The following is a 60801-nucleotide window of genomic DNA, read 5'->3' on the forward strand; positions in this document are numbered from 1 at the left end:
TGCATGTAAATTAAAATATTAAATTCATTTTTTCTTTGATTCAATAACATACATAAAAAAAACACAAATACACACACATCTTTTTTTTCTATTATTATTTTCTCTTTCTTTCTTTTCTTTTCTTTTCATCCACAATACAAATTATACAAATTCAAAAAAATAACTAAACAAAAATTACATCAAACACTTTAAAAATTACAGAATAACCCAAAACATCCCAGAACAGTGTCAGGAAGCCTTCTGAAACCGCCGGGACAGTGGCGGCGCGTCTTCCCACGCGCCACCGCCACTGGCGGCGCGTGGATTCACGCGCCGCCGCTGGAAGCTCAAACAAAGAGGGGGTCTGCAATGTCCTCTTTCCCTCCGTCTTCCCCACGCCGGCGGTGGAGTCACCGTTACCTGCAAAAACACAAAACGCAACACAAACCGATTTTATTTGGTTTTGTTTTTTAGATCTGTTTCCTCTGGTCAGTTCTCTTCATATTTGGATCTGCAATCGGCTCCACTCCTTCTAGTGACTGCTCCTGCCGATGGCTGATCTGATGGAGGAGCTGAGGAACGGCTGGATCGGCCGAGAGAGGGAAGCAGGACGGCGCTGCTGCTGGTGTGGAGGCTGTCTGATGGTTGCTACCGCTGGAGGCTATTGTCGATGGCTTTGGCAACACTGGAGCTGACGGGGGCGCAGAGGTGTTGCTGTTGTCGCCGTGGGACTGAGAGAAGACGGCGGGGCTGCCGCTGAGTTCGGCTTGAGGAAGAAAACGGAAAGGAGACCTGGCTCGGTCTGTGGTGGTCAGCTGCTGTGGGAAGGAGATGGGTTGATGGAGGCAGGTTCAGGAGCTGCGATGAGCAGAGGGAGCAGCTGAGAGGGAGGATCTATGGAAGGGGGAAAGCAAAGGAAAAGAGGGAGCCGGCTAAGAAGGAGAAAATGGAAAATCACTCCTCTCCTTCAGGTGCAGGGGAGAAGAAGAAAAATGTGGTCAGCGGGAGGGGGCTGGCTGTCCAGTTGCAGGAGAAGAAAAAAAAATTCAAAGGGAGGGCCCTGCTGTGCAGTTGAGGGAGAAGAGAAAAATCAAAAGATGGGGGGCTGGCCGATGTCCCTCTTGTCTGCAGAATAGAGGGTGACGGAGAGAGGCTGCTGTGGGAGAAGAGAAAAAAATAAAAGGGCTGTTTTGTTTGTTTTCGGCTGGGAGGAGGAGGACCAACGAACGGGAGGAGGGAGCAGCTGGTGGAACCAGCCGAGAGAGAAGAAAAAAAATCAGAGCTGGGGGCAGGCTCTGCAGTTGAGGGAGCAGAGAAGAAAATCTAGGGGAGGGGGGCGGCTGCTCTCCTTGAAATAAAAAAGGTGTTTAGGTTTAGGTTTTTTTTGTATTTGTTTTGATGTTGTCAAAATTGCCCCCCCTTAAAACAAATCAGTGTAGCTTAGTATTTATAGGAAAAGTTTTGCTAGGTTTTCAAACTAGTCCCTCAACTTTCCTTTCCTTCTCTTTTCCTCTTTTTTTTTTAAATTTTGATTTTTCTTATTTTTTTGTATTTTTGAAAGCGAGCAAATATCAACATCGACTCAATGCGGAAAATCAATGATTTTAAAAAATGACGCGTGAAAAGTTGAACGCGTTCCAAATATCTTGGAAAATTTAAATTCTTTTGAGATGATGCTAAAAATAATAAAAACGATGCAAATGTATTAAAAACGTATTTTTTTGGATTTTCAATGCTTTTCACTATTTTTGGATTTTTTCTGAAAATTTATTAAAACATGGGTCAAAAATTGGGTAGCAACACACCTGATAGCGAACGATTCCTCCAATGCCACCAAATCCTCTACAAGAATCTGATCCTTCCTCTGAATTATCTGTGAAAATCTCAAGCAAGCAGCCGAATTGCTGGTACTCATCAGCAAACCATTCCAGAAGGGACTTTTCATCTTCAACCTCCAAGTCAGATGAGGCGGTTGAATTCGGAAGGTTGCTCTGGTCGCCCTGTTGCTCCTTGTTTAAATGCTTTATTATAATCTCGTCTGTCTTGATGTTTTTCAGCACATACCGATTTATATCCAAATCTTCCCAGATAATCAGTGTCTGGATAGCACCCATCTCCAGAACCTTCATGGTATCATCCAAGCCATACACTAACTTTCCATTATCCTGACTGGCTTCTTCCAAGAACTTACCAATCAAATACTTCTCCTGTACGGATTTAACATCGGATAGAATCTCCAGGGAAAACTCAATGGCTTGATTGAAGCCGTTTTCCCCACCGCATGAAACATCTATAGCTTTTATTACTTTAGCCTGTAGGCGAAGATCAAACAAGTCAGATTGGCTCGGCTCTGTCTTAAAGTAAACAGAACCAGCAAGTATTAATCCAACAACATTGGAGGATCTATAAAATGCTTTGTAGCAAGTTCTGCTGCCTTCCTAACACATGATTATCCTCTGTGAAAATCAAATTTATATGTGATGTTCAAGTTGTTAAAGATAATAATGGTGAAATAATTAATAGAGATAATATATATCAATTTGTTTATTTTATCGAGTTAAAAAATCTAAATTTTTATATCATCATAAATACTTATATTAAGGTTGATGTTGAGTTGATGTTAATGTTAATGAGTTAAATATAATATTAAGTATCAATGAACATAAATATATAGATGAAAATGTTGAGATCGACCTTGATTTCAATAAAAATAATGTTAGACATGACAATGAAGAAAATAAAAAGGAGGATTCTGATTAAAAGGTGTTGAATTGATTTAGATGTGATGTTTTATTATGTAATGTAATAAAAATTGTATAAGATATTTGTTGGTACTTTATATTGTATTATATTTACATTTTTGGAGATGTTTTATTTTTTATAGTTATGAGTTTAATACAAGCAATTTTTTAGTTAAATATGCTTGATGTTGTTATTGTTGTTGTATGTTTATGTTTAGGATGGCAAGGAAATTGTAAAGACTTAAAAAAAATGACAGAATTTTGCATTGTATTCATGCTGTAAAGAAACAAAGAGGTAATTAATTGTTTGTGTCTAGTACAGCAGGATTGATAATCCAGTGGATCTTAAAAAAAAAATTATAATAGTCCCACGACTGAAGAAACTAATTTATTAGACAAACAATTAAGATAAATAATTTTGGTTTAATTACAGTTAATTTTATTCCATGTTTATATAAACAATGACTGTAACAAAATGGAAGGATAAAATTGAGAACTTATACATTTTATATCAGAATGGAGTCAAAACACGCAGAAACTAGCAATTGATTAATAATTTCTTGGTATTACAAATTTAATCAAGCCAATATTAGACAAACTGTGTCCGTTAATCTTGAGAAAAAAAAACCCTCGATGAATATAAAAAATAAATTCGAAACTGACAAACAAGAAAAAAAAAATTGAAAATGAAAGCAGAACATAGATGAGTTGAGAAGAGGAAAAACACGCACCTGATGGTAATTTGTAAGGTTTTTTTTTACTTGAAAATATGGTTGTGGTTGTTTTTTTAAATGATTTTTATTAAAAAAAATATATTAAAATAATATTTTTTATATTTTTAAAAAATTATTTTTAATATCAGCGCATCAAAATGATCTAAAAATATAAATAAATATTAATTTAAAATAAAAAAAATTTAAATTTTTTTTTAAATACAAAAACAAATGGGACTTGAATCTGACTTTGTTCTAGCGTGTGGATTATAATTTATATAAAGAATGAAAGTTTTCTCTTGGAAACACGCAGGTGCGGTGGTAGGAATCATTTACACGATAACTTAGGAAAGAAAAAGAATATAGTGTAATTTTCAGTAAATTAAATAAAAAAATAAAATTTGATAAAAAATAACTTGTGTTAACTGCCGTTAGTGAGTCGGTCTATTTTAAATTATTAAACTCACATTTATAATTATAAAATCACAATAATCTCATAATAAATAAATAAATAAATAAAAAATCTCATTCTTTAAAAAAACTAATATCGAACAATGAAATTAAAATAGAAAATAAGTAAAAATATATCAACTTGCGTTGATTTTTTAAATTTGTAATTTATTTTATTAGAAGCACCTTACATTGAAAAACCATAAAAATCAATCTTTAACTAATTAAATTAAAGCATGAAATCAATAAAAAAAAATCAATTATATAAAAGTATCTATAATTATATTTTTATTTTTTCCTTGTGTTTTGAAAAATTATATTTTATGTTACATGTAAAACAAACAAATATTTCAATAATAATGAAGAGATGAAATTTCTCATCGAAACAACAGATCACATCTCTCTCTTGTCTCGCTCTGTCTCTCCCAGAAATCACAATTTTTAACATGGATTTCAATTGTTTAATCATGATTGTAAAGATGCAGCCCCGAATCATGATAGAGTAGAGAGTTGAAGTGGGATTTGGATCAATGTGACCTGGAGGATGATTTAAGAGTGGATTTTATTTTAAAATGGGTTCAAATTTTTAACGGATGATTAAGAAGAAATCTTAAAGGTGTGTGATTTGCACAAATAAAAAAAAAGAGAGAGAAAGGGGAGGGAGAATGGCCGTTTGGGTTTTTTCGAAATATATGTTGTTTTTATATCCCAAAACTCCAGATTTCAACTTTACAATTCTAAAATACCTTTTAATTAGTTATAAAATCAAAAATCAAACAAGTCAACAAGAAATTCACGATTCTGATATATTTTTTTCAATATATTTTTTTTAAAAAAACCACATTCATTGAATCCATAGATAAAAGACAAGTCTATTAATATCAAAATTAATTTTTTTTATGATGAAATATAGCTAGTCCAACCTTTTCTCTCTCTCTCTCTTTTTTAGTGAGATTTTCTTTTATCTCTGTTTTTTTATTAACGTGGTTCTCCGGGTCAGCTTGCGGGTATCTCGACTAATCTCACGGGTCCTGAAATTATCGACCACATAAGCTTCCAGTGACCCTAAAATTTGTGAGACTCGAACTGATGATCTATAAGAAGTCATCCTAGAAGGACCTGACCAATTGAACTACATCCCTTAAAGTTGATTTTTTTTCTCTTGTCTCTTGACATACCATGACTGAATTATGACAATAATTATATTTGAGATCTAAACTTTAAAATTTAAAATAACATGACCAAATATGCATAAATTAATTTTTTTGGGACCAAATTGAAGTTTTTCTCTCCTTTTGGATAGTGAAAATGAATAACAATAATATTTTTTTAATAATAATTAAAATTTTTATTTTATAAATTGATGTCTAAATATTTTTTTACACATGTACAAAGACATACAAAGAAAAAAAAAGTCTTAGCATATAAAACCATGTTAATATAACTTATAATAATAAAATTAAAAAGAAATAAGATTTGATAACTAAATAGAAAAAAAAGAAAAAACTAAAAAAAGAAAAAAAAACTATAAACAGTGATATGAAAAATTAGACTAGTGTTGAAGAATATGCTTGATATTGAGTATTTTATATGGTGAAAATTTATTTGTTTTAGTTTATTAGTAGTAATCATTCTAATTTAATAGGCAGGGACTGGAAACCCGTAAAAATCTATTTTTTTAATACTCTTCTTTTGCTCTTCCCTAAATCATTCAAGTTGCTGAGAAATTTTTTTAGAATAGTATTTGTTTGGTATTGCAGTAGCTGTTATGATTATAGTTTGAAAAAAATTATTTTATAAAAAATATTTTTAGTTGAGATTGGTTTGAAAAAATAGATGTATGATTAAAACTGTGGTTGAAATTGAGATTGAAGAAAAAATCGTTTAATGTGTTTGGTTAAAAATGCTTTTGAAATTGAGGTTATAAAATAATTTTTAAAAATATATATTAATATTGATGGTTTTTAATTTAAATATTGTAGATTTAACTATTACTATTATATCATGAAATAAATAATACTTTATATAAAATATTTTTTATTGTTCCATTAAATTTTTTAAGAGCACAACAACATTGGTAAAATATAATCAGGAATAAAATTGAGATTGCGATCAAATTCTACAAATATTACATCATCAAGTGATCTTCGTCTAATTTATGTAATGTCATTGAATAATATTTAACACTAGTTTTTCGAATAAAACACAATTAAAAATAAAAAATATTTTTTTATTTTGTTAGATCAGATCCAGTTCAGTGTATTTTTAGTGTTGAACTGGACCGGTCCGGCCGGAACAAAAACCCATGAACGGTGGAGTATGCATGCTCCACTGTTCATGCATTTTCCAGCTCAAGAGAAGCAAATTGTTGCTTCTTGCAAACCTGTGGTCACACCACAATTAATAGAAGGCCCTACTAGTATAAATTTATTGTTGAAGCATTACTAAATGGTTAAGTTGTTGTGGTTGTTTCAAACGCATAACCAACCACGTAACCAAATACACGGTGGGGCTTTGTTGGCTGTGAAAGCATGTGTGTGTATATATTGTTTGAAATTATATAGTAGTTGTTATTTTAAAAGTATTTTTATTAAAGAATATATTAAAATAATATTATTTTTTATTTTTAATATTAACATATATCAAGATGATTTAAATTTATAAAAAAAAAATTTCAAAAAATTTCAAAAATATTTATTCTAACAAAAAAAAATAAAGATACTCTTACTCCGAAGAGATCAGTTAACTTTATTTAAAAAATAGCATTTTCACTTTCACGCATTAAAAATTCAAAATATTCCAAGATCTCTTCAAATTCCTTTCGTAATAAAAAATTTATAAGTTTTTCTCTTTTCCCTTATGCCACCACAGTGACTCTATTTCTAATTCTGTACTTACCACGTAGTTTTAACTTTTAAGTATATTGCTAATTAATTACAATTTAATGAAAAATATATTAAAAAGTTAGGAAAAATAAAAAAAAATTATTTACCAAAAAAAAAAGAGAGAAACTAGATATTTACTCACATTACTATGAGTAGGATCAATTTTTTTAAAAATATTTAAACATTATTAGCCTGTTTCAAAAAAGCAAAACAATAAAAACATATAGGGATCAACCCAAAGTAACTTGATTAACTTAACAAGTTCAAAGGGCGCCTGAACAACAAGAAAAAAATAGTTCAGCTGAAAAAATTTTCAAGATGATATTTTTTTAAAAAAATATTGAGATGTCAAGTAATCATTTTTGATTTGGTTTTTATAAAAAAAAAGTAATCAAACTGAATTTTTTTTAAAAAAATTGAAACCAGTTCAAATCGATTTCGGTTTGGTTTGGTTCGGTTTTTAGGACAAAAACCGGTTTGGCTAGGTTTTTTTCAGGTTTTTTTTTATTTGGGTTCGGTTTGATTCAGTTTTTTCAGTTTCAGGCTTATAAAATCAAAACCGAACCGAACCGGTTGGTTTTTAAAAAATTTTAATCGGTTTACTCGGTTTATTTTCACGATTTGGTTCTTTTGGTTATTTTTTTTGGTTTTCTCGGTTTAATCAGTTTTTTAGTTTTTTGGCTCACCCCTATGTCAAATATATTGGATTGACCCCTAGTCAACACAAGTTAACATGTAAAATCTGTGACTTAAATCATGAAACCATGATAATCTAATAGAAAACAAATGAAAAAAATATATTGAAGTCCAATTCTCAATTGACTCAGTATTGAAAAATAAAATTGAAAAGAAAATCAATTAAAAAAAACTCGAATCAGCTCGGGTGAACCTGTTAAACCTAAATCACGAGACTTGGATAATCCAGTGGAAAACAAGAAAAAAAATATGAAACTCAATCAATTTTAATGATGAAATTGAAAAATAAATCAATTAAAAAAAGATCAAATACAACTCAGACTAACCCACCAAACCTTTTGATTAATTCATGAAATTGGAATAACTTTATAGAAAACAAACTAAAATAAATTATGAAACTTAATTCTCAATCTACTCCAATGATGAATGATAAAATTAAAAAAAATAATTACAAAAAGAGCAAAAAAAACCTCAAGTATATAGGGTTAATCTACAAAACTTGCAATATGAGTCACGAGACTACGATAATCTTGTAAAAAAAAATGTAAAAATAAATTATAGAGCCCAATATCTAATAAATCTAGTATTAAGAGATAATTTTTTAAAAAATAAATTAAAAAAAATATTGTTCCAATAAACAATCCTTCAACTAGGGGAATAATAATTTTCTTTTTCAGTTAGCTTTGATTAGTTGTATGTGACTCTATAAATAACTATTAATATATACTAGTTTACATATTTAGGCTATTCCGAAGGATCAAGTCTTTGGAAAACCTAAAAAAGGTGTTCAAGTTTAAGGAACAATTGTTATTAAACTCATTAATTTAATCATTTCGATTATTGTTTTTCATCCAGAAAAATTTTTCTATTAAAGTATCTTATATTTATCTTAGTGAAGTGAACGTGTTTAACTTATTTTTCTTAAAATAAATAAAAAATTTATAATTTTTAAAGCAACTTAAAAATAAATATTAAAATAGTATGTTCATATTTCATGTATGATTGAAAGTAAAAAAAAAATTCATAAATGTAATAAAATAATGTTAAAAATATATTTACAAATTTTAAGAATAAAAAAGAAATTTGAATTGCATTTCCATGAATAATTTATTATTAGTATTATTACTTTCATATTATATATATAATAATAAATAATAAATTATTAAAATGCAAATAAAAATAAAAATTCATAATTTAAAGGTGATGTTAATTGCAGCACAAAGGTGTTTTTCCTTATATGGTTAACCATCGTTGATAAAGATAATCTTTATTGAATATTTTATTTAAAATAAAAAAATTAAAACATTATAGTCTTAAATGTTTTTTTTTAAAAAAAAAACAAAACCAATAGCCGGATATGTGAATAACTAAGGTCACCCGCAGGCCAGGGTCGATAACAATACTATTGGGATAATTTGCACAGGCAGGGGTAGCCCAACGCAAATATAAGCCTTGTTTGTTTTGAGGTTGTAAGATGTTTTTGTAAAAAAATATATTTTTTATTTTTTAATTATTTGTTAATATTAAAAATAAATTTAAAAAATAAAAAATATTATAAAAATATTTTTTTTAAAATAAAACACCTTAAAAACCAACTAAAAATTACAATTTATACCTATAGCATGCTGGTAATAAATGAGAAATTAAAAAAAAAACGTATTTGCCTCGTCATGAAATAAAAATCAGGTAGGTAACTAATAATATCAGGAGAGAAATCGGTTTCTTTAGGAAAACAAAACAAAAATAAAAATGGGAATTTAATCACTTGGGAATTCGATTTTTTTAGCAGAAAGAATTAATTTAGTCAGGGTTTCAAGGTCTCGCCCCCTAGTGAACAGAATCTTGATTTTCAGGTATACTGATCTCAACACTGTCAACCGCACTTTCATCTTCCAAAAGTCAAGAAAGAAACAGAAGGAGAAGATGCAGAATGAAGAGCAGCTGACATGTAAAATCGAAGATTTGGCAAATTGTTGTGGAGGAGTAGATGATGATATCATGCAAAAGCAATCAAGTATCCCATTACTTGGCGACAAGGCAATTTCTCTCTTGTTTGAAATTCTTTAATTCTGTTTGAGTTTTTATTTGCATTTTAATTGAAAGGATATATCTTGGGCGATTGGATTTTTTACAACAGGAGCCTTTGTCTACATTAGCAGCCGAGTACCAATCTGCTAGTCCTATCTTGCTTGAGAAAATAAAGGTTGTTATCGTCATCACGTTTTCTTGTTTTCTTTATGGCTGTCTTGAGTTAATGTACTAGTTGATTGTTATTGCTGCTCGTGTAGGTTCTTGGTGACAAGTATGTTGCAATTAGGCGAACACGTGGAGATGGGAATTGCTTCTTTCGAAGCTTTATGTTTTCGTACCTAGTAATGTCTTTGTAACTATTTATTTGGTTTCTATCCTTGTGCTTTTTGTTGGAGGAGGAGGGAGCACAGTATGCGTAATATACCCTTTTAAATAAGCTGTGGTTTTCTTGAGATAGGAGCATATTTTGGAGACACAAGATAGGGCGGAAGTTGATCGTATCAAACTCAATGTTGAAGAATGTAGGAAAACACTGCAGAGTTTGGGTTATGTGGACTTCACGTTTGAGGATTTTTTTGCGGTAAATCTATCATGTGCATTCTGTTACTCTATGCAAGATGTACGTTTATTCATTTTTTAAAACATTTTTGAACTCTTTCAATCTTCTTTTTTTGTGTGCCGGTTATGCAACAAAGACTTTGTTTAAGAATTAGTCCGTGGAGTGAACTGGAGTCAATACATGTGCAAATGTCCAAACAAATTTAAAGGAAACTCAGTTTTAGAATATGATTTGGAAATTTGAACTCCATGTTTGTAAGTTCTGTTGATTTGATGAATTGGAGTTATAATTTCATTGTTGGCCCCTTCAGACATGAGGTGGACTTCTTTGGAAATATGGATTGTGATTTTAAGAACCACTTAAATAGCTCGTTCACATAAACATTATGGAAAACAAAGAAGGACGAGTATATATATTATTTTTATGCGTGAGGCATGGATGAATTTAGTTAAGTTAATGCATGCTCTTAATGTTATATTGAGATGCTGATGCCACCAAAATATTTTCTATCTTGTTTCATTTCCTGCTCTATTCTTGAGATGAGAAGATTGATTTTTCTTTAGAGCTTTTAAGCAATGAGTTTTTAAGTCGTGACAAGCTTTCTTCATAGAAGCTTCTACCAAACCGTACCTGCCTTCAAGGCTTTCTTGCATATAATCTGTAACTCAGATTTCATTGTGAAAAATATGCAGTTATTTCTTGAGCAGCTGGATGATGTTCTTCAAGGAAATGAAAATTCAATAAGGTGCCCTTTCCCCCCCTGCTGTGTCATGTCTGTTAACTGCTTAAAAATAACAACTTCATTGGAATTTTAAGCTCTCTAAATTACTCATCAGCTCCTGCATTTTTATTTACAACCATGAACTGATGTAGTGCTTATGAGGCCAAAATATTAGGTTGTGCTTGTTAATCCTAGTCAATTGACCTTTTTGAGCTCTAAATACAAATTTTATTTTCATTTGCAGTCACGAAGAACTTCTAAATAGGAGTCGTGATCAGTCTGTATCAGACTATGGTGAGTGTCTTGATGGTATGAATTGATGTTTGCGACCTTCTCCTGACAAATTTGGTTGGTTAGTTGTCATGTTTTTCAGATTTGTGACCACTGGAGAAATAAGAAAACGTTCTCAGTTTTTTGAACCCTTTATATTTGGATTGACGAACACAACAGTAGAGCAGGTTTGTTCAATGGATTATAGTTTCTGGTGTTACTTTCAAACATTTTCCATGCATTGTTAGTTCTGTGCGTTTAATGAAAAACAAGGATGAATTGGTAGCTTTCACTAGCATAACTTAAACCAGTGTCATTTTACATCGAGTCCACAATTCTCCTTATTTTGTCTTTCAAAGTTTTACATTCCAAACCAAACACCATTAATAATTTGTTTAATCTGTAACTTGATACCTTTTCTCGGTGTCAAATTCATCATGGTAGAAATCCAGTTTCATGTATTTCAGAAAGTTAGATAATGAATGCATAAAATCTTGGAGTTCCCAATTGATATATCTGTTTTGCCTTAGTTTTGCAAGTCATCAGTGGAACCTATGGGCGAAGAAAGTGACCACATGCACATTACTGCACTGTCAGATGCATTGGGTGTGCCAATTCGTGTTGTATACCTCGACCGCAGCTCTTGTGATGCAGGTGTTGTCAGTGTAAATCATCATGATTTCGTTCCTGCTCCAGGCAATCTCCCAAGTGCCACTAGTGCTAGTTCTGAGAGCATCAATCCCTTCATTACCTTGCTTTATCGTCCGGGTCACTATGACATTCTCTATCCAAAGTGATGCTTTCTGCAATTCTGGTAAGCTGCTCTCATCTTTTTGGTAGCTATGGTACATGGAACACTTGTGTATGGGTGGGTGGATGGGACATCTTTTATGTTATTGAGTCTCGCTTGTATATATTGCAGAATGCAGACCATTAAAGAAGTCCGGGTGATGGAGGCTGTCAAGGTCAATTTGAATTATGACGAAACACAAAGTTGCAAAGCAAAGGCCTTAGCCTCATCTGTATTTGTGCTGTACATTGTGATAAATGTTCAAATGCTTCTGAATTGTGAGTGGGGGCCTAAATGCAGGTTGCCTGAAAGTTTCAGACAGTCATCTGTTCCAATTTAGGATGGAGCATGTCCTCACCTGGTGTTTAATCATCTTTGTGAAATTGCATTTGCTGAAAGAGGAAGAAAACTGTTTAATGCATGCCCACCACTCTTTTCCTCCACTTTGTTAGGGAATGAAACATAAGCAAACTTTGTGTTGCTATCATGGAGACTCAAGTCTTGATTTAGGTAGGAACTAAGTTACTTCCCGCAGCTATGACCAAATTTTTTCAAAGCAAAAAAAAAGTCTAAAGTCATGCAGAACTCTTTGATATTATCATTAAACCTATTGGACGAACTTGAAACCCTCCATCCAACTCTTTGCAGGTTTCAAAGTGTTTGGGTGTCTGTTTTTTTTTTTTTTTTTTATCTACAATTAATGATAAATGATAGTATTTTGAAACTAATAGATTGGATAGCTAAACATGAGCATGACAATATGTTTTTTGTTGTGTGAGTATATTTTCGCCTTTTTGTTGTGTTCAATTGAGCTATGCTTGAGGAATGGTTGAGTTATTTTGTTTCTTTTTTTTTTCTTGTATTGTGGTTTCTCTCCAATTGGGTTTTTATAGGGTAAAGTTGAGATAAAATTCAATATAAAATTGAAGAGTTATTGGAGAATTATGGGAAAAATTGAATAAGAGTGAAAAAATATAAGGGTTAGAGAATTAAGGTCTAAATTGAAGAAAAATTAAAAAATCAAGGATTAAATTGAATGAAAATGAAAAATATATTTGATATATGTACCACATGCACCGGCATGTGAGGAAGGTGGCCTTACTGTAGAGGTGCATGCAACCTCTTTTGAGCTTCAATTGTGCCCTTACTTGTGAACGAGGTTTTTTTTTCATGATGACGCGTGGTGGAAGGAGTGATTTTAGCGACCATTTTTTATGAAACAAAAAAAAGTTAAAACGACATGGGAAGATGAGATTGAAAAATCAAAATTTTAAGACAAAAAAAAGAAGCAAAGAAAATAGTAAAAATACCACATGAAAGCAGCCAAAAAAGTGAGAAATTTTACAAAACATGCCACATTTCTATACTGATTTCATAGTTCAAAAAGACCATTGTTTTAGTGTTTTTGTTAATGGTCTTCGTTCCATTCTATAACGCGTTTGTCATTTAGGCTTAAAGTGCTCACTTTTCAGCTCTTGGTAATTTGAGGTTTTATTAGAGGTTATAATTTGTTCTCCTTTCATAAATTAGCTTAATTTGAAGCTAATTTCAGCCTACATGTGTATTTAGTGATACGGTGTATGATGTTTTTCAATAATATTTTTCAATTGAAAATATATTAAAATATTTTTTTGAAATTTTTTTTAAAATTTTGACATCAAAACTATTGAAAAAATATTTTTAAAAAATATTATTTAATATATTTTTTTATTTGCTTTCTATACGGATATCTCCATCTAATAACTTGAATCACAAGTTTAGCAAATTGACTCGTGTTAACTTTGTTTATTTTTTAATTGAATATTTTTATTTCAATTTCATCCTCCAACAACTCAATATTTCTTTATTTGTTATTTTTTCAAATTCATCCTTCAATATTAGGTTGTTTAAAAATTGAGTTTTGTATTTTTTTTATTTGATTTCTATGAAGTTATCTTAGTCTCATGAATTTAATTTAATTTTTTTATTTCAACCTTCAACTTTGATCTATTGAAAATAGAGCTTCATAATTATTTTATTTTTATGAAGTTATCCAAGTCTCATGAACTAGGTCACGGGTTTAACTGGTTAGAGTTGACTTGAGTTATATTATCGATTATAATCGAGATAAATTTATATTTGGATTCAATTATAATGAATTAAAAGATTCTTATGATAGTTGGACTAGGACAATAAAAAATTATATGCCAAATTCATTTAATTACATTAGTGATGCAAGAGTTTTTATTTGAAAAAAAATATATTTTTCTTAGTTAATTTTTTTTATTTTTCTATTATGTGTCATTATATTTTTCTAGTTTTTTTATTATTATTTGAAGGAAATAGTTTTTCTATTTTATTTTTCTTATTCAATATTGCTAGAATTTTTTAGCTTCTTTTTATATATATAAAGTGTTGTAATAGCTTTTTTACAAGTTAGACATGAATGAATAAAATTAAATATTTTGAGAGTCTCTTTATAATCATGGTTTTCTTGGTCTTTGATGGTTTTCACTTGTAACTAACTTCATTATCCTTTGCTCGTGTATGTGTCAGGTGGTATTAGAGCCCAACGATTCCTGATAATTTTTGCTATGTGCTACCAATCATCATGGTTGGAGATCGTAGAGGATGTGTATCAAAACTCAATAATTACAGGTAGTTAGTTGTCTGTATTGTTGAATAACCATAGTTAAAAGAGGTGGTTGTAGAACATGTTGTGCTTGTGTAAGAAAGGATGAGGAAAGGATATGGAGGTTCCTCATTAGGAAAGAGACATCTAAGAACTGTGGAAGAGGGCATGGTTGCGCATCCAGTGAGATAGTGAATGGCCAGATTTGGTCACCGGGAAGCGTCACACGTGCCTCTTTAATTGCGCAGGCGCCACCTATTCGTCAGGAAAGAAAAAGAAAGCCAAAGAAACATCTCGTCAAAAGATGAGAAATTAAAAGTACAACTATTATTACAATCCACAGTAAAAGATCTCTTGATCTACAGTGATTTCCTCGCATCATTTAACTCTCGTTATAATTGCCTCGCATTTAAAAACAAAAGGAGAAAAAAAGAAATTGTATTTCTTGGTAACGGGTTCACAACCTGGTAAACCATTAATGGTGATACGATTAGAAACATGTTTAGTTCTTTTAGGTACTACTAGACAGGGGTTCCATGCTAGGCCACAGGTCGGCCTAGATTTTTTTTAACATAAAAAAATGATGTCAAGGCAACACAAATGTTTATAAAAAAAAGCAAAAAATATATGAGACTTGATCATGGACTCGATTGAGTTTAATGAGCTTAACTAATTTAAATAAAATAAATAAAAAAATTCAACGACAATAAATAAAATAACCAAAAAAATTAACAACGTAAACAGATTAAAAAAACCGACTCAAGTTCATTTTGGTTAGCATGTTAAATATGCAATTTGATTGTGATACAAAGGTAACCCTATCGAAAGTAAATTGAGTAAAACTATGAAGTTTAATTATCAAACAACCCAATTTTCAAGGGCAAAATTGAAAAACAATGAAAGACAAATATCAAAGTCAATCCAAGTTAACCTATTAGCCCCGCCACAATAGGCATAAGATTGAAATAACCTCATAGAAAGGAAAGTGAAAAAAAAATATAAAAACTAATTTATAATAAATCAAATGTTGAAGGAAAAAAGTCAACTTTAGAAAAGATCAAAGTCAAACCATATTAATATTCAAAACTTGTGACCTTGGTCTGAACCTAGGACTAACCCCCATGAAAGGCAAACCCTAAAACATAATGAAGCAAAATTCTAAATCAATAAAATATTATGGGATAAAATTGATATAAAAAAAATTCAATAAAAAAGGCTCCAAAACAAAAGAAATAGCAATAAAAAGAATGAGAACTAAATTTAATATAAAAATAATTTGAAATCAAATGCTGAGAGATGGAATTGAAAATAAAATTCGATCAGGAAAAAGATAAAAACAAACAACAATTAAAAGAATGAGGATCAAATTTGATATAAAAATTAAATAAAACTAAATAATAAGAGACGAGATTGAAGAAAACAATCAATAAAAAAAGATAAAACAAATAAAACAAATAACAAGCAATAGAATGAGGATCAAATTTGATAAAAATAAAAAATAAAATGACACCTTTAAAGATACAAGGAGAAAAGAGAGAAGAAAAAAGTTTATGGGAGTTCAACCACCGCATCATTGTGTACATGTGCTACACTACCACGAAGATTATGGCAAAACGCTTCAAACACTGTCATGGAGGTCATCATTTGGACATGAGACAACAACTCACACATCACTCTTTTATTGGTGCATGCGTCTGCACATGCCAACTATTTTTTTTTTAAAATAATATTTTATATTTATAAAACGATCAAATCTTTCCCTGGACAACTTGTTAATTACTAGAAATTCAATTTTAATTACTAGAAATTTAATTTGAAAATACAAAAATATCCCGGATTGTAAAGTTTGAATTTTTTTGCTTCTTATGGTATGATAGTCTTTATACTTTGCTTCCAAAATATAAAAAAGATAAAATTATCTTTGATCAACCCTTTAACAAAGTTATATAGTCTTTACAATATATTTTTAATTCATAATAACTAATGAAACCCGTAAAAAAATTACACCGATAGCAAGATCATTGAATTTTTGTTGGAATAGCAACATAATAATTACACTATTGCGGTGATCTGTGTCTAGGAACAGTGAATTCACCTTGGCTTCCATTTTATTTTATTTTTTAATATCGAGCAAATTCATTACATGTTGCAGAAACCTCTGCCGGGACTACCATCAAAATAGCACAAGAAATTTACACACATTATTCTGAGATCTAGAGCACACAAACAGGCGGCGCAAGCATAGGTCAACCTACACGTACTTGCTGAATAGAATTCCTTTTTTGTATCAATCATAGATATAATAGATATCACAAAACATACGAATAAACAGCATGTGAGGCCGTAAAATTGTGTGATCTCCAGAAAAGAATAGGCACAAAGTTAAGGGCACAACACGCCTCTATCAATAAGCAATAGTGGTAAACGACATCAATAAGTGACCACCTCAAAAATTTCCAAAACAGAGCTCCTCCCTGACTTCGGCATATCAGCGAAAAACTACAAATGGGATCCAAGCCATACATTCAAAAAACAAACAAAACCCGGGAAATTACAGAAGGCTCTGAAACCACGACAAAATGATCCCTTCAGTTCTCAGAAACTCCTATACATATGTTGTATGTATATTTATATATCTATATAGGACTACTCTCAACAACATCCAAAATTTTGAAGCTCCACCAGATGCTTCTCTCGCCTTACCAGTTCAGAATTTTATGAAAACCAGAATAAAATTGGAAAATCACCTTAGGTCTGACTATGTCCCCTAAACGTTTAAGAAACTTCTCAAAAGCTGAAACAAAAAGGTCCCTTTTTAATCAGGCACCCCAACATCATTCATAAAGACTTGGAGTGGTACTGATTTTAAATTACTCGGTCCTACAAGGTTAGCGCCCTCAAAAACAAGTGGCTTGCTTAATCAGACTCCTTTCCAGAACCTGAGGAAGCATCCCCATTTGAAGAATCCTCCCCACCCGCCAGATTTGATGGGCTTCCTTGCTGATTCTCCTCGTGGGTGATGTTTCGGGGTTTCCCAGGTCTAGTTCTTACATTAACCCCCATTGGAAAGGGAACCTGCAAATAAATACAGGGTCGGCGTGAAATTACTTTCATTCTTTTCTCTAAGACTGCCGTTAAATGAGGTGAATTTGGTTGTTCTACTGAGACTGAAGCCCATTTTATGGACATCAGCACACGATCCCACCCACATTTAGCAGCATTTCTAGATTCTGTTTTATGTTAAAGTCCATATGGAAACACGTAACTAAAATTCAAATTGCCTGACATGCTGTGATGTGCATACCTGGTCACCTGCATTGGGTCCATCAGTATTGAAGAGAATGGGTCTGCATCTCTTATCCTCGTTCATCAAGCTTGAATTCTGGAAATGTGCAATGAGAGCTGCTTTTCCTTGTATGCGAGCATATGCAAGCAATGCTACCTTTTCACTATTGAACTTCTCCCATTTCTTCCCATTAAATGCCTGCCATAATTTAACTTTCCTTTAGCTTTAGCCTTTGCATGTAACCTTTAGGATAAAATTGCCATTGGCCTATAACTACACTAGCCACCCCTACTTTATCATCTTATTGCAAGATATACCTTCACCTTAAAAATTTGGGTGCAGTGTAAAAGGAATGGCAAGTACAACAAGGGCGGACAAAGTAATTTATCCAATCTATTAACAACATTACAGCTTACACATCACAAACCTGATAGAATGGAATTATTTGACTGGGATCAATCATGTTGATAAATGCATACCCAACATTGCATTTGTTCTGCAAAAATTGTTAGGGTCAGGTATTGCATATGGATTGAAAGTGTATCAACAGAAACTTTGGTTTTCCCACTACTCATCTTTAACCTTGAAATTAACGGGCACTTGCCTTAAAATCAATTGGCAGGTAAATGAAATTGTAAGACCCTTTATGGTGTTCATCAATTGCTGCCAGAAGCATTTTTGAAGTATACCTGCCATCAACACCACATTGTCACAGTTAAATCATAACCTGGAAAAGAACTATTGGCAACCTTTTAACTGAAATGTGGTCATAGTGCAACTATTTCTTGTCTAGTGAAGTTTGTTCTATATAAAAATCATTGAGCATGCATAAACATCACACTTTCATGGACTACAAGTTACTGCTTCAGAAACAGAGTTCCATCAATAAATAAATAGTAGCCACCAAGCAGAATATGATCACGGTTTTGAAGTTAGGTACCACATACTTGTTCGGAATATTCTTTATCATAAGTGTTGTACGGTTGTCTTCCCCTCGCAATATCCGATCAATGTCAAGCTCATATTGTTTCTTGTCAGCCTGACTAATGCTGCCCTCATTTCTACGGCTTCTAGCACGTTCACTAGGAGGATCAAATGTATTAATAATGGGAATCATTTGGCCTCTGCCAGGAAACACCATGGACCTCTGCTGTTGGGATTGGAGCCCGACATTTTTTGGGGTCATTGAAAGTTCCAGACGGTTTCCACCACCATGAGGAAACATGTTAGCAGAGAGAAATTCCATGGACTGCAACGAATTATTGGATATCCTTATGCTCCCAAGGGAGCCAGGATGGAAACCAGATGTGTCAGGAGATTCCCCTGCATATGCACGTTGCCTATCCCAGAGAGAAGGATTAAAAGCTGGCGCTGATCCCACATGTTGGTTATTGATGGGTAAAACTGGATTCAGCATAGGAGATGGTGCTCTAGGAGGTCCATGCAGCCGTGGTCCAGGATGAGCAATAGAAATTCCATTGACAAACGATGGCGAGCTTGGCCAAATCATGCCTGGAAGCTGGTGATGATAGGAGCTACCCCATATATAGTGATGCCCAGTTAGAGGGCAGCTTCCATTTTGAGCAGATCCAAAAACTGATAAAATGGAGCGAAGGCCAGATAAATGAATCTATTAAGAATTTGAAATTGTAACAAATAATCACCAGTATTCTTCTAGCACAGAACTCAATCATTTAACATGTATATCCTTCTAACATCACAACTTTCATTATCTGCATGTGAAACTAGCAAACCAAAGGCACGCAATGAAACCTATTAACCTTGATCTAGAAATTCCTGTAGTTCCATGGAAAAGATACAGTAGTTTGAAAACTTGGCTTTTGTAAGTCAAACCACTAAAAACTCAGTATTGTTAGCAGCACCACTGGGCTCCACCAGCTATGTGGAGTCCGAAAAGCAAAAAAAAAAAAACAAAACAAATAGAAGACAACTTCAGCAAGATATTCATTGCACTTACCTCCTTCACTGAACTCAATTGGATTTCCATTTGAGCTCATTCTGGCTAACTGCCGGGTATCAATTCTTTCAAGTGGCCTTGGATTGATGTTTGCAGCCATTGCTCCAGGAGAATTGCAGTGAACACCACTATTTAGACCATCATACTCTGGAAGTGAATGAGGATGAAAATTTGGAGCGCCCTGAATATCAAATTTCAATTGACCTGGTGAGTGACTGAGCTCAGCAAAGCCAGTTTGATTGCCAGCTGATTCAACTCTCATAAGTGAGGACAAGCTGTTAGGAACACTAGAAGAGATTCCATGATGCAATGCAGATTTAAAAAATGGAGCTTGTATTGCAGAGGGTGCACCCAAAATAGGCCCATTATCCATGCCACTGGATGTAATTGTTCCTGTTAACAATGATTCATGAGTGACATGACTATTAAATTAAGGGATAAAAAAGAAAATAACAAATGAAATTTAATGAATTTTACATGAACAGACAGATGAAATAAATGACCCAAAAGTTGCATAATATTATAACTCCCACCATTGTGTCTATTCGTGCAAAATTCACTAACTTTGGTTTGTCTTATGTAGCATTTTCCTATAATGAGTAAGATATCACATTTCCAACAATCATACCAGAGAATCCAGTAGTTAAGTTAATGGAAGGGCTAATCTGCTGCACAAAAGGCCCAAAATCATCTTGTTCCAACTCAGTAGGAATCTGTTGCGATAAACTGCATGCCAAAAATCAAGATAAACCTAGAGTTTAGCGAGAGATCCAAAGAAAAGTCTAGGTTAGTTAAGCAGAAATGACAAACCAGCTGATAGTTTGAATATTGGCAACAAAAAGTAACGAACAGGGGGATGGAGTAGGTCTTGCATTTCTATGCTGTGAAGCAAATATATATACAAAAATGTAAATGCAACCAGGAAAACCATTGGTTCTGTCTGCTTAAACTAATGTTTCTCTATTTTATCACACCCGAACATGGAAAGAGAGGAAATACTTCTGCAACTCTCCCACTAAATTGGATGGTTAATCAAAAGAAACATAAAACAAAAGAAGGAAGAAAGAATGTGAGGAAAAAATAAATAAATGCAAAGTTAGTATGCTTGGACAACACCTACCGTTTTAAACCCCGTGGATAGCTTGCCTCTAGCTTAATCCGCTTCCCAGCAATATCACTCTTATTCAATGCACAAAGAGCAGCCTCTGCAGCTCTCACATCATAAAATTCAACTAATTTGTGATGATTTCTGTTTGGGGTTTCACGAATCTGCAATGCAAGAGCAACATGGGTTCATGCCTAGGTTGCAGAGTTTTGTTAATAGCAATATAAAATCAGCAACCGAGTTCACCTCCTTGATCTCTCCATAAACACCAAAGATCTGACGAAGTTCGTCATTTGAAACAGAAGAATCAAGGTTGGATACAACAAGAGTACCCTGGTTAAAATCTTTCTCTGAAGGGTTGTCCTGACAAAAGTAATCAACAAGTCATGTGACAGGATTCATGCATGTACACAAATGTAGAATGTATGCAAAAGAGTAAAAGTCTTAACAATGGGACCATCATTCTGATAAACTAAAGTGGTGATGGACTAATAATAGCACAATAATTAAACAGGAAAAACATTGAAATCCACCTTTGGAATTGAGTAATGAATGTCAAGTTTCCTACGTTTCAATGGCCTATTCTGTAGTGCTTTCATTGCGTTTTTGGCTGCTCTAATATCATAATAGGATATCATAACAAAACCACGATGCTTGCAAGCCGTATAAAGTGTACGGATATCACCATATTGCTGCACATTAAGCATACACAATAATAACAGAGGGTGAGACATTCTTTGAAGACAAGTAGCTCAAGTTAATAGCATGTGTGAAACACAAACTAAAACAACATGTCAAACACATACCTCAAATACAGCTCTTAACTCAGAGTCTTCAACATTGCTATTTATATTTCTCACAAAGAGTGTTCTAGAAGGGTGTTCACCATAAGGGTGTTCTCCTGCCATTGAAAGATTGCATGCCCCCAGCTGACCATTGGAAGCTCCTCCAGGAAATTCAGAATCAATCTGGGCCACAGAACCATCATCCCCCAAATCCATCCCTCCAACACTGCTGAAAAAGTCCAACTCCTCCATATCATCTCCACCACTGGGATGGTTAATATTTTCTACCCTATCGGTCACCCCAGTAAACAAGTCATCATCATTAGGGAGAAGGTTACCAATGGTTTGGGCCTCAATTTCTTCAAGGGACTCAAAATGTTCCTCTTCCTCAAAATGAGATGCAATAGTATCAACAGAATGGCCATATAGAGGATTGGCTGAAGATAAACTCACTGCATCAAGAGCATGAAACAGTAGATCAGTTCGCAGTATCTCAAAAAGAAAGTACATCCTAGAAACCAAATCTAGATATGGCAAAGGCTAGCATGTGGCACGTAATTTAAATTTACATGGCCTTTGTGGAAAAAGTGTGGCAAAACAAGCCAAATAGGAGAAGAAACTTACTCTTTCTGCTAAATAATTCTGATAATGAGCTTGAGAAGAGACTATTCTCATGCTGAGTTGCCATTGCGTTCACTTTGCAACCTTCTGCAAAATAAGATGCCGGCTGTACATTCAAACTAGTCCTTGTACCTGGATCAATGTCCACAGGTCTCAACAATGTGAAGGACCTACTTAATGCTCTCTCTGCTCCCACCGCATGCTTATCAAAGCTATGATTCATTTTATGGTCATGCATTTGGGAAAGCTGAGGATGTTCAAGCGATTTAACCGAATCCACAGCTACAGGTTTCTCTAGGGGTGTCAAAACAGCTGATTTCCCAGCTGCAGTTAAACAAATTATATTAGTTTCTACTCCATGAAAAAACTCACTTACCATAGTAGAAGTGCTATACTCACTTAGCGATGACATCATTTCACAAATTGATCATGCACTAAGAAGACTAGTTTGTAATGAATTTAGAGACCAATAATTAATTCCATGGTAGGATCCATTCTTAAATTCTGGTTAAATCTCAATTTGGCACCAGCCCCGCCTATAATAATCAAAACTGAGTACATGAACTACATGTGACTACTGAAAAACACTTTGAGGAGAGCAGAAAATTCAATGAAAGGAATCACAGAAGCATCCGATTTACATTTCCTTCTGGCTCTTTCTCCTGAAACTCACTCGCTAAATTATTTAGCGCATACTTCCAGAAAAATCAATAATTCTAGTTCCAGCTTTGTTGACAAAGTATTTTCAATAAGATTACTAAAGGCACGTGAAAAGAATGAAGATCGCGATTAAATATTTAGACTAATATCAAAGTATTTTCAGAAAGATTATTAAAGGCACGTGAGAAAAATGAAGATCATGATTAAATATTTGTTAACGAATACTAATATCTTAAACATGTTAGCAACTATGGCAGGTCAATCAATCCACATTCACAAAATTAAACCTTTATTCTCTCAATAATGCCCCAGCATGTCATCCTATAGACCTCATTAATAGCAGTTTACGTCATCTCACAGAGCTAATTCTTCTTTTTCCAATTCAAGATACTTATTAAATTACTTAATGTCCACATGGTTTATTAGCGATCTGGCAGACAGAATTGAAAGATATATCCAACCTTCTGAACCACACAACACAATCGATGTTAAAGTGAGAATCTAGAAACAATCAGATCCCAATTTGGGAAGACAGATAAAGAGTTGTAAAGTGGCTGACTATAAAGAAACACTTGTTATGTCCTAGGAATTGACCAACACACTGCTTAACTGCTATACAAACAATTCCAAGTTCTCAATCAAAAAGATGTAAAGGTAACAAAAAGGATCCAGCAGTCCATTTGATGAATCAAAACCTTAAAACCCACACATATCTCAAATATACTGACCATGTTGATCAGGCATCGGGTCTGACTTCCAAAACCCTACCTGCCTCTGCCAAGGGTAGAAAACAAAACCAATCAGTAACAATTCAAACATAAACCACAAAAAAAAACATAATAATAATAATAATAATAATTAAGCACTACAATCTACACCAATATCTAAACCGTTACAAAAATATAACCTAACCATGAAACAGAATCAGAAATGATAACGCGAACAGATGATTAAACTAAAGGTTGAAACACAGAGATGCACCGGCAGTACCTCTGGAAAAGAAACATCCTCAGATAAAAATGATGATGAGGGCAAACCCTGTGAGTCCATTATTTCAGATGGCATTATGAATTGATACCTAAAACAAGACTATATAAAAAACCCCCACCCATTAAAAAAAAAAAATTCTCAATCTGGGCGGCCCACTGTTGCATTAACACTTGTGTACAAAAATCTCTGAGTCTTGTATGTAACTCTGCAAGACAAGAATTTGGAAAGTAAGGGATAGCAAAGCAAGGCAAAACTAGGCAACTTAATAAAGCACGGGTAAGAATGATAAGGATTAGGGATGATTAATTTCATTAATAGCAAAATCTGCAAGTTGTTTCAGCTTAAGATCTTAATGGAAAGTAAGCAATTATGGCAAGTAAAAAAACAACAAGAACAAAATTAATTATTCCTTCATTGGATACTAATAATAATTACAATAATAATCTCTCATAATTCACACCAACCAATCTTTTCTCAAATAAAAATAATAATAATTAAAAGGAAACACGGTATTTTAATTAAATTCTATTTTTTGCAGGTGCAATTTTCAATGAGATCCAAAACAGCTTAAAATTAACCTGAATTAGCAAAATTGAGTACCCTAGAACATTTTTGGACTCAAAAAAATAACCGACCAGAGGATAAAAATTACAAAAACACACGTTGGAGGCTTGGAGCACAAAATGTAACAGACCTCAATTATTAAGCAGAAAAAACAGACTCCGGTTCCTAGAGAGAGAGGGGGGAAGGGGGGGAGTACAAAGCGGAGAAAGAAAGAGAAGAGAGAAGAGAATTTAAACAGAGAGAATTCAAAAGAGAGATCGAATAAATTACGGCTAAAGGAAAGGGAAATTGAAGGAAGAAGGCATCATCTTATTAGCAGCATAGCATCTTTGCCGTGTAAGATCCTCCAACCAAACACCGCCTTCCTTCCTTGATTCTCTTTTAATTTCCCTACATTGCACGTTAACCTCCTCCTATACTTTACTTCTTCGTCTTTTTTTATCACAAATCTTCTCTCTTCAGCTAAGAAACAGATTCTCCGGTGGAGAGAAACGGAAGCTCCGGCGAGATTGAGACCTCTCGCTAGAAGGTGAGAATATTGGCGAGGTTGTTCTTTTCTTTTATCTCTCTGCCGGTAAAAAAATGAGAAGACTCTGGTTGCAAAAACTAGACCAGGTTCCTACAAACACGAGATCATGAGAGAGAGTTGAGGTTGAGAAACCGTTCAGACTTGATTCTAACGCCGTTAATTAGAAAATCCGTTGTTAGTAAAAGAAAGAGAAAGGTCTTCTTTCTGTCTTTAGCTCTTCGCTGTGTTGTATCGATTTTAGATTAGATAGAATAGAATATTAATTAATTATTAGTTTTAAGATATTACCCCCCCCCCACCTCCTCTCTCTAAATGCCACGCTGGCTTTTTCTTTGAAGCCGGTTAATTTTAAATTTGAATTGTGAAATGACGAGAAAGGACTTGGTCTGCTCTGAAATGATTTATATGTTTTTTTAAAAAAAATGTTTTTTTTTTATTTTTTTGGTCTTAAATTAATTAACTTTTGTATTTTAAATATTTTAATATAATAATATTAAATTTTTTATAAACAAAAAATATTATTTTAATATATTTTTAAATAAAAAATATTTAAAAAAACAAGCAACACCCTAACATCAACCAATTAAACTCATAGAACACAATAAAAAAAAGATTGTGTCTGTTTGACACTTTCGTCTATTCAACCTCGTTAATGAAAGTTAGTTTCCAAGAGATCCGACAGTGAAAAAAGAAAAAGAAAATAACAAGGTGAAAATATTATGGGTGGTGGTGGTGGTGGTGGTGGTCACAGGTTTGGTACAGTTTTGGAAACTCCTCTTTGATTGAGCGGGCCTTGAGATCCGTGCGGTGCTTAAATTCTCAGATAGATAGAGAGAGTTCTTACTAGTATTTCTTTAATGTGCTGAGAAATTATCCAGTGATACAGTGACGTGAAGGTATGTGAAATTTGTGGTAGAGAAACAGGAGTTTTAGATTTTATTTTCCAGGCTTCGACTAATGAGTGGTTGGAAATATATTCGTACAGTACGAGTCGGGAGCTTCACTTATGGAGAGTTTATTTTTGTATTTTAAAAATATTTTAAAAAAATAATAATATATATTTTTTGATGTTTTTAATATGTTGATATTAAAAATAATTTTTAAAAAATAAAAAATATTATTTTAATATATTTTTAAATAAAAAACATTTTAAAAAAACAATAATAATTATACTCACAAATATGCAATTATTCTGATTTTGCTTATAATCATGGTTGATGTTACGTGGCTGAATAAATTATAAACAGAGAGGCGTCCTTAAAAAATGAAGTTAAATGTCAAAAACGTGAATGCGTGAAAATTTAGTTGACGCGTGTGCCAAATCATTTTATTTCTTAGAATCTCTTTATGAGTGACGAATATTAGCCAGGTGATCTGTCGGCCTAATTGATGTTAAGAGATGATAATTCAACTCCCTGGATATATCCGAATTAACTCGAATGAATAGGTTTTCTATATAGTTATATTCTAGTATGTATAGTAAATAGAGCACAAATATTAACAAATTCTATCCTAAACCTAACCCAGATTTAACTATATATATGTATAAAATATTTACATTTTTTTAATTTAATATAATATATACATGCCTCAAAATATATATTATCTTTTTATTTTATGTTAAGTAATAGATAATAATCAAATATTCAAAATCTGATACATAAAGTAAATTTTTTATCTAATAAATACTTTACAAATATAATAAAAACTTGATTTGTGGGTATTTATTGTCGTCCCTGATCAATCAGTGTCGGGTGGATGCTAAAACTTGTCCAGATTTTTTCTTCTTTAATTATTTCAACGAAGTGCACCATTTCAAGTTATATTTGTTCTTTATGTTTCTTGATTTTGTAAAATTAAATTAATCCCATCTTATTGCAAATCAATATGTATTTAATTAATTATATCTATCCACGTGAAACTTAAAAGGTGGAATTTAGCCGAATCTTGACGGAAAAATTACATCGAGTCTCTCTTGTAGTTTTATCATTTTTTTTTATTTTGTCTCTATTATTTCAAAATTTACACCTAATAAAAATCAATTTGAATTTTTTTTAGGGTTTTCAAAATCCCATAACAACTCATAATATTCACTTTCAAGATCCATGAAACAACATATTCACCCCGGAGTCACTTTTCTCATTATAGCATGGCAGAGTTGTTAAGAAATCCAGTTTATAATCATCTGGGTAATATTTTATGGGTTAAAAACCTAGAAAAGATGATATTAGAACACTTGGGTCACCTTTTTTTTAAGCCTTGAACGCACCGCCTGGTATTTGAAATGAAGATGTTAAAACAATGGACAAAGCTTTCATAAGAGATGAACTCTCACTCTCACTCTCACTCTCACTCTCACTGTAGTGGAGTGCCATGCTAGAGCAATATCCCTTGCGAGGATTTAAGTCAGTATATATAGAGGCAAGCACTGACTTATCAACAATTGTTCGAACATAACTGTACAAAAGTTTGACTCGCAGCCTATAAAGAATAAGATAGTAAACAATACTTCTATTTGTCATGGAACACTTAATCTCCTCGTGCGCTAGAAATTGAATTGCATGCAACGTGACTTATCCCGATCAAAGAAGGCAAAATCCCACTGCTTCAAACAAAGAATGCAACATTAAGAAACCAAATCACGAGGGCAAAAAACATTTTTCAATCGTCTTAATATAAAATCACATAACAGCATCAATTCTTGAGAGAAGACGGAAATAAAATTAGGGAAAACTTTTGTTGTTTTTTTATTAGATTTTTAAGATGAACAAATAGATAGATCTGTAAAATTGATGTTGATGATACGAATTTTTATTAGATTTGGGTGGCTAGATTATCTTATTTTCAGCAAAGAGAGGGAGAATAACAATTTTGTTTTATTTTTTAAATGGCAAGGGCTTTCTAGTTATTAATTGAAATAAATTGGTAATTTTATAAATAACTTCATTTTTTATTAATTCTTTTTCTGCAATGACGTGAAGTATTGTACAGCTTATAAACTATGAAATATATATATATATATATATATATATAAAACAAACTACTTAAGACTATATATAATCTTGACTCATTCCGAGCTTAACTATTAATTAATTGGTGGAGCAGACTAAATTTGACCATGCCCTTGAGATTCGATCGCTTTAAGATGAGATTAATTTAGAACAAATTAATACTCGATTTATAGTATTTATAGACGTGTAGTATATCTTTTACTGGTTAATTTTAATAAATAATAAAGATGCTATTTATTTTTCATCCAGTACATTTCAGAATTGATTATAAATTTCAACAACTTAAATTATGATATCATACTAAACTCAACTTAATCACAATATTCCTAGCTAGCTATTCCTCTAAAGATTTTAATACACCTCGTATTTTATCTTATAAAAAAGATAGTTTTTTTTTTTTACAATTTCAAGACTTGATGGAGTGTTAGAATATCATTCGACCAATTGTTGCATTATTCAAAAGTTTCTCAAATCAATGACCTATACTCTCCTTTGTCATCATTCGGCCTGCATGGCAAGGGGGCGTTTTTTTTTTTTAATTTCACTATGATTCACCATAGTTGAGTTGAGAAGCTTATCAATCATATAACAATAATAATAAAAAAAAAAATTATATGTAGGAGGAGAACGTGGATTCATTCGCTGGAAAAAAAAATGTTCTGGATTGCACATGGAATTAGGACCACTGTGGAATATTTATCCAGAATACAAACTTCTTAATTAACTTCGATTGCACATGGAATTGATGCAAACCATGACATTTAAATGTTTTGGATGGTAATTATATGATAAATATATTCTTAAAATATAAAAGGTTGAATCTTAATTAATAATTATATTTTGCTCTGTAATAAATAACCACAATTATTTATATATGGACTTCAACTAAAGGAAATTAAAATCCAAATATATTAGAAATGCAAAAAAAAAGAAAGAATGATGGAATCTAATCCACGCCAAGTCACTTATGGTCAAAGATAATTACTACCATTACAACTAGAATGCCCCTAGGCACGTGCGAGCCCAGAACTGATTTTACGGATTGACAACGCAAAGCAATGGAAATTTTCTATGGCTAGATAATGGTTAGGTATGGTGTAATCTGTCATGATAAGATCAGTGCCTGTTTTGGAGCCAGGTGCCCTGCCATGGTGTTGAGATGAGATAGGTGCACATGGCCACGCCCATGAGTCCTTGTGTCACCCATTTGGCGCACAAGCAGCCATGCACACTCTTTTGACACGCGTGTCACCCATTTGACACGCGTGAAGCGCGGTTTGAGACTTGGGACAGATTACGGGATCTTAGTTTTTTTTTTTTAGTTTAATATGAGTGATTAGCCTAGTTGTATGTATCTCAATTAATTTTACGAGCTCTAAAATTAATGATCATATAATTTTTCAATGGCTATCATATAAATAATTACAAAACTCAAATTTAAATTCAAAAAAAAATAAATCTCTTGATCACAGGATCTTATTACTGACAAACACCTACATGCTTTGCATGACCTTAATTTAGCTCGCCTGGCCATTGCATAAAATGACAGCCCAGCTCCTATATGCATGCAAGTACATATTGTTTTATTTCTGAAAGGGGAAGTAGGCGTGTTTGGATTTTGAACCTGACACTGTTTCTGATACCTCGACTCGTTCATCTGCTCCTCTCTTTCCCGTGTGGAAAAGGATCCTATCTCCCACCTACTGATAAAGTACAATTATTGAATTTATAAGTATTGATTATTTCAAATGTATTGTGTTGGTATTAAGGAGGAAAGAAAAAATATATTTTCGCATTGAAGATTGACCATCCACAATGACATTGCAACCGTTGACGATAAATAAATTATTTTCACATGATTATATAACATGTATATTCATGTGTATATAAAAACCCATGAGCCGTTCTATAAGCTCACCAACTCACCCAGCAAACACACACACCGAGAGAGAGAGAGCTCGCACGCTCTCCCTCAACTTCACATTATCTAATGCATCTTCCTTGCAAACACACATTACTTCATAAGTTTCCGATGCCATGAGCTCATCGGAAAACTTATTTTGCAGGTGCTCGCGAGACCCAAATTTCGCAATCTTCTTCGACGACTGAATTTATAAAGCCAATCAATCAACCATGAAAAAAACCCAAGATTCTTAAAAGAATTTCCAACTTTGTCAATTATAAATAATAAATTGAAAATGAAAATTAACAGCAATAACATACCAGTGTACTTCACTCGCATCCAAAATTGGATTATTTTGCGTGCTTCTCAATATGCATGCTGCTAAGCTAGTAATCTTATGACTCAACTGATACATGTGTTTGGTGCGGCATTAACCAGCTCAACGCATTTAAAAATTTTAAAAAAATTATAATTTTATATTTTTCTTGATTCAATATTTATTGGTAAAGATATATAAAATTATATTGATAAAATCTTGGTTTTTCATACATAATAGTAATAATAATAATAGAAATGATAGAAATGATTACTATAACTTATTTTGGAATCACCTAATATGTGTTTTTAGTGAACATATCAGATATTTCGTTTTCAATGCGCCGAGAGCTTACTTCGAAAAAAATCTATTTATTTTATTAAATCAAATTTGTAGTGTTAGATTACTTATGAAACCAAGCCGCCGTTTGTTACTCGACGAGTAGAAACTTTGAAATTCAGTGGCCATGTGTAGATTGAATAAATGGCCAATGCCAGTAACTATCTCGTACTGTTTGACCACATGATGTTTAAACTTTCACGAGATGACACAAGTTTATAAAACAAATGTATTTGATAGTGTTATAATTATGAACCAACACTAGATAAGTAATAGAAATTAAAGGTATGATTGAGCAAATATTTCATGACGAAAAAAAAAATTGTGTTGGTGATCCAAAACTTAGAGACTGAACAAAATGATTTGCAGTAATTTATAGTATTTTGTGAGAAAAGATACAGTGTTTTCACCACATGATTTAGCTTTTTAGTTAATAAAAAGAAAAAAAATTATAAAACTAAATTCTCTACCAACATAATATTAAAAAAAACCAACAAAGATAATTTTGGAAGGAAAAAAACCCGTGAGAAAAAACATTGCAGCAATTGACAATGTTTTGCGAGGAAAACTATAACGCTTTTTCCAAATAAAATAAAATAAAAAACCATTTAGAGAAATTTTGTAGCAATCCACAGTGTTTTGTGAGAAAAACTACAACGCTTTCCTCATATGATTTAGTTTTGTTGTAATTATAATTCTTAACCAACTCAATATTTTTAAAAAATCAACAAAGATAATTTTGAAAAAAATCATAAAAAAATCACATGGAAAAACACTGCAACAATTCACAGTGTTTTAAAGAAAAAAATTATAAAGCTAAATTCTTAATTAACTCAATATTAAAAAAAATCGACAAATATAATTTTGAAAAATAAAGAAATAAAATAGAAAAACTAAGTGGAAAAACATCATAGCAATCCATAGTATTTTAAAGGAAAAAATTACAAAGCAAAAATTTTAAAAGTTAAAATCAACAAAAATTATTTTGAAAAAAAATAAATGACAAAAAAGAAAAAATAAGAAAGTTGAAAAAAAAATGAAAAAGAAAAAGAAAAAAAGGGAAAAGCTATAAAAAAAAAGGGGAGAAGAATCACCGTGGATTACTGTTGTAATCCACAATGTTTTATGTGTAGGGGAACAGTAAATCCCCCACACGGTTTAGTATATTAGTTAATAAAAAAAAATTACAAAGCTAAATTTTCTACCAACTTAATATTAAAAAAAAACCAACAAAGATAATTTTGGAAGGAAAAAAACCCACGAGAAAAAACGTTGCAGCAATTGATAATGTTTTGCGAGGAAAACTATAACGTTTTTTCCAAATAAAATAAAATAAAAAACCATTTAGAGAAATATTGTAGCAATCCACAGTGTTTTGTGAGAAAAACTACAACGCTTTCCTCATATGATTTAGTTTTATTGTAATTATAATTCTTAACCAACTCAATATTTTAAAAAAATCAACAAAGATAATTTTGAAAAAAATCATAAAAAAATCACATGGAAAAACACTGCAACAATTCACAGTGTTTTAAAGAAAAAAATTATAAAGCTAAATTCTTAATCAGCTCAATATTAAAAAAAATCGATAAATATAATTTTGAAAAATAAAGAAATAAAATAGAAAAACTAAGTGGAAAAACATCATAGCAATCCATAGTATTTTAAAGAAAAAAATTACAAAGCAAAAATTTTAAAAGGTAAAATCAACAAAAATAATTTTAAAAAAAAAATAAATAACAAAAAAAAATAAGAAAGTTGAAAAAAAAAAGAAGAGAAAAGCTAAAAAAAAAAATTCACTATAAATTACTATTGTAATCTACGATATTTTATGCGTGGAGAAATAATAAATTCCTCGCACAGTTTAATATATTAGTTAATAATTGTTTCAGAAGCTTTATCCAAATGGAAGACATCTCCTTCCTCGTATAATAAGACAGCCTGTTTTTTTTTTTTTTTTGTGGAAAAAGGAAACAAATTGATTCATAAGGTTGGGCAGCTTTGTGAATTTACGAAACAGGTGGTAAAGGCAGGATAACGAGTAGCTTTGTCTAAAGTACAGGAAACATTACTGTCAGCCAGAAGAAGGGGATTAAAGAAATGAATTAAAATTAAAATAGAAAGAACTGCGCTTCTTTGCAGGGTTAGATTAAAAAAAAAAATTGATTTTCGGACAACATCTATAAATAATTTCATAAAAAAAAATTAGTAACTCGAGTTCGAGTAAAAAAATATGATCAGGTTAATTAAGTTAATTTTATTCTAATTAGATAATAAAAAATAAATAACTAAAAACAATAAATAGGTCATATAAAATAAAAAAACAATAATCATGGGGAAAAAAAATTTTCAAAGGAAAAAGGTAATGCAACTCAATTCCTTACTAAATAAATACAAAAGATGAAATTGAGTAAGAAAAAAATAATAATAAAAAGATATGTTTCAACCTAATAAACTTGAACTCGAGTAATAAGGATGGGATAACCTAATAAAAGAAAAAACAAAAAAAATTATGGAGATTAATTTAAAAAATAACCAAATTTTAAATGATGAAACCAAAAAAAATTAAAATTTCTTTTAAAATAGTCGAGTCTACTCGGGTTAAACTACTAAACCTGCGTCCAGATCATGAAATTGGGATAAATTGATAAAAAAAAATCACAAAGTTTATTTAAAAAAACAATGTCAAATAATGAAATCGAGAAAAAAATAAGTCCAAATAAAAAACGATGTCAACTCGTGTTAACTTTTAAAACTCGTGAATAAGGTCATTATACCATAAGCACCCCATCTAAAAAAACCACAAAACTCAATCCTCAGCCAATTAAATATTGAAAAAAAAATTATACAAAAGGATCCAAAATAAAAAATAGCAATTAAGAGAATGATGATTAGAATTGAAATGAAAAATAAATCAGAGGACAACAAATATTTTTTTATTAAAGGGTGAAATTGAAAATAAATATCAATTTAATAAAAGGATCCAAAAAACAATAAAAATAATGAGAATCAAAATAAAAAAAATATAATAAATTAAGATTGAATGATGAAATTGAAAACAAATTAATATTTCACAAAAAGACTAAGAGCAAAAAAATAAAAATAAAAGAATAAAGATTAAAGTTGAAATCTCAATAAATAAGATGAGAACTCTTAAATTTTGAATGATCAAAATGATTTTTGGTATGAGAGAGAAAAGATAAAAAAAAAAATCCCTCCAACTATAAATTACCCCATCATTAATGCCATGTGTCGCCCTAAAAAAAATACTGCGATAATTCAAACAACACGTCAAAAGAAAATTTTTGGCTGCTAGACGACACCATGACATCCCCCACTTTATGGTGCGAGCTTTGCACGTGCCAATCAATTTTGATTTTTTAATTATATTTTATATTTATTAAAATACAAAAAAGCTATTTAGCCACTTGATCATTACTAAAAAAACCAAAAAAAAAAGACAAAAAAACCCTAAACATCAATTAAACAAAATATATTTTTAATAATAATTTAATGATTTTATTATGCTTTTAAAATATAAAAATATCAACTCATCCATGATTATAAAGAATAATAAATTTTATGAAACACTTATTATATTTAATAACTAGTTTATAAAAAAAATCATTATACTCTTTTAATAAATAGTAAATTCTCAATCAGTAAACAATATTATTTCAAATCGAACCAGCTTTTGTTAATGATTGGAGAGGGAAGCATGTGCGTAGCAATACATTGCTTAGCACTCGTCTTGAATAGCCACCCTATGAGATTCTCTCCTATATTTACTTTCACGTGTGATATTTATTTATCTAAGCTCTGCTAACTCCTATCCCAATACAGTTTTTCTTGCTTTTTTAATCCAGGGCTATTATCATTGGTTCTTTCAAATTACCATGTACCATTAGCCGTTGATTTTGGGAACTTCCCTGCTTCTGATTGGCTTCTCTCTTGAATCATGCAGCTTTTTTAATGTTTTTGCTAGTCAACGATGCTCTGCAATATAAATATATATTTGCCTAACTATATGATATTTGACTGACTGGGATTATTTTTATGGACGAGTTATATATAAATGCAATTCTCTCTCTCTCTCTCTCTCTCTCTCTCTCTCTTTTTATGGGTAAAATATGAGATTTGAACACAGGATGCCCCTGTGTTTTTTTTTCCCCGTCGATGGATGCCGCTGAATCAAACACCTTGTAGATAATACTCTTCCCTTTGAAAATTATATGTATTTACCTTTTTTAATTATGAAAAAAATGAATTGCACGTTTTTCTTCTCATTTCAGCTGATGGGTGGGTTAGGGCTTTAGCTCTTTAACCCTTGGCCACGGGGATAGACAAGTTTTCTTTTTCAGTGACAAACAAGGGCCCAGTATCTAGAGAAAAACAAAACAGGAGGTCCTAAATTACTAATTTACTTTACTATTTTTTTTATTACTAGTAAACTAAAACCATTTGGTTTTTTTTTTTTTAATAACTCGAGGTGTTTGGGTTAAATTACACGCATCATCATGATTAATTTCTGAATTTACTGAATACTCTGCAAGTCCAATAGATAGATAGATAAGGCATTACAGGGATGACAAGTGTGTATATAGAAAGTCGAACCTGAATGCAGAGATAAGAAATTTTCTGCGAAGATCGCTAGGCCACAATAACAAGTACATTTAATATTTAATTATTGTTCATCATTGTAGTTGTTTAATGTCCAAGGGTCGTCTAAGGTTGAGTACTCGACCCTACATTTTGGTTCGTATATATATAATTTGTTACATTTTAGTTTTATATTTTATTTTCATTATACTTTAGCTTTGACGGTTAATAGAGGAGAGAGGAGAGGAAAATAAAAAAAACTCCGACGAGCTCTCTTTCCATTGTTAAAAAACCTATTTTTGTGTCAATATATTGGACCTGACATGGGAGATTTAATAATTGGTATTCAAATAGCCGGATAAAGGAGATCAAAAACCAAAAATATAATTGAATTTTTAAATATAAATTGATTTTTTAAAGTTAAAATGCCTTTCTTAGGATGAAAATGAATTCTTGAAGGTTGCTGGGACAATCTTGAGGTGTTTATTTTGTTTTTTTAGCGTGTATATACATACATGTACATATATATATATATATTTAAAAAAAAAATTCAAATATTTTTCTTATTTATTCAAAGTACCTCCTAATTCTATACAATCTTAAGATGTTATTTTTTATGTACTCTCAGTGATTTAATCCTTAAGTTATCTACATTTTTTTAATTATTTGTAAATATAGCACTAATTATTTTTATAAATAATTTTCTACAAAAAATATTATGGTTCCAAAATCATCGTTAATTAAAAATAAACAAAATATTCTTCTAGAAGCAAGAAAATTATATTTCATCTTAAGATTCAAAATAAAAAAATCACAATGCTAAAGTGGATATCACGATTTAAATAAACACAATTAATGCTTGCAGTTGTTTCTTTGATTTTATCAGTTTAGATTTATTTATTCAATAAAAAAATTAAAAAAAATTATTTTATCCTATATAAGAAATATAAATACTATCCATGGTGATCTTAGAAAGAGTAAAGAATACCATAACTATTTTTGTTTTCAATTAAAATTTTATTTAATAATAATTGTGGTTTAAAATATTTTTACTTGAAAATATATTAAAATAATAATTTTTATTTTAAAAATTTATTCTTAATATTAACAAATTAAAATAATAAAAATATAAAAAATTAATTTTAAATAATTTTTTTAAAAAAATATAATTTCAACCGCGTGATCTTCATTCGTAAACTATCCTGCGGGTACTTTTGCCTTGTAGTATATCCTCAAATCCAAATCCAACGTTGGTTTTTAAAAAAACCCTACGTTAGTCCCGAGGATGACCCCACATTCTCCTTCCCTGTCTCCCATTCTCTCTGGAATTGTTCCTGGTACGTTCCTTTTTTACTTGCATTGGCCTGTCTCTCTGCATTTTTTTTTCTTTTGGATTTTGTTTGTGAATGTGTACTGTACTGAATAGGAGGATCTGTTTATAAGGAAAATTCCAACTTTCATTAGGAAATTAATTGGCATTAGGATCTTTTTTTTTCTTTTTCTTGGAACAGTTTTGAAGTCATTTTCTTTGATTTTGTTTATATAAGAGATTGAGTGCTTAGAATTTCTTATGATCAAACATGTGAATCACAAATTGTATCAAGCAGGGCTTCTGGTTATTAATTCTTGATTTGTAAAATGCGAAGATTGTTTTTCTAAATGTAGAATTCTGATATTGGGATTAACTGATGGAGAGTCCATGCAAAGAAAGCAATATTCCCAGTTATGAATCTCTCAAGGAAGAACCTTTAAGTGAAGCATTTGAGGTTTCTGTGACAAAGACCATAGTGCAACGAGCTCAAAACATCGAGTCGAAAGGGCCTCTAGAGAGAAGATGCAGCCCTGGACTTATAAATACACCTCAAGAGAAAAGGCCATGTTATGATGATGGTCAGAGCATGGAGTTAGATGCTCCTAAACTCGACATTTGCAAAAAAGAAGTTGAAGAAGAGTCAACAGGGCCGAGGGAGAGAAGGCCATATTATGATGGAGATCAGAGGTGGGAGTTAAATGCTCCTAAACATGATGAGTGCAAGAAAGAAACCAGAGATTATAATAGGAAGAGACAGTTAGATTCGACCAGAGATAATGCTGTCAAGAGAAGAACCTGCATGAATCATAATTCAATGCAAGAATGACTACCTGATATAGATAGAAAAGGTGGAGAAGATTGGTGCGATAGAAGTTGTCTGGCCCTTGGTTCCTTGCCTTTTAAAGTTGATGAAGCAGAAATTGAGCTAGAAGACAATGCTTTCCTGAAATGGACAGACTATCAAAATTTTGTAGCAGAAGGCCTGCACAGCAGTGAAGGAGACAGTGAGGAATTTTAATTCTCATCACCTTAACTTTGCTCAGGTGATTGCATTTATAAGGATCTTTTATTGAAATGAATAGGTGAATGCTTATGTATATTTTTTTGTTCAAAGTATTGGTTTTAGCAATCCTTAAAATTACAGAAAATATTCTTCATTGTTTCCTCCTCTTGGCTAAATAGTAACACAACACTGTTTTGTTGTGGTTGTGCTACATTAAGGTGTTTCCGGTTTAGACATCATCACCCACCTATTTGATTCTTTGTTTCCTTTCCTATTTTTCAAATCAAAATGTCAGTGTTGAAATTTGTTTTTTATCTTGTGAATCAAGGTAGGCAGTGAGACAACTGCCAGGTGTTTGAATTAACAAAGCAGCAGGAATCATGATGATTAAGAATTAGTACTATCATCTGTATGACTAAAGCTGCACAAGTATTTGCTAAACTTTGAGGTGAAAATTTAAAAAACAGTCCATTTTTGCTTCCCGTGAAATATTGTATCTCACATTTCAAAATTTATGCCTTTCCTTTTGAAAACTTATTTGGCGAATAAAAACCATTAATACAGAACAAAATGGCTATCATGTGCCAACACCTTTCCAGGCCACTTTCACCATTTCAAACTCTCTGTCTCTGCCTCGCTCTCTCTCTCTCTGGAGGCGGATCTTGGTCTTTGTGATTGTTATGCTAGTGCCATAAAAACTTTGCAGAAGGGGAGTTCATCCGCTGATGCTAAGTGTTCTTCAAATCAACCGATTCTGAAGAAAATATCGAAGTCTTATTTATATCTATGATTGGAAAATCCCTTTACATGCGTTGTCCTAGACATGAAAGAGTTGAGAGGTGTCCATGCATCAATGAGGAGCACTGGATTCAGGCATAAAGTTAATTTACTGTCTGCTCCTTAAATTCATGGCATACACTTGAATTGCTATGTGAAGTAATTTAGAACACTTAAAAAACGTAATGCTTTGTGAAAATTGTGAAAAAATTGGTCATGTTTCAATTTCTGCGTACTTGAGATGATGCCTGTGTTTGTTGAAGGTGTTTATCTATTAGAAAACTTTTATGATTCTGTTTATGCTCCCACTGCTTATCTATCAACCAGTAAGAGTTATTGAATCAACCAAATATAGAATTAACGTGATAAGCAATCTTGACTATGTAAAGTGCTGCTGTTTGGTATTGCTCAAGAACATTGGGATTAAAGTGCTCTTTGCCCTAATATAAGCTGAACTAAAGGTGATAGCATTAGAATTGTTAAGTAATATTTATCTAGTTTTATGTATTAAGGGTAGAATGATATTTTCAGTTTAACCTATATATAATTTCTTTGTATTTAGGTTAACTTAAGCACTCATAATAAACATCTTATTGAGAATTCTAGCCTCCTTTTATGTTTGATCTGAATTACTTTAACATGGTATCAGAGCTTAGTTGATCGAACCCTTGGCTTGTTAATTTTATGGAACTCGCTGCCCTTGTAGAAATCATGTTCACCAATGTCAGAGCCACTGCTCGTATCAAAATTGTTATCATCATCCACTTCATTCCCTGTAGGATGTTCCAGCACGCTCAATGCATTCCTTTAAAGCTTAACTTCAGATTTATTTTTCAAAATATCAGACATGAGTTGTTTGACCTATTAAAAGATGGAGGATGAAGATCAAGTTTTGTGCTTGCGGCTGAAGAATTAATATCTGAAACTTTATTTTAGATTTTTCAGCTTCTGCAATTTGGTATTTCTGTTTTGCCTCTGCAATTGTTTTGGTATTTCATCTTCTCATCAGTCTCTGCAATTTGGTATCAGCTTCTGCAATTTGGTATTTCTGTTCTGTCTCTGCAATTGTTTTGGTATTTAGTCTTCTCTTCAGTTTCTGCAATTTAGAATCAGCTTCTACAATTTAGTATTTCTATTTGTCTCTGCAATTGTTTTGGTATTTCGTCTTCTCTTCAGTTTCTGCAATTTGGTATCAGCTTCTGCAATTTGGTATTTCTGTTCTGTCTCTGCAATTGTTTTGGTATTTCGTTTTCTTTTCAGTTTCTGCAATTTGGTATTTGAGTTAAGTTTCTGCAAGAAAAATAAAAAATTTAAAGTGATATTTTGTCTTCCGTTTCTGCAAAATCTAGTATTTCGACTTTCCTTCAGCTTCTGTCATGACATCTACTACCAAAGAGATTGTTTGGTTACGTTGGTTACTTGCTGATATGAGAGTTTTCTTTTCTCATCCTACTCCTATGAATTGTGACAACCAGAGTTCTATTCAGATTGCTCACAACTCGGTTTTTATGAGCGAACTAAGCACATTGAAATCGATTGTCATCTTACTCGTCATCATCTCAAGCATGGCACCATTACTTTGCCTTTTGTTCATTCTTCCTTGCAGATTGCAGATTTCTTTACCAAGACGCATTCCATATCTCGTTTTTGTTTTCTAGTTGGCAAACTCTCGATGCTTGTAGATGCGGCATCGTGAGTTTGAGGGGAGATGTTAAGTAATATTTATCTAGTTTTATTTATTAAGGGTAGAATGATATTTTCAGTTTAACCTATATATAATTTCTTTGTATTTAGGTTAACTTAAGTACTTATAATAAACATCTTATTGAGAATTCTAGCCTTCTTTTATGTTTGATCTGAATTACTTTAACATAATAAACATAATCTGAACTAAAGGTGATAAAATTACTCTAAGGAAAAGGAAATAGCACCCAATAGAGTGACGAAGTGAAATTTGCGACAGCTGAAACATCAGGTCAAATGAATTGAGCGTTATCATCAATGAAATAGGGTTTCTCTCAACTGGGTGAAAAAAATTCTTTAAGCTTACTGTTAGTGTGACCAACCTACAAATATGGTTTTTGTTGCCTCTAAGGCCAAATTTCTGCACAAAATCTCTGTCGAAGCCAAGCACAAGTGATTACCATCATACTTGGAAAACAAGCAGCATCAAACAAGCAAATTACTAACACTATCAAAAAAAAAAGAAAAAAAAAAGGGGGGGCTTTTTTATTCTGATATCTTTATAAGCTTCTTTTTTTTCATGCTAACCCGGCATTCTAATAAATAGTTATCTCTTGTGCTTGATGTTATAACTTGGGCTTCCTTTCCTTTTAATGTGAAATATTAAATTCCAGGCATCAACAGCAAATTTATAATGAAAAATGGTTTTGCTATGATGCAAACAGGAACTTACATATGACTATGGTTACGCACTTGATAGTGTTGTTGGTCCTGATGGGAAACTAAAACAGTCACCATGCTACTGTGGCACCGATGAGTGTCGGCGGCTCTTGTATTAGGTAAAACGGAGGTTATAAAATTAGATTACAGCTTATGTACACGTTTCTATTGAAAAACAAATACCTAAAGCCATTGCTAGATTTTAATTTGTACAGGATGCTTATTATATACAAGAACTTATTTGGGCTTGATGTGTTTTAATAGCTGAGACATGTCAAATTAATAAAATTATCTGGTGGATATCTCATTTCTTGTCACCCTTTGGCGATTATCAAGGAATGGTAACTCATCGGAGGGGACGATTTTGTTAATTGTACTATATTTTATGCCCCCCCACTTCTTCTCCACAGGGCTATATGATAGTGTTAGTAACTTGCTTTTAAACCCAATCTCAGAAACTCACAGGATATATATGGTAGAATTTAATGAAAGAACAGAGCAACTAATATCATTTCCTTCCTGTTTGATAAAACTATATATTTTCTGTGCTTTCACCACACTCATAATTAGTTCCTTGAAGTCTGTAAAATCTAGTTTATTGAATCCTATGTTTGAAAATGCTAGGTGATCCTGCTTTCCGCCCTTGTAGTGCCAATAGCCAAGCCTGGTACGAACCAGTTTTTTTCAGTGGGTAAGAACAAATCAATCACTTGAACTAGTTTTGCAAGGTCTATTGGTTTTTGTCTGCCACTCGGGACCTATCCAGGCTCGTAAATCAAGTGCGTGATTAAAGAAAAGGGGAGCACGATTGTGCACAAGGAAAAGGAAATCTTAAGCAATTGGGTAGCATATCCTTTGATAAAGATGGCTTATTTCTTTTCTTGCTTTTTCCTCCATTACAGAACTGTTTGTACAAATGATTGGTCACCATTAATCAAACCAAAACATGACTTCATTTGCACGATTCTCATATTCGTAGGGCGAGTTGTAGCCAGCAACACTGCAAGGCACACGACCCTTGCTTTGTGTCCTTGCTATGGATGATTCCCAGGGGGTGCCCTCGAGGCTTTTCTTCAACGCCAAAACTTGTCCAGGGATGTTGGTGTCGTTCATAAAACCTCCAAACCTCTTCACAGCTGCATGGCGGTGTTTAGGCAGCTTCACTGGATGTACTTGACGGGAGAGAGGAGGGTTATTTTGGTACTTTTGTGGCAAATAGAGGTGCACAGTAAAGGTTGTGTTGCGGGAACTTGCGGTTGATGAAAACATATCTACCAAAACTGGAGCTGTCATGTTGATGTTTGCTGCCTGATCATTGTTTCCTTGAATATATGCAGCGAGGCTTCACAGGCGCCATAATAAGCATGAAATCATTAAATAAATTCTTAAAAGGGCAAATAAGCATGGACGAGATTGTAATTTTAAAGTGTAGGAGAATTGGTCAGTGATATTCCATAAAATCCATCCACCTGGTGGTTGTGTGTGGCAAATGATTAGCTTATTATTAAAATTAAAATATTAAATCTCAAGAGCTTCTCTTATACTTAAATTAAAGCCTGGGCCTATGCTAGGAGAACACCTATAAAATAAATTATAGATAAAGAGCAAACGTTAAAATTAAGACAGTGATAGGGAATAAGTGGTTGCTTTTTAAAATGAAAATATATTAACATGATTTTTTTTATTTTTTAAAATTTATTTTTAGTATTAATGTATTTAAAAAATTATTTTAAAGCAAAAAAAATTAAAATATTTCAAAAACGATTTTTGAACGCAATAATAAATACACAGTAGACCCTTTTTACAGTATTTATTAAACAAAGAAAAGCGTGTGTGATCCCATGGTTTGTTAAATAAACAAACAAAAAGCGATTTGTGATTTCTTGCAGTACTGAAGGATAATACATCTGCCCTAAATGAAAGGAAAGTTGAGAGAAAGATGTGCTTACATGTTGAAACCATGACCAGCTGCATCCTTGTACGAGTTAGAGTTGATTGGTGAAGTAGAAATCCAAGTCGCTGTTCTGTAACTTCTTATTTCATAATCTTTTTGACTGTGAATCACCTGATATGGAGCACACTCCAGGCGTAGACAGTTTGCTGGCTCCGCATAGGCACCGCGACCTTGACATTGCTCAAACATAATAGCAATGCACAAAGCCAGGGTCAAGAAGACCAAACCAATCCCTTCGCCGGCCGAACCCATGTGGCCCTTTCCTCGAACCATGGCTCTCTATTTGGACCTGAAAATTGTTCTTTCTGGTTCGTTATCAGCAAATTGCTTACACCCCCATGTAAATAAAAGCGCTGGGGAGAGCATAAAAAATGTAAAATGTGGTTTACACTTTACAGCCATTGTTTTTCGTCTTTATGTTAGTGGCTATGTGACTTGCAACGTTGCATGTTTATCTTATCATCCTCTTCTTTTGGGGAGATTCCAATTTCCCATCTGTGGTCTGTTAGTCTTTTTGTCAACGTCTACATATAAATTGCCAAGTCCCTTTTACCAAAACGAGGAGTCAGACTGATCCGATGATGTTAACCGTTGGATCGTGACCACCCACCAGATTGCCTTAAATAGTCGGTCCCCTTGCACTTGCAATATTCTTTTACTTGGACCCGTCAAACAATGAGGAAAAAAAGAAGGATTGATTTGCTTGGTATGGACTGTGCATACCTAGCAAGCATATGCTGGTCCATTCACAAATTAGTAAAACCACATTGCATGTGCTGAGATTTTTGTGAATTGCCCTGATGGAAGACCTTGGGTTACAAATAAGGCAATAATGCATTGACACATGTCCACATTTTATCCCTTGTTATCGTAACTTAGGAGCTCGAAATGGTCTGCAAACCATCTTATTGTTGTTATTTAGACATCATTTTAATATGATTTTCAACCTGTTTTTTATTAAAATTTAAATTTTTTAGTGTTTTTAGATTATTTTGATATATTAATGTTAAAAATAAATTTTAAAAAATAAAAAAACATATATTATTTTTTATATTTTTCCAAAAAAAAAACATTTTAAAAATTAATTATCACCATACTTCCAAACACCCTATTAATTTGACATGTTACCAACAACCGATGTTCCAAGGGATGGTGTGATTATGACAATTTTCTATGAATAAATATTTGTTCATGCTTTTCTTGGGCTAAAAAAACACTCACCACTGCCATTCTCAAAGCTGTTATAGCATGCACTGCAAATTTGAGACCAAACCCGAGAGGCATGCCCAGTCAGTGGCGCTCGGAGATAATTAGTTGATTCATCGCAGTAATTTAATTCAAGAGATGCTGATTGTGTTCTCTTCGGGCCAGAGCTGTGTGTTTTTCTGATTCAGCTGTTCTTCTTCTATAGAGAGTGGCACTCGGAGATCCAACCACTACAATCTCCCCACAGATGTGGCCTGAAAAAGTACCCATCAGACATCTTCACTCTTGACCCAATGAGAAAACAATCAATCCAATCCAGAACAGGCCACGCACAAAAAGATCCTCTTTTTTTCTTTTGAGTTGCGATTAAGTTTACAAATCAATGATATTAAGTGTGGGAAACATCACTTACTCCTTGATTGCTTCTAGTAGCAGACGCCATGATTAGAAGATAATCTTCGTGATTAAAGAGCCATCTTGGACCCACACCTGTTATTAGTCCCAGAAGCCATTAAAAAACGAGAGCTGTTCGTGACACTGTTGTTCATGGTGGTCCTATGGTCTAATCAAATATTAAGCATAATTTGTTTGGCTTTAGTTGATTACTTAGACAATGCATGTGACCATAGCTAGAATGCGAACATCGTATTATTGCGATGGCAGCAACAAAGCTAATGGGGTGTCTATATTTTCAAGCATATCTAACCTTTTTTTTTTTTTTGGGAGACCAAAAAACAAATTTGCACCCATCCATAAAACAGAGGGAGTAAGTCATCACTACATATGATGATGTGATGATGGTTGTTTATAAAATATTTTTTATTTTTAAAATTTTATTTTTTATATAAACATATTAAAATGATTTAAAATACTAAAAAAATAAAATAAAAAACCCATAAAATGAGCATACAAAGTCATGACATGATAATAATAAAACCCGGTTTAGCCGATTGTTTCTTTCTTTGTCCTTCCTTTCCTTTTCCCTTGGATGGGCTTTCATTGGAATAGATAGCCATATATTAATGTTTTGAGTATGTGTATTTTTTTTATTTTGCCACGTAAAGTTTTCTTAAGATAAGATAAGATGATGATTCTTGAGATCAAAGATATTTTTATCGAATCAAATATTTTGAAATAAAGGTCATGTTTATATATATAATTATAAATTAATAAAAAAATTTAAATGCTGATGTGAGATTTAAACTAAAAAATTAAAAAAGAGTGCAAACCTTTGTCTAACCCACTGAGCACATAAAAGAGATGTCAATTGCATGCCCGAGGGGGCAGGGAGGGTGCGTGCTTCGCCATTTCATTCAGCCGAAGGTCCAGAAAGAGGGGGAGGGGGCAGCATGGCTAGAGCGACCACCTAGTAAAGGCGGCTACATATAGGCTAGCCCACGCAAATGGAGGGCCACGGTCATCAACCTGGTCCCCACGATATCGCATGAAGATTGTGACCCTTTACTAACCCCTCATGAGGTCTGTGCTTCCTTCCAGCCCCTTTATGGAAGCTTTTTTCCACAATCAAATATATTTATATTGCTTGACACGAAACTAAATGGGTTAATTCATTTAATTTGATGGGAAGGGATAAACAGATGAGAAGAAATGGAAGGCAAAAAGGACGTGTAGGGGAGGAGAGAAGGCACCAGTCATGGGGCTCTCAACTTCAAATCCAACCACCCAAAAATGTGGCTTTAAATTATGGAGCATTCTCATGTGTTAGCCATCAAGTGAGGATTACGAGGAATGATTAAGAGTACATTTTTATTCAAAATTATTTTTTTAATTGTTTTAATATATTTATATTAAAAATATATTTTTAAATAAAAAATACTTTAAAAACTATCCCAATTGCTGTACATGCTCGAGAAAAGGAGAGAGATGGACCAATTTGTTTTTATTGGGAGGGTAGGATGCCCTTATCAGCATTTTAGTCCACGCCATTACTGAAAAGGAAACCTAAGAATGCCGCCGAGTCTCTGGCTCTTGGAGAGAAAAATTCAGGGATAAATTATTATAAAAAGAATTATCTAACGTGCAAGATTAATCTTGAGTACCCACTATCTTCACATATAATTTGTAAAGCATGGGAATCATTTAGTAGATGATCTAGTAAAAAAAAACTTGAGATTAAAATATATTTTTTTTATAGTTTTAATTTAAGCCCTGTGATTGTTATATGATGGCTACTGGAAATTTACATGACTATTAACTTTAGAATTCGTAGGATTAATCGAGGTACATATAAGCTGATTTGACCACTCACTTTAATTAAAAAAAAGATTTGTGGAGCATGTTGATTTTCTCGTCTAGGATTCACATTAAATTCACCAATGATTTTATAATGTTTTTAAAAATGAAATTTATGTTTTTTTTTTAGATTTTGTAAGTGGTAGAGGATGGTCTTCCTTCAATAAAAAAAAAAAGAATTATTCACTTCGAGGATTAAGAATATTTACTACTTAATTATATAAAAAAGAATACCAATTAAATGAATTTGTGAAGCCATGTACAAGATTATTAGGATATTTAGGAGTTTAATAATAGTTGTTTTTTTATAAAAAAATATTTATATTAAAATAATATTTATATTTATATTTAAAATCAACATATTAAAATAATTTTAAAAAATAATATTATTTTAAATAAAAAATAAATTTTGACGACCTCTACTTGACCCGAATTCCGAACATAGTTTTGTATTTTGATGGAAAGAGACGCGTAGCTCGTGAAAGGTGGCCCAATAAAACGTGTTAAAATTAACCGTGTTTTACTCAAAGATAATGACCTCATTACGGGGCCTAGAAAAGTACTTAACAGGAAGATAGATAAGGGTAGCCCTTGTCCAAATCAACAAAGTAATCATCTATAGCCTACCACTCTGAAATTCGTAGCAAAAACTTTACACACAAACTAAATTTATTATTCATTTCTAGGTGCAATGATTTTTGTGCTCTTCCAATAACTATTCTTTTTTTAGAGGAATATGAGTTAGGGGTAGTCTTGTCTTTTATCATGGCCAATTAATTATTAATACGGAAATATATGTGAATTTTAATTTTTAAAATAATAAGATAATTTTATTACCTTGGATAATCAAAATTTTAAAACTATTACCCGAAGGTATTTAATTTTTTTATTTTCTAAAATACAGTAAAAAATATAATTTTGCTCTTGAAATTAAAAGGAAGAAGAAGAAGCATCATGCAGGGGCTTTTTTTTCTTCTCATGTGTTTTCTTTTGTTATTTCTATAACAATCAAAGGATCTCTAAGTCTTTTTATATTAATTAATTAATATAAAACTTTCAAAAACTACTGAAAGCATGCGGTGTCTATAAGTGATTAGAGATGGGCTTCTGCCTTGTCATTTGAAGCTCCGCCTCATCTTCTTCCTTCTAATGTAGCGAAAGTCAGAGGTTATAGGACGGTTTGTCGCTAATGATTTTTTTCTCTCTCTTTTCTTATAAAAATTACAAGTTGGTTCTTTTTATTTTTTGTATTTCAAATTTAGTTCTTATTCTTTTAGTTTTAGCCCTTTTATAAAAGTTTTATTTATTTTCACTTTATTCTTTTAATCACATATTGTTATGTATTTTTCTTTCTTCAATTTGATTATTATTCTTTTAATTTCTATTTTGATCTTTTGTTTTTTTGTAAAAGTTTTATAGGTTTTCAATTTTTCTTTTAATCTAAGTTTATGGTATATTTTTTTCAGTTTCATTTTTATTGTTTTGATTTTGTTTTTACTTTTATTAAAGTTATTGTTCTTTTCAATTTAACCTTTCAATTAAAAGTTTTGGGTTGTCCTTTAATTTATTTTTTATTTTAATTTTCTTCCTTGTTATTTTAATTGTTATTTTTTATTTTAAATTCTCTTGTACAATTGGTTTTTTTTCTCGATTTTAATAACTTTGTATTAAAAAAATAAAGAAATATATACCCTCCTGTTAATTGAGCGATTAAAGATATAACCCTGATCAATCACACAATTGACTACCCTTAATCATGGATTAAGAGGCACTATCTACTCAGTCAATACCAAAGTAAATAAAAAATAAAAACCACCGAAACCTTAAAGCTAAACCTCTCTCTCAATTTCTCTCCTTCTCTCAATTCTGTAATTACGGGGAGGACAAGTGATTGATGATCCCTCTCCTCTAAACGCCGTAACGGACTCTCCCTTAGAACTCCGTTACTTCCCCACCCTCGTAAAGTCACGTGCCTTTAAAAAAACCAAAAGATAAAAAAAATCCTCTTTCATCATTTTCCTTTAATTATGGCTTTAGAGCAGCAATTAAGCTTAACCCCAACTCAAAATCCAGTTGACGGCGAAAGAACTAACGGCGTTGACACCAACATCCGAGACGGCGGGGATGACGGAAACAAAGCACCGAGACTCCCTCGGTGGACGCGGCAAGAAATTCTAGTACTCATACAGGGCAAGAGAGTGGCAGAAAACAGAGTCCGGAGAGGTCGCGCATCGGGTATGGGCATCGGGTCGGGTCAAATCGAACCGAAATGGGCCTCAGTATCTTCTTACTGTAAAAGACATGGAGTGAACCGAGGACCGGTTCAGTGTCGGAAAAGATGGAGTAATTTAGCAGGTGATTTTAAGAAGATAAAAGAATGGGAGACTTCAATAAGAGAAGAAACGGAGTCCTTTTGGGTTATGAGGAATGATTTGAGAAGAGAAAGGAAGTTGCCTGGGTTTTTTGATAGGGAGGTATATGATATTCTCGATGGTGGCGGCGGTACGGTCCCGGGATTGGCGCTTGCTTTGGCACCGTCTTCGACAGCAGCAGAGGCGGAGACAGTAGCGGAGGAGGTGGTTTTTGATAGTGGGCGGAGTGCAGCGGCGGAGGATGGTTTGTTTTCGGATTTTGAGCAGGAGGAGGGAGGAGGGAGTCCGGAGGCTGTAGTTAAGGAGGTGCAACCGATAAAGATGGCGGTGACGGCAGGGGTTGCTAATCCGACACCGATTTCAGGTAATTGGGGCTGGAGGTTTTATTTTTTCTTCTGAAATTTTGAGGTTTGGTGGGTTTTTTGGGTTTATGTAATAATTGTGGTTTTGATTCTATAAATTTTGTTTGGTTGTTAGTAAAAGATTTAAGATTTTTAGTGGTAGATGATGATGCTGCTATAAAGATGGTGGTCGGATTTTATTAAAGTGCTGAAATGGGGTGTTTTGTTTGTACTTTTTTTTAAAAAAATGAAAGCCCTCCAATTTCCATGGTTACTCCTTTTCTTTTTTTTTCTTTTTTTTTTTTTAAATTTCTATTTATCTATTATTTTTTTCGTATTTATTTATTACCAACAACAGAGGTTTTAGATTATGACAGTTGCTGATATTTTTTAGCTCTTTGTTTTGGTTCTTGTCATGCACAGAGAAGCAGTACCAGCCAGCTCCACGAGCAAGTCAAGCTCAAGGTAATGCTCAGATCTAGTAGTTTATTGATCATATTGTCTATGATTTGGTGCCTCTTCAATTGGTTCTTCTATTCTTTCATGGAAAAAGAATCGCTGATCTTTTCTTCAAGTTTATTCATTGTCGTACCCTGAAGAGACGGTGGCTCTATAGCCTTACCCTGAAGAGATCGTGTTTGTGTAGGGCAAGTAATTTACAACCAGACTCTGTATGATGAAAATCTGAACAGGGCGCAAATGGAAAACTAATGACCATATGGATAAAGAGCAAGAGTCGGATCATGACCCCATCAACTTTAAATTGTCTTTTGGGACTTTGAGTTGACCCTTGGCTCAGATTGTCATGATTTGCCTTTAATTCATGTGATCTGCGTTTTCGAAAGTTTTTGTTGCCTGCTAGCTTTCAGCTGTGCGGCCACGACTAATCGCATGATATATTGCGAGGTTTTTATTACTCGATAAGTTATTGTGAAACTCTTGTTTGAATGTAGCATGTGGTTCTTTCATAACTGTAGTCCGTCGAAAAAATTGACTTCATGGTTGACAGTTTATGTGTACTGATGTCTCCGGTTGTGGGGTTTAGTTTGGTATTCAAGTGTTCCATAACCATTACCTATTCTATTGTTTGAGGTCTATGAACACATTGTTAGTGGATATATTCTACGGGCCAGTGTGTAGGTCAGAAAAAATTGGTGGTTTGGGCATTTTCCAACTTCTCCTGGTCTTGAAACTTCATCATCGGCTAGTTTTACATGCAGAGAAACTGTACTCTCTTTTGTGTGCATTGCAGTTCCACCAAATGATAAAAGGCCCGCCACAAATCCTGAGATGGGGTCTGCTTCGCATGAGGAACGGAAACGGAAACGGTTTGTGATAGATGGTGATGAGGAAACCATCAGTTTGCAGAGTCATTTGATTGATGTCTTGGAAAGGAATGGCAAAATGCTGACTGCTCAGCTTGAAGCTCAGAACACAAATTTTCAGCTGGACCGGGAGCAGAGGAAGGATCATGCAGATGGCTTGGTTGCTGTTCTCAATAAGCTCGCGAATGCGCTTGGGAAAATAGCGGATAAGTTGTAGCTAAATCCAGATAGGAGATTGTGCACATAACAAAGCTCTTTTTTAGTTTCATAGATTTAGCTGGGGGTGGAGTATTGGTAAATTGATCTTGATGGTTTATCTTAGGACCACATTTCACATCGTGTATTTTATTCTTATTACTCTTCCTTGTATTTTGCCACCTCGTGGCGTAGTGCCATTATAGGCCATACATAGGGTCCTCGAGTAGATAATAAATTCAGAGATAAGCGTATACACCACCACATTCTGCTTCTTTATTGTTCTCTCCTGGATGTTTCGGGTATTTGTACAGTTTATTCGTTATATTAAGCTACAGAGGTCATTCCTTGCATGCATTGCAATCTCTCCTAGGGTTTTTTATTATTATTATTATTAACGTGGTAGACGGATTAATTTGCATGTATTTTGACTAATCTCATGTATTCTGAAGTTAACAATTATCTAAGCTTCTAGTGGCCCTGAGATTTGTGAAACTTGAACTTGTGACTTTTAGGAATTGAATTAAATGTATGACCTAACAAATGATGCTACACCCCTCAAGTTACTCCTCATCTAAATTGAGAAAGTTGATCCCTCAAGTGATGTTTATTTGCAATGTAAAATTATATGAGGGGGATTTGATTGTATGAATATGTTATAAACAGCATTAGCATTAGGTTCAATTGTATTTTTAAATTTTTTAAATTTTTTTTATTGTTTTGATATATTGATATCAAAAATAAAATAATATTTAAATATTTTTAAAAATATTTTTTAAAAAAAAACAATTTTTACCAAACTTCTACAAATAAAATAACTTCCAAGAAATATTTGTTCTAGAATATTGAATTTCTTGCCCTGTGCTGATGTTCGGAAATCAAATGATGTTTTGTCCACTACTGTCAATGAAGTCAATAGCTAATTTACAAAAGTCAGTGAGATTGCCGTTATCCAGAAGTTATTACCAAAGCATAGTTTTCCTAAGCCATAGTTTTCGATCCAGAACCGCTACCAGTAACCAGATAAGGGCCATTCATTCTCCCACTAATTACAAAAATGGCATTGCAAAAGCTTAGAAGACAGCAGCAAGTTGATGATGCAGGCATGGACGGGCGGGGTTATTTGAATTTTGGGCCGTTTGCTTGGGGTTATTCATGAGATTCTGGCCCAATTAATTGGACATGAGTTTAACTCCCTTGTCCAAAATTTTCTTTTTTCTTTTTTAGTTGTTTTTTCAATCAAGATTGAAAAACATGTCCAAGTTTTAAAAATAAAAACATTTTTCTATAAAAAATAAAAAAATATATCAAGATTATATCTATTTTTTATAAAAAATCAAAACCATAATTTATAATCATCGTCTTATTATTTTGTATTTGTAATGATGTAATTGTAGAATATTAATTAAAATTTATCATGAAAGAATTATATTGTTAACTAAAAAAAATATATGTTAGATTTATAATAAAAATTAAATTTATGACGGTAAATCAACATGAAAAAATAAAACAATAAAAAATTGAACCTTTTACATTATTAAAAAATACTTGTATGTAAAAGAAAATATTGTATTGTTCACTTTTTTTATTTTGAAAAAGAGTGAAAAACTTGTATTGAAAAACTCAGTACAAATTTGAATTTTCTGTGTGGAGAAATGTTGTATTTGAACATGAAATTCTAGTGTTTTTTTTACTCGAATTTTTTATAAAATTAAAGTATTACTCTATTTTTTTTAATAACCCCTAAAGAATCGTGTGAACCCACTATGCTATTTGAAGGGATTTGGATTTTTTAAATTCAGCTCCATGATTAAAATTTGAATTCATATATTCAAATTTAAATGATGTGTACCATTAAAAAACTAATTAGAATTGGACATGGAACTCAGAGCACGAGTAGAGCTAGCTCTACTAGCAAAGCTTCTAGGGTGGTTTTTCGTTTTGGCGAGGTGGCTAGATTCTTCTAAAAGTCATATGCTTCTAGGCTTTTTCTAACAGGCCATCATGGCCCCAACAAAGAAGAATTCTCACGTCACCACCATTGCTGTTCCATATGGTGCATTGCATGAACACTTGCGAAATTCTTAGCACCCAAACTGGACCCATAGAAAGTTGCATCGCCCATAGGTCCAATTCTAGGGGATGCAGAGTACAAGCTTGTTTGGAACGCGGTTTCGCACCGTGTTTTTTTAATAATAATTTTTTTTTGTTAAAATTATTTTTTTTATTTTTAAATCGTTTTGATATATTGATATTAAAAATAATTTTTAAAAAATAAATAAATATTATTTTAATACATTTCTAAAAAAACATTTTAACCATGGCTACTACTACACTTTCTAGACCCCGTTTGTTTGCTGAAAAGTAATTTTTTTTTAGACAGTGAATTCCAGAAAAAGTGAATTCTGGGAAAGTGAATTCCGATATTTGGTAGTGTAATGGAAAATAAGTTGAAAAATACATTCCAGTATTTGGTTATGTTATGAAAAATGAGCTGGAAAATAACTTATTAATGCTTTATTTTTTTCAAGTTTATTAAAATAATGAGGAATAAATCTTACAAATTAAAAAGTTAAATGGGAATGAAATTGAAAAAAAAATATAATCTCATAAATTATCTCAGATAAAATAAATAATAATCAAAATAATAGAGATCAAATAAAAAATAAAAAAATTAAAAGATGAAGAAATTAAAATAATAATAATTAACATTTCATAAATTATTTCAAATAAAATAAGTAACAATCAAAAGAATGATGACCAAAATTTGATAGATAAAAAATTTCAATAAAAAAATGATAAGGAAAAAGCTGATAGCAATTATAAAAATAAGGATCAAAGTTAATATAAAAATTAAATTTTAAAAGATGAAATTAAAAAATAAATATTCAAAATAAAATATATAGTAATCAAAAGCTTGAGGATTAAGTTTGATATAATCAGCAAATAATGACATTTCTAAATTTTTCACAACTTCCGGAAAGTGTTTTCCGCCTAAATTTTTCCGGAAAACACTTTCCTGAAAACCAAGCCAAATTTTTCTTTGATTGAAAAGTGTTTTTCGTTGACCAACTTTTCTAATGGCAAACAAACACATGAAAGTTTGAAAAGTGTTTTCTCGGAAACTACTTTCTGAAAAACAAACACAGCTAAAAAGAAAAATACTTTCCTAAAAACTAAGTCAAATTTTTCTTTGACTGGAAAATGTTTTTCTTTGACTGGAAAGTGTTTTTCTTTGATCATATTTTTTAATAACAAATAACTACAAGAAAGTTTAAAAAATGATTTTCTAAAAATAATTTTTTAAAAAACAAACATGGTATTGAACAAACTAGTCATATTCATCCAGGATAGTCTTCCTTCTTCTTCTTCTTCTTCGTCGTCGTCGTCTTCTTCTTCTTCTTCTTCTTCTTCTTCTTCCCAGCAATAGGCCCAACAAATTCTAGACTGAACGGTTGTCTATTGTCGTGGCCTCTAAATTTCTGGGTACCCATCTCACCTCTGACAGAATTTGAACCTCAGCTTGTAATAAAAATAGACATTATAGCTTTGTTTTTTCTAGTGCCGTGCCGCAGCAACTAAACATTAATAAATAGATGTGGGGATTCTAATGATTTAAATTCTCAAGTAAATAATATATTTCCTTGATCAATTTTTCTTTCTATGTACTATTTTTATCTTGACGAAACTATGACTTTTTTAATTAACAATATGATTATTTGAATAGAAATTTAAAGCAAATAAAATAAATTTAAATGATTTAAATTCAGGAGAAAAAAATGTATTTGTTTAGCCAAGATTCCCCCTTTGTTATTCATTTATTTAAATAGCGCATTGACTATTTTTATGATATTATATATTTATATAAATAATTTTAAAAAATAATATAAAAGATTGACAATAAAAAATTAATAAAATATATATTTTATTCTAATAGAATATTTATATGCAATTTTTTTTAAAATATAATCGTATAGTTTCATATATAATTATTGAAAAAAATTACCACAAAAGTTCTAGTCACGTTTTAAAAGCATGGTATAGTTGTTAAATATAATCACGTTTTAAATATATTTTTTTTTAAAATGAGAGCCAAGAGCATAAAGGCGTGCCCAGCTTCTTCTTCTTTTTTTTTAAAAAAAAGGGCCAGATTTGAAAATGAAATTCAAATCTAAAATGCTTAATTTTTACAATTATATTTTGTTCTACAATCAAACAATAGATTTGTTACTAGTTGTATTAATAAACCTGGCCTTAAAATGAATCTTAATAACAAGAATTAATTGAGAGGGGAAATTTATAATTTATTTATTATAAAATTATGATAATTTCGTGATTCGAGGAACAAGTTTTGACCATGAGATTTAAAAATGCTATGAGATTTATTTTTTCCATGGTATGACCTGTCTAAACTAACTATTAAGCTGCAGCATATAGCTTTGCCACTCGCCCTAGCATGACATGTACCGTGACAAAGCGCGACACAAGATGCAGATGGCGCCAACCATGTTTTCTAGGCTTCGCCTGGCAAATTTGTTTGAACAAGCGTAGAAAAAGGAGAAGAAAAAGGAACTGCAAGTGGTCAAAAAGAAACAACACCGGCCGCTGTCGTCGTCACAAAGTTTTTCTATAATCCCTTTTTTTCTCAGCCACTTTTCATCTTAGTGTGTAGGTATGTGTTTGTAGAATAGAGTATTTAAAAAAAAATATTGAAATAATTTTTTAATATTAAAATATTAAAATTATTAATTTAATATTTTTTAAATCAAATATATTTTTAAAATGTATAAAAACACAGGTTGAAACACAACGTTACACAGCCTCTAAGAAACCTGTAGCTATCTTTGGTCGCTGGTCTATAATTCTATTCTTTCGTGCTCCTTTCTTCCTCCTCGAAGAAAACTGCTGCCCTGGCCGGCCCCGTGTGAACTGTGACAGCATATTTTCCCCTTCTTTGATAAAATAATTGTTCATATTATTGACATACTTTATTGTTCAAAAGACAAAAGACTAGATGAGTTTTGTACCCTACCAACCTCCCCCCCTTTCTTTATTAACTAATGGAAAATACAGGGCTTCAATATATCATTTTGATTCAGTTTTTATTAAAAAAAAGTAATTAAATTGAATTTTAAAAAAATAAAATTAAAATTGGTTCAAACCTATTAGTTTCGATTTGGTTTTTTAGACAAAAACCGGTTTCACTCGGTTTTTTCGGTTTTGCTCGTTTTTTCTAGTTTGGCTCGTTTTTTTCCGGTTTTTTCGGTTTGGGTTCGGTTCGGTTTTTTAGGTTTCAGACTTATAAAATTAAAACCGAACCGGTCGATTTTTTCAAAATCTTAATTGATTTAATCGATTTTTTTTTAATTTTTTCAATTTAATAAGTTTTTTGATTTTTTTACTCACTTTTAATTTATAGAGTTAATTAGCGGAGTAACAACTGTATCACGTAGCTCTATTAATAAAAAATCTATCTTTTCAACATTGTTGGAAAATGTCATTTTAAAAAAAATAACAAAACATAATAGCAAACTTCTTGTTTAAATGATATATAAACCCATCGAGTAGGAGATAAAACCATATCATTAATACAAGGGAATACATTAAGAAACAAAACCATATCTAGAATCATATAGAAACTATATCAGGATTTGTTAAAATGGAAGGGGAAAAAAACAGAAGAAAAGTGAAGATGTTGCTGCCGATGATTCTTTCACCAACGACAGCTGATATTTCTTTTTTATTTTAAGGAGAGAAAGGGAGAATATACATTGATCTGCAGTTAAAATTTCACCAGGGGACATTGACTTGTTGAACCTCACTGGGAAAAATTAGACCTCGCCAAAATTTTGTTGTTAGGCCCACCATTTTCATGTATCTGGAAATATGGTGAAAAAGCTAGAGGGTTCTCAGCAGTGAAATACCTCGTCCATAATGTTGGAGGGCTTAAGTTCGAGGAGTAGCATCGGAGTCCTTTGTTGATGGAAATTCCATGTTCTGTGATCTTATTCATGGAGGTTCCTTTATCTCTAGCCTCGTATGATGAGATTCCTTTTAGATGGTGTGGGTATTGTAGATGCATATAGTGTTTGAGAAGGAGATAATAATTTATTTTTAAAATGTTTTTTAAATATTTTTAAATAATATATATTTTTTATTTTTTAAAAATTATTTTTAACATCAATTCATTAAAATTAAAAAAAATTAAAAAAAATAATATCATTTAAATCAACAATTTGAAACACTTACAAATGCCCCGACAATGTACACCATGCCAGTAGTTTAGAATAACACCTTTCACTTTAAAAAAGGAAACGTGGAGAGAAAATATTCAAACAAGGAGGAAAGTGCATTGAAAGTTTTATTTAATTAGTACTATGTTTGTTTTCAAAAATTATTTTTGAAAAATTATTTTTCAAACTTTTTTATATTTATTTGTTATTAACAAAGTTGGTCAATAGAAAACACTTTTCAGTCAAAGAAAAATTCGGCTTGGTTTTCAGGAAAGTATTTTCCTGGAAAATTTGGGCGGAAAACACTTTCCGAAAGTTGTGAAAAATTTAGAAATGCCATATTATTTCCTGATTATATCAAATTTGGTCCTCAAACTTTTGATTGCTATATATATTTTGTTTTGAATATTTATTTTTCAATTTCATCTCTTAAAATTTAATTTTTATATTAACTTTGGTCCTCATTTTTATATTTGTTATTTGCTTTTTCCTTATCATTTTTTTATTGAATTTTTTTAAGTATCAAATTTGGTCCTTATTCTTTTGGTTGTTACTTATTTTATTTGAAATAATTTATGAAATGTTAATTATTATTATTTTAATTTCTTCATCTTTCATTTTTATTTTATTTTTTAGATTTGGTTTCTATTGTTTTGATTAATATTTATTTTATTTGAAATAATTTATGAAATGTTAATTATTATTATTTTAATTTCTTCATCTTTTATTTTTTAGATTTGATTTCTATTGTTTTGATTATTATTTATTTTATTTGAGATAATTTATGACATTATATTTTTTTTCAATTTCATCCTCATTCAACCTTTTAATTTGTAAGATTTGTTCCTTATTATTTTAATAAACTTGAAAAAATAAAACATTAATAATTTATTTTCCAGCTCATTTTCCATGACATAACCAAACACTGGAAAGTGTTTTCCTATTTATTTTCCATTATACTACCAAACATCGGAAAATAATTCACTTTCCTGAAATTCATTTTTCAAAAGAAAACTACTTTCCAGCAAACAAACGGGGCCTAAGTATGTGTTTAAGAGTATTGTCGAATTGTGTTTTTTTAAAAAATTAAATCTATTTTGTTTTAAATTATTTTTTTGTGCTCTTTAATTGTTTTGATGTGTTGATGTTAAAAATAAATTTTTTAAAAAATGTTATTTTAATATATTTATGAGTAGAAAATACTTTGAAAAACAATATTTACCACACTCTCATACTGGACATTATATTTACATCTTATTCATTTTTTCACATACAACCTTATGATTTAATTCTAATTAATTTTTCTCCTCTCTAATCTTTATAGTTTTCAAATACTATTTTTATTCTCTCTATTTCAACCCTTTTAAAACAAGAGGAACAAAACATCATCTCTTATTGATGGATTAAAATACCTTTGGATATGTTTGCTTAAAAGTTCATGATTAAAAAAGGCTGAAAAAATGTAATAACTAAACGTATTTAGGCTTTACAGGATGCCAAGCCCGGGTTATATAGGCCTAACATTTTTTTCAAGCCTAATATTCTTAGATTCAGTTACGCACTAAGATTAAATACATACGGGTCTTGCAATGTATCAAACTCGATCTTCTTGGGTTTAACTACTTATTGAGCCAAAATGTGTATGGGTTTGACAAGATGTCAAATATGGCAAATCCAACATCCTTAGGTTCAGCTACGTGTTGAGCCTAAATGCATATGAATTTGACAATACACTCAATTTCCTTCAGTTGAGCTACGCATTAAACTAAGATGCTTGTGGAGCTAGCAAGATGTTAGACTCAATATCATATGGTTCAATTGTGTGCTGAGCTTGAGTACATGTGAGTTTGATAAGATGTCAGACCCAATATTATTGGGTTCAGCCACCCGTTGTACCCGAGTGTGTACAGGTTTGTCAAGGTGCTAAACCTATCACCCTTAAGTTTAGAATCCTTTCAAACCCAATACATACAGAGTTGATAATTTTTTAAACTCAATGTTGGGTCACGTGTGTTTGTTTATTTATTATCGTGTTTTTTAACATGAAATGTTAAGAATCAATTATGATTATCTCCCTATACCTCTAAGTGCATAAAAGTATCTAAAGAGTGTCATATTTTCATCAATATTAATATTGTATAAGGGATGTTATCCCTCATTAATGTTGTGTAAGATATATTTATCCCTCGTTAATATTGTGTGAATGATATTTATCCCCTGTTAATATTATGTAAGAGATATTTATTTTTTATTAATGTTATAAAGAAGAAATGACACTTCAACTCTTTCATTAAAGTAACATGACAAATTTCATAAGCAAAGGGTTCACATTTTTCTTATTCTCTATTTATACTTTTATTTTTAAAGAGCATTTATCATACATTTTTAATAGCTAACGCTTTTGTTTTCAAGAATTTAGAGCTCATTCTCTCATTATTGCAATTTCTTATTAAAAATCATTGACTTTATCATCAAAGGGTCCCTAAATCTTACCAAAAAAGAATGCTCTGTAAGTGTTAAATCCTCTATAACCAATCATCAGCTTCTTAAACTCTGAAGAAAAGAACAATAATGTGAACATATGATCACCCTTTATCTCAACACTAAAAAAACCTTCATTCCAGGGTATATTGGATTTTAGAAAATCATCACTTATTTTTCTCATTTCTCGTGGTTCTATTATCTTCACCTTATTCTTTTTTAAACAAAGTGTTTTTGGTACAATTATTTGACTTCTTTCACAAATAATTAATTGATAAATGTTGATTTATACAAGGGGATGCATGTTTTTTTTTCTTCTTGAGAATAACAACATTAAAAAAAACCTAAAAGGCATAAGAGCAACACTATAGATTGAAACATTGTTTTTATAATTTTATCTTTCTTAAAAAAACTAACAAAGCTTGTTGTAAGGTAAAATTATCTTTTCTAAGGGATCCATTGAGCATTAACTAATTTTTTTTTAGGACAAATTGATACAAAAGCTTTTGTGGATCATACTAAGAACTAATTGTTTATGGGACAACTATTCACAAATAATTAGCTTGTTGTAAGGTACATATTTTTTTAGCATAATGATTATTACCTTTAAAAGCAAAAAATAGATAAAAAAATGCAGCTTTTGTCTATTTTATTTTTTTGTCTTTTCAATATCCTTTACATGGTAAAATGATGTTAATACCTTTAAAAGCAAAAAAATGTTAAACTTGCAAAAAAAGGTTTTTTTCCTCCTTTTATTTTCTTGAACATTAAAATGATAAAATCACCCCTAAAACAAAAAAAAGCCGGTGCCCAAGGGTATTTTTATCTTTTCATTATGGTTTCGCCGTTGTATTCAGCTTTTAAGAGCAATATGGTAATTTAACAAATATAAACATTATTAAGAAAAAAAATTGATGCATGCATTGCATGAATTAGCACGTGAATAGTTGTCGTGTGTTTTGGACAGCACATCCAGGATCATCCGTTGGCTAAACACTGGCTTTTAGGGTGGCGTTTGAATCACCTTAGCGATTTCTCTATGTCTGGACGATGTGTGTGGTTGACAATTGTTTGGTTTAGCACCATCGATCTTTTTTTCCCATCTCCTTGATTTCCACCTCGTTCCTCAATATTTTCAAAGCAGCTCTTCAATTTTTTTTAAAAAGTTTGGTTCATATTCTTTTGATTATTATTTTTTTATTAGGAATAATTTAAGAAACTAGTTTTTTTTTTAATTTCACTCCTTTAATGTTTTCACCTGTCAAATGTGGTGCCTATTGTTTTAATTGCTATTTATTTTTAATTGAGATGTTTTTTAAAATTGAGTTTTTTTAACAATTTCATCCAATTTGAGTTATTTTTCCTATCAAATTTAATTCTTATTTTTTTTATTTCCATTTTTCCTTGATTTTCTTTAAATGATGTTTTTTATGGTTTTATTCTTCAACATTGAATTGTTTGGACGATGAGTTATTTTTATTGAGCCTGGATGCAAGATTTAATAAAATACGAGTTTAAGAGATTAACCTAGATTTACGAGGTTTGCCCGAGTTGCTTGATTTTTTTTTCAAGCTTCATCCTTCAATATTTATTTAATTGGAAATTGGGCTCTGTTTTTTTTATTCGCTTTCTATGAGATTTTTTAGTAATTTAAAAAATAACATGAGTTATCTTGTGTTTTTTTTTGTCTTTATTAAATTTAGTTCTTTTAAAAGAATTTTTATTTTTAAGTTAAATTAAATTACTTGATTAAATATAGACATTAATTCCTCACTTTATGGTATTTTGTTTGGTTTGCTTTTCGAGTCGCTGCT

At 31.7% G+C, this 60801-nt stretch overlaps 4 protein-coding genes and 1 pseudogene across 5 annotated transcripts; 2 read left to right on the forward strand and 3 right to left on the reverse strand.

Annotated features, from left to right (window-relative positions):
- Positions 1 to 449: 449 nt before the first annotated feature.
- Positions 450 to 5064, reverse strand: LOC133682309 (eukaryotic peptide chain release factor subunit 1-3-like; annotated as a pseudogene).
- A 4099-nt stretch (positions 5065 to 9163) lies between these two features.
- On the forward strand, positions 9164 to 12256 carry LOC133692069 (OVARIAN TUMOR DOMAIN-containing deubiquitinating enzyme 1-like). Its single transcript, XM_062112753.1, has 9 exons — positions 9164 to 9501; positions 9602 to 9667; positions 9753 to 9836; positions 9953 to 10075; positions 10747 to 10799; positions 11020 to 11069; positions 11133 to 11233; positions 11576 to 11859; positions 11968 to 12256. Exons 1-8 carry the CDS (start codon positions 9388 to 9390, stop codon positions 11840 to 11842), a joined length of 858 nt encoding a protein of 285 aa, XP_061968737.1. The 5' UTR covers positions 9164 to 9387; the 3' UTR covers positions 11843 to 11859; positions 11968 to 12256.
- A 4561-nt stretch (positions 12257 to 16817) lies between these two features.
- LOC133680762 (protein MEI2-like 4) lies at positions 16818 to 25206 on the reverse strand. Of its 2 annotated transcripts, none has more exons than XM_062103744.1 (15): positions 24706 to 25206; positions 23872 to 24076; positions 23610 to 23655; positions 22225 to 22545; positions 21622 to 22052; positions 21349 to 21507; positions 21062 to 21178; positions 20831 to 20979; positions 20339 to 20436; positions 19711 to 20103; positions 18680 to 19328; positions 18337 to 18421; positions 18160 to 18228; positions 17751 to 17930; positions 16818 to 17521 (listed from the first exon to the last, which is right to left on the reverse strand). In XM_062103744.1, exons 2-15 carry the CDS (start codon positions 23944 to 23946, stop codon positions 17363 to 17365), a joined length of 2931 nt encoding a protein of 976 aa, XP_061959728.1. In that variant the 5' UTR covers positions 23947 to 24076; positions 24706 to 25206; the 3' UTR covers positions 16818 to 17362. The 2 variants fall into 2 exon arrangements, with proteins under 2 accessions (XP_061959728.1, XP_061959729.1); XM_062103745.1 differs by lacking the exon at positions 24706 to 25206 and adding an exon at positions 24566 to 24694.
- A 16275-nt stretch (positions 25207 to 41481) lies between these two features.
- LOC133699051 (uncharacterized) lies at positions 41482 to 42978 on the reverse strand. The gene is made up of 2 exons (XM_062122183.1): positions 42577 to 42978; positions 41482 to 41969 (listed from the first exon to the last, which is right to left on the reverse strand). The coding sequence occupies exons 1-2, from the start codon at positions 42852 to 42854 to the stop codon at positions 41558 to 41560; spliced, it is 690 nt and encodes a 229-aa protein (XP_061978167.1). The 5' UTR covers positions 42855 to 42978; the 3' UTR covers positions 41482 to 41557.
- A 4844-nt stretch (positions 42979 to 47822) lies between these two features.
- On the forward strand, positions 47823 to 50626 carry LOC133684930 (trihelix transcription factor ASR3-like). Its single transcript, XM_062106869.1, has 3 exons — positions 47823 to 48776; positions 49177 to 49218; positions 50006 to 50626. The coding sequence occupies exons 1-3, from the start codon at positions 48068 to 48070 to the stop codon at positions 50293 to 50295; spliced, it is 1041 nt and encodes a 346-aa protein (XP_061962853.1). The 5' UTR covers positions 47823 to 48067; the 3' UTR covers positions 50296 to 50626.
- The last annotated feature ends 10175 nt before the right edge of the window (positions 50627 to 60801 follow it).

This window comes from Populus nigra, chromosome 1 (assembly GCF_951802175.1).
Source record: "Populus nigra chromosome 1, ddPopNigr1.1, whole genome shotgun sequence".
NCBI lineage: Eukaryota > Viridiplantae > Streptophyta > Magnoliopsida > Malpighiales > Salicaceae > Populus > Populus nigra.

What these genes read in the sequence shown, in the direction of transcription:
- LOC133692069 (XM_062112753.1), top strand. Translation starts at nt 9,388, where the DNA reads ATGCAGAATGAAGAGCAGCTGACATGTAAAATCGAAGATTTGGCAAAT. An exon ending in TCTTGCTTGAGAAAATAAAG is followed by an intron (nt 9,668 to 9,752) that starts GTTGTTATCGTC and finishes CTGCTCGTGTAG; the next exon opens with GTTCTTGGTGACAAGTATGT. An exon ending in CGAACACAACAGTAGAGCAG is followed by an intron (nt 11,234 to 11,575) that starts GTTTGTTCAATG and finishes GTTTTGCCTTAG; the next exon opens with TTTTGCAAGTCATCAGTGGA.
- LOC133684930 (XM_062106869.1), top strand. Translation starts at nt 48,068, where the DNA reads ATGGCTTTAGAGCAGCAATTAAGCTTAACCCCAACTCAAAATCCAGTT. An exon ending in TAATCCGACACCGATTTCAG is followed by an intron (nt 48,777 to 49,176) that starts GTAATTGGGGCT and finishes TGTCATGCACAG; the next exon opens with AGAAGCAGTACCAGCCAGCT. An exon ending in ACGAGCAAGTCAAGCTCAAG is followed by an intron (nt 49,219 to 50,005) that starts GTAATGCTCAGA and finishes TGTGCATTGCAG; the next exon opens with TTCCACCAAATGATAAAAGG.
- LOC133699051 (XM_062122183.1), bottom strand. Translation starts at nt 42,854, where the DNA reads ATGGTTCGAGGAAAGGGCCACATGGGTTCGGCCGGCGAAGGGATTGGT. An exon ending in GCTGGTCATGGTTTCAACAT is followed by an intron (nt 41,970 to 42,576) that starts GTAAGCACATCT and finishes GCGCCTGTGAAG; the next exon opens with CCTCGCTGCATATATTCAAG.
- LOC133680762 (XM_062103744.1), bottom strand. Translation starts at nt 23,946, where the DNA reads ATGCCATCTGAAATAATGGACTCACAGGGTTTGCCCTCATCATCATTT. An exon ending in CTTAACTACTGGATTCTCTG is followed by an intron (nt 20,104 to 20,338) that starts GTATGATTGTTG and finishes CATTGTTAACAG; the next exon opens with GAACAATTACATCCAGTGGC. An exon ending in ACCTGCCAATTGATTTTAAG is followed by an intron (nt 18,229 to 18,336) that starts GCAAGTGCCCGT and finishes CAATTTTTGCAG; the next exon opens with AACAAATGCAATGTTGGGTA.